The 60948-nt window shown below is 42.8% G+C and overlaps 4 protein-coding genes across 8 annotated transcripts in view; 2 read left to right on the forward strand and 2 right to left on the reverse strand.

The window, feature by feature from the left end:
• The window catches only part of LOC308355677 (specifically androgen-regulated gene protein), a 12263-nt gene extending 12259 nt beyond the window's left edge, over positions 1 to 4 (reverse strand). Inside the window, exon 1 of the mRNA XM_080824084.1 lies at positions 1 to 4. This exon is cut by the window's left edge and continues 146 nt beyond it. The gene's annotated coding sequence lies outside the window, so the exon portion shown is untranslated.
• A 17102-nt stretch (positions 5 to 17106) lies between these two features.
• Positions 17107 to 19215, reverse strand: YOD1 (YOD1 deubiquitinase; the record flags this gene model as incomplete). The annotated part of the gene is made up of 2 exons (XM_080824085.1): positions 17107 to 17810; positions 18873 to 19215. 2 exons carry the CDS (start codon positions 19213 to 19215, stop codon positions 17107 to 17109), a joined length of 1047 nt encoding a protein of 348 aa, XP_080680211.1.
• A 1916-nt stretch (positions 19216 to 21131) lies between these two features.
• On the forward strand, positions 21132 to 46088 carry PFKFB2 (6-phosphofructo-2-kinase/fructose-2,6-biphosphatase 2). Of its 4 annotated transcripts, none has more exons than XM_080824980.1 (16): positions 21132 to 21188; positions 22212 to 22322; positions 27815 to 27940; positions 28441 to 28537; positions 28971 to 29037; positions 29167 to 29241; positions 29604 to 29660; positions 30564 to 30688; positions 32859 to 33066; positions 33513 to 33659; positions 34427 to 34531; positions 35295 to 35424; positions 36183 to 36245; positions 36699 to 36763; positions 37402 to 37593; positions 44037 to 46088. In XM_080824980.1, the coding sequence occupies exons 2-16, from the start codon at positions 22232 to 22234 to the stop codon at positions 44094 to 44096; spliced, it is 1608 nt and encodes a 535-aa protein (XP_080681106.1). In that variant the 5' UTR covers positions 21132 to 21188; positions 22212 to 22231; the 3' UTR covers positions 44097 to 46088. The 4 variants fall into 4 exon arrangements, with proteins under 4 accessions (XP_080681106.1, XP_080681108.1, XP_080681107.1 ...); XM_080824982.1 differs by lacking the exon at positions 37402 to 37593 and adding an exon at positions 43756 to 43824 and having other exon boundaries at positions 44037 to 46025; XM_080824981.1 differs by lacking the exon at positions 37402 to 37593 and having other exon boundaries at positions 44037 to 46027.
• A 4939-nt stretch (positions 46089 to 51027) lies between these two features.
• Positions 51028 to 60637, forward strand: C4BPB (complement component 4 binding protein beta). 2 transcript variants are annotated; one of them, XM_080824985.1, is made up of 6 exons: positions 51028 to 51321; positions 52477 to 52647; positions 54032 to 54208; positions 58485 to 58578; positions 59751 to 59877; positions 60419 to 60637. In XM_080824985.1, exons 1-6 carry the CDS (start codon positions 51264 to 51266, stop codon positions 60560 to 60562), a joined length of 771 nt encoding a protein of 256 aa, XP_080681111.1. In that variant the 5' UTR covers positions 51028 to 51263; the 3' UTR covers positions 60563 to 60637. The 2 variants fall into 2 exon arrangements, with proteins under 2 accessions (XP_080681111.1, XP_080681112.1); XM_080824986.1 differs by lacking the exon at positions 52477 to 52647.
• The last annotated feature ends 311 nt before the right edge of the window (positions 60638 to 60948 follow it).

The following is a 60948-nucleotide window of genomic DNA, read 5'->3' on the forward strand; positions in this document are numbered from 1 at the left end:
CTGTGCTGCCCCACCCCACCCCGCCACTGACTCACAGCCAATCCCAGCCTTCCCTCCCTACTTCTCATTCCAGCTGTTTCTGCGGGGAGGGCGGGGGAGGGGAATGGGCGGGGCGGGGCTGCTCTCACAGAGCCAATCATCTCTTGCCCTCCCCTTCCCCCTTCAGAGCCAATTAAAAAAAAAAAAAAGAAAGAAAAAGAAAAGAAAAAGGAAAGCTGGAAGGGGAAGAGACACTTTTGGGTTCAGACTGGAAGACGAGAGTTGGCAGGGAAGGAGTAGGCAAAAGATATTATTTTTTAAATTTTCATATAAAGAAACTCAGACAGGCAGTGTGCTTTTCTTTGTGTCTGTTTGAAACTTGATTCTCTACCTAGAGCGGCTCTCCTTTACTTGGAGGTTAAGTGGTCTCCCGAATTCTCCGAGTTAAAACCCGCTGTGGCCGGTTTAGCTTTTCTGGCTGTTCAGAAGCACTTTCGCCGTCAAGCCTTTTCCTAGCACCTCCACTCAGGACTGCTCGAAAAGGTGTCTGAGCTCGCTGGGGCTGAGACACCCTTGCCCCACTGCTTGGCAATGACCTTCTTAACCTCATTTATTTCTGGGGGGCATGAAACCATTTTCTCCCCCAAGAGGCCCCTGTGCTGATGAGAAAGTGACTGGACAGCCTCGGGGGAGGGAACATGGATGCTATCATTTTGGTCTCTGGTCTCTTTTAGCTGTTCCTAGAAGGTAGCAATGAATATGAAGACATAAAAACAAAATAAGCTTCCAACTGTGTAGCAACCTGTCTCTTTCCATAGGCAGACTCTTTGCATCTGTTGTTAAAACAACCAGAAGAGAATAGAGAGAATGGACGAGGTGGAAGAAATCACTGCTTTCCGAAAAAACCTCCCTCCAGATATGGAAGCCACTTTTACCACATAGGACTTTTGCCTGGAAGCTGGTTTTTCCTGGATAGAGGTTATCCTTGATACCAAAAGGGCAGGAAGAAAAGTAAAATCAAAGCAGATAATAATCACCAACATTTATTGAGCTCTTGCTATCTATGTACCAGGTATTATGCTGTGCTAAGCATTTTCATGCATCATTTCACTTAATCTTTATTTCAACTTCAAAAGGCATGCACTAATAATATACAAATTTTATGGGAGGTGAAATAACTTGGACAAGATCACTAGCTGGGAGGCAACAGAGCAGGGATTTTGATGCAGGCAGCATGACGTCAAGCTTGCCATGCAACAGTATGATGCCGGTCTGCCTCTATTTTGGAGAAATTCCCAAGTAGGAAATGTGAAACCCACAGCTAATTTGCAGGCTTAATTCTAACAATGAGATTAATCTTTTCCCATCTCATTTCCGTCTTGTAGTGATTCATAACTTTATTAACAAGATGACACATGCCTTCCCCCTTTTCTCTTCCTGTGATCATGGTTGGGTAGGAAATAAGAAGTGCAATGATCCCGGGGCCAAGACAGAGAAGAAATGGGGCAGGACTAGTGAGGAGGAAGGAGGAAGTCTGGCATAACCAAGTACCTCTCAGCAGCCTATGGGTAACGAGCTGACTGAGCACTGAAGGGTGGTGACCTCTCTTTGTGGTGTGTCACTCAGACATGTATGATGTGATAGTGGTGACAAAACAGGAAAGGCACCTCCATCCACATCAGCAGGAGTTCAGTGCAACTGGAGTTACACCTGTGGATGGAATCACCGAAGTTGATCCAGCTTCGTAGATGTGCGATTTGAACACTTGCTAGAAAAATGAATTTGACTTAGGAGCATCAACCTCAAAGATGATAGCACTGTCTTATTTGTGAACGAACACAGCTTTTTCAGTTTGTAATAAAATTAGTATAATCAGGAAGGGTTCCTATCATTTCACAGGTAGAACTAAGGACATAGACAAAATGATTGTTCTGTTCCTCTCTTTCCTTTTAGACATACATCTCTTACTGAAAATTATGAAATATTTCCGATACCCTTGCATAACAAACACCACTGTACGAACACCCAGTTCAAGAAACAGAACATTGCAGTTGAAGTTACTTCCAAGCTTTGCACCCCCCCTTCCCTCCTACCTCCTCAAAACACACATATGCCCCTGCTGTAATGAACCACTATCCCGAATTTGATGTTCTTCCTTCTCCATATCTTTAAATGTTTTATCCTGGAATCTTTTTTGCTTTGCTTTTTTTTTTGTTTTTCCTTGGAAAAATACCAAGTCTCTAAAGGTTTCAAGAGAATTGGAAAGGAGACCTGGACTAAGGGAAAGAGAGGCCTTCCAAAATCAGAAACACTTAAAAGACTAAGGCTCCACAGTTGATGTACGTCACCATTTGAGGAGGAAAGTGTCATTGCTTTTTGTATTTGAATTCCTGTCTGATGACCTGACTGTGTGAAGACTAATTAGAATCCAGTTGGCCTGACTCATCTACGTCCTTCCTCCTTCTCCCTCCTGGATGCTGTTGTGGTATGGTCATCTCCTTGACCGCAAGAGGCCAGTGTATGGTTTCCTTCCTCCGTACAACCTCCTACAGAGGCATCTCATTTCCCCTATCCAAGGGCATTTCTCCTATACACACACACACACACACACACACACACTACTTCAAAACCAAAATGTACCACAATCCTTGGTTAGTCTTTCCCCTTTTGTCACTTATAAAATTGAGCTCTCTGCAAAATAACTGTAGACCTCCATTCTAACCATTCGTGATACCTGTTCATTTATATTATAGTCACATCGTGTCAGTGTCTCTTTTCCTTTTCCTCTCCAAAGGAAAAATGAAGGGACTTTGAACATGTGTTACCATCATCCTTAAGAAACAAAGGGTGCCCACCAAGTTCACGGTATTGAGCATGATTCTATATGCTGGGCCTGAGTGTTTTTCCAACATATCAGGGGAAGAGGAGATTTTATTCCTCAAGTAGCAGCAAGAGCTGGCTTTAAAGAGAAAACAGCTAGGGAAGGGTTCAGATGCGGGTGATTATAATTTGGCTATAAGCCATGAAATTGATAGGCCATATTAAGACATTGAATAGATCACCAAGTTCTCACCAAAGTGGTACTAATGTTAAGTCTAAAAGAATTAGAGGGGAAATAAAGAGTCTAATTAAGTGGGCTGGATGAAGAAATTCTGAAATTAATCATTAAGTAGTTCTTGGGAGTAGATTTTTTTCCTTTCTTTTTTGAGATCAGTGTCTCTTTGGCCCACCTACCATGGAAATTTGTAGGATTCAGCAGTCCTTTGCTTTCCAGTGCTAATGGAAGTTTGAGATCTGAGATCATCTGTTAGGATCAGACAGTTTTGCAAGTAATGCCAAATCTTAACATGTTCGAAACTGAGCTCATCTTGTCACCCCACCCTCACCCCAAACATGTCCTCTCTCCCCATGCCAGCTAATTACATCGCCGTATTCTCACCTAGACTCCGTGCTTCGTAGCAATCCTCCACTATCTCCTGTGAGATCATTCCAGCTCTTCCTCCTCTCTACTCTGCTTCAGGACTGCACTAGTTATTGGATCGTGGACCATTGAAGATGTAACGAGACTACAGGAATGTCTTGTTTCACATCTTCCATTTTATAGGTGGATTTATAGATTATCTGAGTTGTTAATCCTTTCAATACTTGGATGCATTTTCATAGCATTCAGGATTAAATTCAAAGTCCCCATGTGACATAGAAAGACTTCCATGAGCAGGTCCTACATGTTTCTCCTCTCACATAATCTTCCATATTTTTTATTACAGTCACATCTAATATTTCTGGAACTACCATGCTTTCATATTTCTGGGCCTTTGCACATGCTGTACCCTCTGCTTGTACGCATTCCTTTGATGCCCTCCTGGCTTAGTCTTATCCTTCTTTCAAGTTTCAATTCAAGTACCACCATCTTTTGGAATGGAATGTTAGGTGCTGCTTCACTGTAATCTCCTAACACAGCATATATATCTCTGAATTTAACCCACTAGGATATAACTGTCCTTTTTTTCTCCCTGTAAAATTTGAATTCATGAAGACCATCAGATATTTCTGGGTATAACTCCTCAATTGTATTATAGTAGTTATATATTAATGCCAAAACTAATGATGAACATTTTGGAAACTGAGGTGCTTTACTTAAGAAAATTGTCCTAAAAACTTCATTTTTGGAGATTGTGTTGGTAGACAAGTCATCTACAGCCACAATTTTGCTTATTATTTTTTCTGAATCTTGTCTTTTGACATACTATTACCCTGTGCCTTCCCATTCCCATCACATTTACAAACCTACTTTCCTTTGCACCTGTTTTCTTCTTCTCTTTTGGTACAACAGCAAAAAATGTTTTTCCAGTAAAACCCCGACATCCATGTGTGCTCTGGATCTCAACTCACAAACTCTATCCTTGCATTCTTCTCTCTTACATCATCTTTCTGACCTTTCTACTAAAGTAATGCCCATCAGGAGCTGCTCAGGTGGCTTAGTTGTTAAGTGTCTGCCTTGGGCTCAGGTCATGATCTCAGGGTTCCAGGATCATGGAGCCCCGTTCTGGCTCCCTGCTCAGTGGGGAGTCTGCTTTTCCCTCTCCCTCTGCTCCTTCCTGCTGCTTGTGCTCTTTCTCTCTGTATCAAATAAATAAAATCTTTTTAAAAAGAGTTAAAAAATAATAATGCCCATCAGCATTTGAATATACAACACGTAAGTGTAGTGTTTCTGAAGTCAAACTGTCTGGTTTGATTGTCTGTTTCTTCACATAAAAAAATGCTACTGACAGATGGGCTTTGAGATATACTATGTTTACTTTTCCTTTTCTAGTTATCTTTTTTGTCCTTCCATTCTTGTCCACTGTGTAGGTCTCCTCTCAATATGTTCAAATACAGTATACCATTAGTTTCATCATGAAGAAAGATTTTCCGGAGCATTCCGATTTACTTCCATCTGGATAGGTTTTTCTCTAGACCATTGCATGGCTGTCATTTTCATATCTGTTTTCGTCATCCTACTGGGAAAAATCCTTTTACCTCTTTCTTTTGTTGGACTAACTGGATCTCATATCTTCCTCTTTCCTGAGTTAACTCTCAGTTTTGTTAAAACATATTTTCCAGTAGTTTCCCAAGAAATTGTGTAAGATCATACATGTCTGAAATGTAGATATATATTTTTTTAAGATTTTATTTATTTATTTGACAGAGAGAGAGACAGCGAGAGATGGAACAGAAGCAGGGGGAATGGGAGAAGGAGAAGCAGTCTCCCCGCTGAGCAGGGACCTCCCCTCTCCATGCAAGACTATCCCAGGACCCTGGGATCATGACCTGAGCCAAAGGCAGACGCTTAATGACTGAGCCATCCAGGGGTCCCTGAAATATCGATATTCTAGCTACACATTTGATTGATAGCTTGTCGGGGTATAGAACTTTAAGTTAACATCTGCTAGCTTTCAGTACTGCTATTGCAAAGCCCAAAGCATCTATGATTCTAAGTTTAAGGCTTTCTGTTTTCAGTATCCTGAGTTTTCATAATGATGTGCTTTGGAGTGGAGTCTCTATTCTGGGTACTCAGTAAATCCAGTCTGGAAATTCATGACATTCAGTATTTTCTTGAATTATTTTTTTGATGAATTCCTACTATGCATTTCCTCTCTTTCTTTCTCTCTTTCTTGTTCTTTCTTTGGGAACGTCTATTATTTGGATGTTATTGGACAACGTCCTGGAACTCAAACTCTTTGTTTTGGTACTGAGAGATATCTCAAAATATCTACAATGTCTATTGTATTTTCAGTTTCCAAGAATTAGTTTTTTTCTCTGAATTTTTATTACATTTTCTCCAGTTTTACTGATGCAAAATCTTATTACTTTAAGAACCTATATGTAAATATAATGTTAGTGTTTTCCTGCCTCCACAATTTCTAATTTCTCTAAGTCACTTTTTCCTTCTCTTGTTTGTTTTGGCTTCTGTGTTTCTTAACCGACTGAGCCATCCCAGATTCTGTGTTTCTTATTAAAGAATATATTCCGATATCTGATAATTCTTGGCTATCCACTCCAATTTAAGAATTTGTCAACAAAAAGCTAAGTTTTGAGGCACAGCTGGGCCTGGTTGACTGTAGACTTTGCTAAAGAGTGATCTCATAGGACCATTTGGTTGGAAAATCTTTGATGCCCACAATGGCCTGTTTGGATTCCTCAGAGAGGAATTTTCCAAAATCCTTCCTGAAGGGCATCATTCTGGCAGCTGGGATTCTTGGATCCTGTCGGCAGAGGAAGGTTATTGGTCCCAGCATCTCGCGTATAAAAATGTCACTTCATCCCCTTAGCTTTAGCACAGAGACCCTGTTTACCCCAAGAGGGGATGTAGCAAGCAAGCTCTTAGCTGCTCTGAGAGGGAGAGAAGATCTGAGAGGTCTCACTGTTCCTTAACCAGACTCTTCAATCATCTTCCTGATTTTTTTCCCGCCTCTGTTTTCAGGGGTCTACTGATCCTTGAATTTTTGAGGGGGATCTTCATGGAAAAAGTAGGGTTGCTGGCTTAGGATCAGCTTTTCCAAATGTGCTAGGTCACCTAATACTCACCCAACTGCCAGCTAGCTTCCAAAATTTTGTTGCTATTTTTCATCCCACCATCTCTTTGTCCTTCAGTTTTATGCCTTTCAATAACTCTCATAGAGTTACTGTGAAGATAACATGAAGTAATACATGAAACATGCTTATAACATTTTAAGCACTCAACAAATACTGTTATAATTATTGCCATCCCATCACTTAAATAGGTTCCTGCAGCAGCCTCCTCCTAACTGGTGCTCCACTTCCATTCTTGCCCCCTTCAATCCATTCTCCTGAGGGAAGTTCAAAGAACACGGGAGTAACCTAAATCGGATGCTTTACTTAATGTGCTATCATGTCCTCCCAGTTATCTTAGGATAACTTGATTTTTCATTTTTATTTAATTTTTTATTTTTTAGAGAGAGAGAGAGAACGTGTGAGCCAGGGGGTGTGGAGGGACAGAGGGAGAGAATCTTAAGCTGACTACGTGTCCAGCATAGAACCCGACACAGGGCTCGATCTCACAACCCAGAAATCATGACCTTGGATAAGTATCCAATCCAAGTTGGATACTTAAACAACTGAGCCACCCAGGCACCCCAGGATAACTTTATTCTTCAGATATACATTGCTTTCATTCATTCATAGGCTCGTTCATCCAAATATGTAATGAATATTCCCTACATGTCCAGTAGTTTGTTAGGTGCTGAGAATACAGTGGTAATAAGGGAGAACTGGTCCCTGCCCTTGTGGACAGACTATTTGGGGACATACCAATGGCCAGACCAGCCTGGAAAATGTTTCATTGCCTCCTGCAGTGTAGCGTTTGCAAATGCTGTACCCCTTACTCTTCAAATGACTAACTCCTATTCATGCTTCAGGTTTCAACTTAATCACTTTCTCAAAAAGACTTTCCCAGATTCACCACCTTTTTTTTTTTTTAAGATTTTATTCATTTATTGACAGAGAGAGATCACAAGTAGGTGGAGAGGCAGGCAGAGAGAGAGATGAAGAAGCAGGCTCTCTGCCAAGCAAAGAGCCCAATATGGGACTCGATCCCAGGACCCTGAGATCATGACCTGAGCTGAAGGCAGAGGCTTAAACCACTGAGCCACCCAGGTGCCCCCCACATGATTCTCCTCCTAATTAGAATCTCCCCCCCCAACATTATTCTCCTCCTAACACCTGTATTTCTAATTCTTTATAGCATTGTTTGTGTTCCCCCAACCCAGGTATACCCAGCACCTAGGGCAGTTCCTGAAACTTAGCATTCAAAAATGCTTAGTGAATGAGTGACTATCCTTGGCAAATCCCAAGGTATTTGACAGCGTACAAGAAATAGCTCAATAAGGGCTTGTTAAATTAAACTGCTTAACAATATATCACAGATAAATTATGACTTTAGCTGCTGCTAGCCAAATCCAAGATGGTTTTCTCATTCTTCATTGTTATACATTAAGAGTAAGAAAAATAAGGCTGGATCATAAAAGATGGATCTAATGGGAAGTGTCACTTTGGCAGAAGGTCAATATAATTCAGAGTCTGCTCCAAGTTTCGCTGGTTTAAAACCTTGGTTTGATCAGTTTGCTACATACTAGTCAAGCTCCAAGAGAAGTAATTCAAGGCAATAAAATTCCCAAGAGAAAGACTTATCAATTCCAATGCGAAAGACTTAAGTTATAGTAGAAGGAAGTTTGGAATTGTAATAGGTGTAATGTCCCATGCACAATTAGGATGAGTAATTTTGTGAAATATCCTATATAAAGGACTCTAAAAAATTCTTACTCCAGATGAGATCAGGCACATGTATGGTATGGTTATAGGTATGGTTACAGGTATAGGAATGGCTAGAGACAACTATTCTTATTCCATAAGGGACACACTTTCTACTTAATTCAGTATAAATATCCAACAGAACTGAAATGAATTGTGCTAGAAATATTCACGGTTACTTGAAAAGGTGCTTCTTCCTTCTGGACTTTTAAAAATAAACATTGACAAATTCTTGCTACATTCCCCCCACCATTGATGATAGAAAAATTTTATTATTACGTCATTTGTTTCATACCTGATATTCTCAAAATTATTTCTTCTCCTCTTTCTCCTTTTTTAAAACATAGATTTTATAGCAGCTGTTTCTTGATTATCATGGGAAAGGTGTTGCTGAGGACTTCCATATCCTGTAACATCGGACAAGGTAATGCAAACAAACTTCCCTTGCTGAAGCAGTGTGGATCTAAAAATATAGTAAAGAATTTGAAGAATTGCCAGGCATGGAATAGGATGAGAATAGAAGACAGGTGTGGGGCCCCCAACATTTGGGACAACTTTTCCCCTGGAGATACTTCTCTCTTCCAGAATGGGTGGCCGAGATCCTGAGGGGTGCTTCTGACAGCTTCACAGAAGCAGGGAATCAGGAATGAGAGTCCGGGATCCACCAACGGATGGGACCTAGTGGACCACCCTTACTGTAGGTTGGGAATTCAAAGAGCTGCCCTGGAGGAGTGAGCATGAACACTTTTAACACAGGCTGCGTCAGACTTAAAGTTGTGCTGATGTCTATATACTCTGCTTTATGAGCCAATTAAGGGATTATCAGGAAAAATTCTGTCCATACTTTGTATTTAACTTCAGTGTTGACTTTGAACCGAGTAAGCTTCAAACTTCAAATTCATAGCTTTCAACCCACTGCAATTATTCAATTGCAGGGTTTTAGAACATGGCCGAGTCACCGTGACACCTGCTCTGATGTCTTAAGATTCACTAATGAAGCCCATCAATGGAATACAGAGAAATGCCATCAATAAGATCAGAAAACTCTTCTTGGTGTACAGAAGGAATTTTAGAGGACAGAAAGGCAGAGCAACAGTTAAGAAAGAGGCAGTCACAAAAGCAGAGAAAGGATTTGTTCACGGCTTGTTGCTCATGAATTCTTGACTTTTTTTTAAAACTCACACATAGGAAAATCATAACTTTAGTGAGCTTAGGGAAGTATGTTCCTGATTGGCACTTGATTCCATCAGATATAGTCAAAATTGTCTATAAACACAATAGAGACAAAGGCAATCCACGTTAGAACACATTTTTTTTAAATAGAAAAAGTATTTGGGATGCTTACCTTTCTATTCTTGAACCTCTCACTTTAGGCTTAGCGATAATCATAAGATAAGCATAGTATATAGACTTCTGCCACAATCATAAGATAAGCATAGTATAGACTTCTGCCACAATCATAAGATAAGCATAGTATAGACTTCTGCCACATCTAAGCCCTGCTCTGCAGCCTCTGCTGGGTTACTAAATCAGAGCCCAAGTCACTCCTTTTTAAACACTCATGGGAAAACAGAAAAAAAAAAAAAAAACAGAGGAAAACACAAAACAGAGGAAATTTGTTTTTCCCCTAGGGAAGAAGTTCCTTGTGTAAGTATCTATTTATTTCACAACTAGCCCTTGAAACAGAATTTTCAAGATGTCAGGGACCGAATGACCTCTAGCTCTGTTTCTCACAAGGCAGGAGGCTCTATCACAGCACTCGAGCTGCGGTGTTAAAGCATCCCCTTCTGTTTGTATTAGGTTTCCATGGTAAGCTTTATTTTCCAATATTCACCCCTAATTGGTCTGAGTTCTTTCTTCTAGAGCCTTAGAGCATAAATCTACTTCACTTTCACCCAATACTTCCCAGAATGTGAAGTTGTCCAATCAACCTGAGATCTTTCTCTTTTCCAGTTCCTTCAGCTATCACGAGTTGTCAAACTTTAATTTTTCATGATGTTTTACATGTGAAATCCTCCCCGTCCAAACCCCTAACGCAATGTGACTAAAGCAGTATACGTTAACACTACTGCTTCCCTTTCCTCTAGATCTCTTAACTATTAAAATGCAACTGTTTCTGCAGCCCAAGTCACGTCACCCTGTTGGGATAGACCTCAGGTTAAAATATCATTGCTATTTCTTCACCGCATCAACTACAGAGTGGTTTTACCTGTGCTAGACTCATATAATAGACTGTTTTAGAATTTCAGGGCAGGGTTTCACATTTATGATTATTCAATCCTGGGCTTTTTCAGCCTGTTGAGAGTTTTGAATTATCATTCATTGTACTATCAGTATCAGTCTCTTCTGGAGATATATATATATATATATACACACACACATACATACAGACACACTTTAAGATTTTATTTATTTACGAGAGAGAAAGAGAACACGCGCGCAGAAGCAGGGGGAGCGACAGGCAGAGGGAGAAGCAGGCTCCCTGTTGAGCAGAGAGCCCCATGTGGAACTCAATCCCAGGACCCTGAGATCATGACCTGAGCCAAAGGCAGATGCTTAACCGACTGAGTCACCCAGGCACTCCTCTTCTGGATTTACATTATCTGCAAATTTAATAACTGTCTTTAAGTAGTGGATGGAAAGGGATTGCGTGAGCCCAAGGACGTAGGACTGACCTAAGTCATCAAAGGTCTCTGGAAGTTGATATGGACTCATTTAATCAACTGTGGTTATAGTGGTGGTTCTCAAACTTTATCATGTATCAGAATCTGAACAGATTATTGGCCTCATTTCTGATTTCTGAGAATTGCTTTTCTAACAAGTTCCCAGGTAATACGATGAGCACACTTTAAGAAGCATTGCTTTATGGGTATAGTTACTTGTTTAACAAGCTGCCATCACACAGTCCCTGAGATTCCTTACAGACCTTTTTAATGAGGTTTGGTTGACTTAATCTTAGGTTGGATTTATGCTGACCACCCCTCACCCCCAAATGGATTTTGTCCTGGTGCACAAATGGATTAGATTACATCGTGGTTCCACTTCCAGATTTTTAAAGCTTCAGTGAGAAGGAAAGGGTAAGTAGTTCAAGTTAGAGTCTTAAACTCCATTAAGTCAATTACAGGAACTTCAGTGTTGTTTCCAGTAACTCCAGTGTTGTTTCAAGTAAGATTAGAGAAGTTTTCCCACAGAGATGTTGCAGTATCCAAAGAGATCTAAGTTCACATAGATCTTAGTCTATTATAAATGAAAGGCACCATTTGGCCTTCCCACAATTACTCAGCAAGACACTGACTTTACGTCTTTTGGGAGCTGAATGCATACCAGAAAATTTGGGGTCAAGGAAGGAAAATTTCAAATGTCCTCCCGTGTCAAAAAGAAGAAACATTTTAGTTTGTCCTGTCAAAGCCATTAAGATTCCACCTACAGAGTGAGATTTGGCAGATGTTGGTACCCTAGTCAAATCAGTGGCCCATTAGCTTTCAGTAATAAAAATGTAACTTGAGTGTGGCAGCCGTCCACTGGTCCTTTGTCCTCACCCCAAAATATGCTCAGACAACAATATTTTCACTTCATTTATTCCTTCAAAACAAGTCACTTCATACAGCATCAGGTATTTAAAATCATAGACCTCATAAATAAAATCAATTCATCTTAATGACAATGGCAAAATCACATGAGTTGTACAAAATGAAGTAAGACATCTCCCAGGTAGCAGCAGTGCATGAACTTTGAAAAAATGCTGGCAAATAGACAAAAGAACAATTTTTAAACAAGAAAACACTGTCTATCTTAATGAAGAAACATATGCCAAGAAACAGAACTTCTGTTTTGCCCTTACCTACTACTTTTTCAAGTCATGTGCTAAGCTCTGAATTTTGACAATCCGTGGTTTCCTTTTTGCTTCAGGACTCTCCACCTCCCTCTCCTCCCCTCCATCAATACAGGAAATAGAGGACTACTGTTATTCTCTATCCCTTTTGACAAACTTATACATATTTATTTTGCATTTTAAGATGAATTCAATACTTCTTTAAAGGGAAAACATTACTCTTTGCTAAGGAAATCATATTTCCTGTAAACAGCTGGAGTCATGAATGGCACCAAGATGAACTGGAAACCTGACAAGAATTAGGTGCCCTGGTCCTTTAAGTAACTTATGGGCTACAACTTACTACATATCCTATACCAGGTCTAAGAGCAGGCTCATGTAATCTTAGTAGAAATTCTATACCTTCCTTAGGTTAACTTGTTACCTACAACTTAACCATATCATATCTTCATATCATATAATATCCCTAAGCAACTAGATGCGGCTATTTTTGAAAGTATAAAAAGGTATCATAGCAAAATGCTTCTATTCATGGTTTATATATTAAGGACAAGCTTCTCAGTTATGGCCCTGCTACATTCTATGCCAAGAAATGGGTGAGAAGGGTTAGGAAGACACAATGCATTGCTTGAAAAGTTTTTCAAAGCGTGTTCATGACTAAGGAATGTATCCATTTGAGGACCTCTTCTGTTTAAGTGGTACTTCATCCCCCTTTCTCTTTAATCTAAAATAGCAATCGCCTTTAAATTCACATGGACCAAGACCTAAATCAGCACCCCACAACTCAGTATCAATATAACAATTTCTTCAAAGTCAAATATTCAAAGCATTGTAAACAAAATGCCAGCTAATTTTTGGAAAAGAAATAAAACCCTTTCCCACAATCAGGCAAGGTTTATAGTCTAAATTGAGTTAAATGTGCTGAAATATTGTAACTCTTAGTAAGAAAACATCTTTAATGAACTAGCTTATTCAAATCAAGTGTTTCACTTTAGACATAAAAATGACACTTTTAAGGCTAAAAAATCAGCTCCCTTAAAGTAAGTTTGCTTAGAAACAAATGAAGAGTTTTAAGAATCTAATCTTTTCCAAGTTGGTATAGTCATCTTTTTGCTACAAGGACAAATTTAAATACTGCACTGTTAAATGAGAAAGAATAATCACATTATACAAACAGGTAACTTTTTGAATGCTAGGGCACAGAGCATGCTCCTAAGTTACTGAAACCAAATTCCATGGTTATCAAAAACCAGAATGTTGTACCACTGGATACAATATACATTGATGGCAATTGTTGATTAAGAAGAGCTGATTGTTAGCAGCTCAAGAATTATATTTTAATGCCTTGAGCAAGATCCCTGGAGAGGGCGAACATGTAAACTTTTACTTCGTATTTTTTTAAAGTGCTGCAAATAATAACAAACGTGTGTCTCAACACATGATAGAACATAAATCTTAATATATGAAAGTTTAAGAAGGCCACCTGATCCATAAAGAAAACAATTACTCTAATTTTACTTACTCCTCATTCTAACTTTCTCAAAAAAGACACAGAAAACTATGTTTAGCTAGGGCAACTTGCAACATCCGTGTTTAATGCCTATACAGCATAGAAAGCATATGCTAGATAAGCAAGTTGGGTGTGGGCACTTAGGGGCATTTATAGAGAGATAACACATTAATGCATTCCCGATGATGACTCTGCTGGGCTTCAACTTCATGGATTAATCAACTGGCATGATTATATTAGTTTTTGACAACAGGGTCAAGCTGACCAGCAGCCAAACTTCCAAGGGTACCCCTTGACTACACTCATTTTTCAAGGAAATAATATTAATCATATTTCAAGGGAAATAATTAAGAAACCAACTAGGAATGATTAACAAAAGATGTACCACACTGATGTCCTTATATGGCTATCACATCACAAAATTCCCAGGGATAGTAATTTTAACCTCTGGAAACATTCTACCTAGAAGTGCATCTTTACCACCCTACACCAGATCTCTAAGTCCAAAGAAGAATAAGGGAAAAAAGAAAAGAGGAGTAGGGGACAGGAAAGCGCAATCCTCATTCATTCAGCCAGGAATGCAAACTATCCTCATTTGAATTAAAAAAATATTCTTGCGTGGCACTCAAAAATGGAATAAATAGAAGAAGAGTTTCATTCTGCTCAAGTGCAAATTTAAAGAAAAAGTTTCTTTTGATCCTGCTGCAAGTACTAAGTTCATAGGTTTTCAAAATTCTGAAGATTAGAATTTACACACATTAATAAACTAATTTCAAGACTATACTAAGTGCAGTAAAAAAAAAATCTTTAGATTCTGTGACGTTTACAAGCTTGAGTTTAGAAAGAGCACAAGTTTAGGTTTTGAATCCTCAATAACTAAATCAAATTGTCTGCAAATAATGCATCATCTTGGATTTTCCATGATCAGAACATTCAAGTCTAGTGCTGAATTTCAGCAACGGATTAATTTATAACTCATTATTGAGAGCCATTTGACTGAGTTATCGGTGTCCAGTTGGTGAATGGACAACCCAGGTAACAGGTAAAATAGGGTAAGATCCCTGGAATAAATACATGACACTTGCTATGGAAGTATAAGCTTAAATATGGAAACAAAAACACTTAAAATAAAGGGGCTTAATTTTATAAAATATCAGGTTCTATTTTTTTTAAGATTTTATTTATTTATTTGAGAGAGAGAAAGAATGAGAATGAGAGGGAGAGGTCAGAGGGAGCAGCAGACTCCCCGCCAAGCAGGAAGCCCGATGTGGGACTCGATCCTAGGACTCCAGGATCATGACCTGAGCTGAAGGCAGTCACCCAACCAACTGGGCACCCAGGTGCTCTCAGGTTCTATTTCTATTTGTTAAATTAATCCAATGTAGATAAAATATACTCAATTTTAAAGTGACAGAAATTTATGTTGGAAAACATATCAATACATGCTTGGTACATTATAAATTACTCAATAAATATTTGTTGCATGAATAAACTTTTCTAAAATTGCAGTAAGCAAATGTCAAGTTTGGCTCCTTAAGTACCTAAGACAGGAAGGCAAGCTTCATGAATAATGACATGTAAAGCTCAATTTGATGCATGTTACCCAGTGATATACTCTTAACTTCTAGTTTTAAAGGTAACTATTTTCTGGGGGAAATAAGAGATACAAAAATCTTTAGACCAAAATGACAGCCAGGTACAAAGAGATCTTCAAACATATTCATTTGTACATATTATGATTGCCAAACATTAAGTATCGCAAGCTTACAAGTGCTATTTTTTAAGGCTCAGTAAAAATAGAAAATTAAACCTTTAAGTTACACTGACTATAACTTATAATGCCTAAAGCAGCTATTCACAAAACAGGTACTCAAGAAATATCACCTAATGATTTCAAGCATACTTCATGAATCCTTCCTTAAAAGAATTTTCCACTAAATTGTTTACGGGCTCCTTAATTTTATACGACCACCTCCGCCAAGGGAAAGTGCTAAAAGTAAATCTCAATTTTAAAACATTTGCAAGAAGATATGCTCAAAGAGAAAGAAGTGCTTTAAAGTATACCATTGGTTTTGAAAGTGAGATACTTCATCAAAAAATGAGACCAAGATAACGCACAACAACAAGCCTCTTCACATTTTGTGAGATAATACATAACAAATTATAATTTAGCATCCCTGATCTTCGGAAGAATTAAGAAAAGAGGTAGAAAACTTTTATCTGGAAGATCTCATAGTGAAGCTAATTTTAGAGGGTGTGCCTTGCAGTTTAGCCCACCAAGCAAATGACTACATATCTAATATTAGGAAGAAGCAGAATTCCAAAAAAGCTGAATAAGGCAAGGATTTAAAAACTGTCGTATTTTGGGAGTGAAACAAATTCAATGTTATTATCCAAACTACTTTAAAACTCTTCAAAAGCCAAAGTAAAAGACTGTAGATAAGCAAAGTGCTAATTGTTAGAAACGTGAAATTATTCAAAAGAGCATTAGTGGCCAGATAAGGCTAGCATGGAAAAAAATACTGTTTAGTTGAGCAAAAGATCTCACAAAAACCAAATCAAAGCACAGCATTATCACTTTAGACGAAGGCTGTTTTTTAGGAGTTGGAGAGAAAAGCTGAGGGAAGTTAATCCCCCCAGACAAATCTTTATGGAAAAAAACAAAAATCAAGCACTCGATTTCAAGAAACTTGCATTAAAAAATAAATACCCTGCTTAATTTAAATGTTTTATCTAACAAGACAAACATCAATAAATGAGTTGCGTTAAAACATGAGGCCAACGGTCTTTTAAAGCTTTAGTAAGCTGCTCAGGCACCTTTTCCCTCATACATTCTACTTTTATACACTAGAAATCCTAAATTGGGCACTATCAGTTCCTTAGGTAACATTCTCAAGGAACACACTCATCCCTGTAAAAATTGCTTGTAATGTACTTATAACTGGCTAAGTACATACTTATAAAGTCTACCAAATTGTAATATAAAATTGGTTTTGACGATTCTGAGTATCTTCATTCGAGGAATCAATTCATAATTTAGAAACTATTAACTCAATCAGAGTTTTTAAAAGGACTCAATTACGGAGACATCATGGTTTATGTCCAGTGGCCTCTAGTGAGGCCTTCCGCGTTACTCAAAATATGAAGTCGTTTTCTTCTACAGGTTAATGCTGCTGGGTGCTAGTTTACAGTACTAAAATTCCGATCTTCAGGTTAGTGTCAGTAGGTAGCAAGGACCACCTATTCTGTGACCCCAGTAGAGAAAGGGCATGTATCACCACTGTAGACACACATCTGTAAACTTGCACACTAATTTTAATCTTAACAAGGAATTTCAGTGTCTTAGTGGTTTTAAGTTAAAAAGACGGTTCAAGCATTGTGTCCTTTGTTCTTTAGGGTTACGAATAGCTTATTGGAAAACCCAGAGCCTTCTGGATCTGTGAGGTAGTTGGCGGCAATCCTCATCATGCATAGATCACACTTCTCCGAAGTTGGTATGGCCTGTTTCCTTGGCATGGTCCCTTGCTTCTGCTTGTCCAGTTAATCCCTTCTGACATACCATGCATCTCAGGGTGAAGCGGTTTACATCAGTAAATTGTCTCTTTCTTCTAGCTTCATCTGCTAATTCCAGTGCTTGTACAAGAACAATATCATCATTAGAGGAGAAAATGGTCAGAGGCGGGGTGTCTGGGTCAGGGAAGTTACGCTGAAGTGGATCATAGTGGATGCCATCATATATAAGCAGGACCCTTTTGGTATATCCTGCATCTTCCCCAAAACGATCAATTCTTACTGTCTGTGTATCCACTACACATATTTCACACTGATAAAATTTAGACAAAATTGATATCTCAATAGCTCCTCCCCAAGTATCATCCCTTTTGATCCAGTCACAGTACTCTTGATTTGTTTTTCCCAGGATTGCCTCACTATAGAAGTCTGGATCACTTGCTACAATTTGTGCTATGAGGCGTCTCATCTCAGGGGCACAAGCTGGATTCAAGACTCCACCTTCTACAACATAGTATACACTGGTAAAGAGGCAAGAGTTGTCTGCTGGAACCACAGTTCTGTTAAGCACAGGCAACGTTTCCCTGACGTAACTAGGAGCACCATGTTTTGTAAATGCAGGTGACGTTTTAGGCCTGGTTTGGTCTTCTTCAACGATGAGCATGTCGCCTGTTAAAAATAAAACAAATCCAGAACTGCAGAGAAATTACTGATGAAACTGGCTGTTCACTAGCCAAGCCTTTCAGTAACAAACAGAAGGAGCTTAAGTATAAACTGGGTTACTAGGGAGAATACGAACAGGCAAACAGGCAACCAGTAACACTTCTTGTTCACTCCTTCTCCATAAAGATGAAAACAGAACAAAGAAGAAAAACATCTTAGGCTAATTCCAATTCAGTGAAGGAGCCCTGGTTATACACCTTTATGCTTACTTAAAAAGATACATTTCAAAAACAAAATTTCCTTAATGCTTCCTCTCTGCATTCTGAAAGCACAACCTTCCAAGAAGTGTTTACCCTAGACTAGACCACTAGGGGGTTCTCGTTCTGCTGAAACTTAACATAGCCACCCTGTTTAGGGTTTACAGGATCCCTGACACAACGGCTGAAAGCGTTTAATGATCAATATTGCTATTCAAGTTTTAATACTGGACAGAAATAACTTCTATTGTTTAGAATCTGAAAGGGCCTCCAGTGGGTGTGTAAAACCATACTCTAAAATGAGTATACCTGTATATCGAAGTACACGCGAAGGTGATTGCAAAAAACAACCGGGGAAGCAAAAAAAGAAAAGTGTCCTGAACACTTCAGACCTGCTATCTTCCAGGTTATGGGGGAAAGAGCCACCAGGACAGAGAAGATAGATCTCATTTTTCTTTTTCTTTTTTCTTTCTTTTTCTTTTTTTTCTTTTTTTTTTTTTTTTAACTTTTGTGGATGCAGAAGGAAAAACAAAATGAATGAGACGTTTTCAAGGTAGACTGAAGAAAGGGGGGCTTCGAGGCTTCGGGCTTCTCATATAGGTTGGGTCCTCGCTCTCTCTTCCAATCATATATAAAGTCGAGGACTTGCTAGCCACTTGCCCCGGCCTCCGTCAGAGTTCTCCGTTTTTTAACCTATCTTTACCCCTGTTCTCAAACCCCACAAATGACCCACAGACCAGTTCTCTGTTCTCCCCCACGCCCCTCTTCGTCCTCCCAGGGCTTTCCGTGGCTCCGGGCTGAATTCCCTTACCTGACTGGATGGGCAAATCCCCAAGAATGGTATCCTCGTTGCTGAGGTCCAGGCATTCGGGCGGGTATCCGACGAGGATTCGCTGACAGCCGGGGGCGATCCCGGTGATGGCGGCAATTTGGCTTTGGAGTTCCTGCACTCGGGTCCGGCTAGACAACCCCTGCAAAACATGGGTGCCATCCTTGGCCTTGCAGCGGAGCCGCCACATCGTGTCGGTCCAGCTGCCCACAGGCCCCACAACCGTGGGGCCAGCTTTGGTCCCGGCAGCAGGTCGGCCGACGCCGCCGGGGCAACCAGCCGCCGGATGGACTCCAAAATGGCCACCCTTTGCCGGGCCAAACATCGCGAGAAATCGCTGGTGACCACAGATCTCGCGATACTTTCCGGTAGCGTAAGCTTTAGGGCTTTAAGGAGCGCGAACTCTCTTAAAGTGACAACTAACTCACTGCGGCCAACCCTAGGGAGCCAAAGGATGAAGATTTATCCGTATTCCTAAAGTACCAGTGGCTTTGCTACCTGTAGAGTAAGTGCGGTGCCTTGTGCGTTGGCAGCATATATGCTCAAGGAAAGAGGGCGGAGGAAGGAGTCCTGAATCTGGTACATCGGAATGTAACCTTGAGTTAGATCGGAAATTATTAAATTGGGGTTTCCAAATTACACGGCAAAAATAGAGTCATCGTTCAGAACGCAAACGAATGCCAAGAATGGCCAGTGAGTCAAAAGACCTGCCAAAACAACCAGACACTCGTGACCAGGCTCATGGCTGCAGCAAACATTGACTCATTGAGGTTAAGGAAACCGGACTGGCCTTGCCACCTTGACGCCGTAATTTGAAAAGGCCCATTTGCCACCTCAGAAAGCGCAGTATGAGGTCAGCATTTGGGCCTAGGGCAATTGCTACATTTGGGTGGTAGCAGTATAAGGAGGAGGAGAGAAGAGGACTAACGTGTGTCATCAGGATTCCAGTTCAGGCCCTGGGTGTACAGATACGAAGACGACTCCATTCTTGACTTTAGTATTGCAAGTACTGTCATCGGGACAGAGGGTCGGGAGTAAAAGGTCCATAACCATTGAATTTCACAGCCACGTGATAATGCTAGACCATGTGACTTTTTCCAACCCTGTGTCCCTAGAACCAAGGACTGTGCCTCCCATATAAGTGCTCAATACAAACCTGCCGAATGGATAAAGGCAGTTGTACTGGGGCAGATAAGGCAACCATAACGCAACACACTGGGAGTTGTAAAAAGCTCCAGGAGATACTAATGGAGCTGTTCTGAAGGATGAATTTAATCCCCAGCTGAAGGAGGCATAAAGACATCTCTGAATTTCCCTTTTCCAAGAAATCCACATTTCTTGTTCTTTTTCCATCCTGGATCCGAAGAAGCACGCCTGCATGGAGTGGATTTATCAACAGAATCAAGCATCATCAGAAGGGCCTGGGGGCAACGTGAGAAGTTCGCTGGAAATACGCAGTCTCACCTCTACTATAACAGCCTATGTCTACCTCTAAGTTATATGGAAGCTTTGCCTCTTTTGTCCCCTTTTGTGATCCAATTTTTTGCTGAAGCTATGTTCCTTTTTTGGTTTTTCAAAACTACCGGAACAGATGGTATAGCATAGGAGGTAGGAGCGAGAATAACGGCGACGATTAGAAGACCACTGGAGTATGCGGATGGGTCCGGGATGAAAGAGTAGTTGATTTTCTTAGGCTACAGTGTCTGACCGATGGGTAGGATGCAAACAGCTAAGGTGTAATCAGCTCAAGTACGGTGGTAGCTCACTTTAGCAACGCACCACCTTCTAAAGTTCACGTTCCAATTTATGGATCTAACAAGGTCCTCTGAGATTCAGGGAGGAAAGCGTTAACCTCCACAACGTTTCCGTCACCAAAATGTCACATCCCCTCCGGACGTCTGTGTCGTCCACTCTCGCGAGAGTATGAAAAAAAAAGTCATGCATTTTATTAACCCCGCCCCCAGCCCGATGAGTTGCCTAGCAACGAGGCAACCAACCTCCACAGCGTGAGGAAACTTGGGAGCTTGCGATCTTCAGGCTTCGGTTTCTTCCACCTTCTCGAGCCAGCGTCAGCGATTCCGATTTGAGCCCCGCCCCAGGGAGCCTGCGGGCGCCGGATTGGCCGATGATTCTCTTCAGGTGAGGACCGACGCCAGGGTGGCGGAGCCTGACAGGGGCACGTGATTTGCCGGCTACTAGTGCGCCGGGCCCGGACCACAGTGTGTCAGCTCCTGTCCGCAGCCTAACGGGACGAGTGCCGGGGCCACTGTCGGGAGGGAGCTTAGGAGGGATCGTAGGGTGAGCGGTGGCTGTACGGCGCCTGGAAGGGCCGGGGCGAGCGGGAGGAGGGGGCCTGCGTACACCCGGATGAGGTGCGGGGTGGTGATGCTTTGCAGTTTTCGGGGAAGTGCCGGCATTGCTGGGAGTGCGGACGTTCAGGCACCGGGAGCGGCGTCTGGTGGTTGGGTTGGAGGATTTGTGTGGTCAGTGGAAGAACAGTGCAAGGTCCTTGAAGCAGCAGGACCTTCGGTCCTCACGAGCCCCTTGTCTGGGTGTGCGGCGTTGAGCACAAGGCTATCCCACCCCGGTTCGAGTCAGGACTTCTTACTCAGCAGGTGACCTTGGGGAAGTTATTTACCACCTCTTTGCGCCCCGGTGTTCCTACAGACTGTGAACCGAGGGATAGATGGGAAGAGGGTGCAGAGCAAGGGCTTGGAGAATGGGAACACTCGAGGAGAGATGGTGACATGCTAGGGTCGTCACGGGGTCCAGTTACAGTTTTTCCTTCAGGGAACATGTTTGGGATTTCCTCACTTCTCCCATATTTGCCAGGACTGAATTCCTGCCACTGGACTGCGGTGACTTTATGATAATGAACTCGATCTGTTTGCAACCCATCTCATCCCCCACTTCTGCCAATACTCTTCCCAGCTTTTTAAGCCAGAATCTGAGGTCAGGAAGGAACTTGGATAAGCCACCTGATTTGATCAAACTTAGCTTTTCAACCTGTAAATTGGGTGAAAGTAACAGTGGTAGCAGAAAATTAGTTATGGAAGGATTATTAGAAGGATTGAAGGAGCTAATTTATGTGAATGTAACTCCTAAGTCAGCATTAAAAAGGCAAGGTTCTACTGCAACTCAGTCTATAGATGAGGAAACAGGGCTTGGGAGGACTATCAAAGGGCATGTAGCTATTAACTCTGAGCGAAAGGGCTGGACTTGACTCTTGGCCCAGGATTCTTTCATTTCTACCACACCTGTCCTCTTCACTGAGTGTTTGGAGGGATGTCTCCTTCCTTACATTCCTTTTGTCCCTTTCAGACATCTACCGAGGAGCTGCCATGTCTGGGAATACTGCATCTTCATCAGAACAGAACAACAACAGCTATGAAACCAAGGCCTCCAATCTTCGAATGGCAGAGAAGAAATGTTGTGAGTCTGGGGAAAGAGGAGGGGCTGCTCCCTCCCAGGATTTTATCTTAGGAATATAGTTGTAATCCTAGACTTTGATGCTTGGTGGGAGTGAGAGAGAATTCTTCGACATGGGAATTAAAACCAAGTCTACAAGGGGAATTTCTTGTGCGAAACAAGTAGGCCCTGTGAAATGTCTGTCACTGGGGCAAGACTGCTGGTATATCCCCACGTTTTCTTACTGCTTTCTTTGACTGTCTCGTGGGGAGACCTGCACACTCGACTGATGTTGAAAGTTACCCACTCAGTGATTAAGGCAGAGTGGCAGGCGCAGGAATTACTTAGGGCTGATACTGTTAACAGTTTCCCTTTACCTGGGGGGCTACATTTTGTGAAGGTGCAGCTCACTGCAGAAATTGCAGGGAAGAGCCAGTAGGAGTTCATTTCAGCAGGCCTCTGTGGGAGTTAGGTCTGCCATCTGACCTCTCACTCTGCCTTGGGCCCCCTGCTTTCCCTCAGGGTTAGCCTTTGCATTTTGCAAGCTGTTTTTCCTGCAGGTACATTTCTCTAGGGACAGGTTTCACCAGAGCCTTTAGACAGAGATGGCAGGTGGGTTTGCAGAGAAATAAAGCATCATTTCTTCTTCCCTGGCACCTGCATTCCTAACCCTCATTGTAGCTTGTATGGGCAAAAAGTCCTGGGCAACTGACCCCTACAGTTCTGGGGGTACCTCAAGGAATGCTAACCCTTGCCCTTGCTTCCAGATGCACCTTTCCTTTGGAACCCTGTCAGTCAGTTCTCACTTCATTGGTCATGTATATAGCAGGTGGAAACAGCCAGCCAGCATGAGACCTGGAATCGTGTCATGTTCAAAGCTTTCCCCAGAGTCTCGACCTTGATGTTATGTCCTTGTCAGTCTCATGATTAACGATAATCTCTTTTCATCTAGCACTGATGAAGCTTGCTGGGTTTTGCGTGGCAACAGAGGCAGCTTTTTGGATGTGATACTGGGGTTGGCACACCTGTATGTTTAGGGTCTCCTTTCTCTGCCAGGGCAGGAAGCCAGGTACTGAGGAAAATTATCCTATGGGAGATAACTAGTATAGCACGATGTTTGAGTGCAGCCTTGGAGTCAGACTGCCCTGGTTTTACTCCTTCCTAGCTGTGTGCCTTGAATAAGATGCTTATCCTCTCTGTGCTTTAGTTTGCTTATTTATAAAATGGGGATATTAATATTATTAATATTATCTTCCCCCAGAGTAATGTGAGAATTAAATGTGTAAATGAGTAAATATAGGAAAGCACTTAGAAGAATGTTTATAGAGCTAAAGTATATTTCCCCCCCCCCCCCCGGTGACTTTTCATTGCATATAAATGGAATATATTGCATATAAATGGAATTATATTGTAAATGCTATACTGGGAGCTCACTATTTATAAGAGACCTAAGAAAAATTAGATTTTCAGTAAAGAATGTTTTCTCCTCTTGCTCGACAGTATCCTAACCCAGGTTTGGGAGCACTAAAGTGAGGTGCATTCATGTTATTGGGACACTTGATCCAAAAGAGTACAGAGAGCAGGTGGTGACACAGGCTGCACAGTGCCCAGCGTCAGCTGTATTCTCCAGAGAGACCTACTCCGTGTCATTCACACTCTTCTGCAGTTTTTCTGCCTTGAGGGCTCTTGCTAGTCAAGGAGGCAGTAATCCCAGGTCTCCTTTCTATCCTCTAGACTCTGCACTCTGATTTCTCCTCTCCAAGCTCCACTCTCTTCTCCCCTACTGGGAGCATGGGGTGGGGGGGTTGTCCTGACTCCACCATCATTCATTTATCTGCCCCTTTCTCTTCTCCCCTCGTGGGTTGGACTGGGAGACTGCTGTAGCCGAAGTCAAAGGAGAAATACAGTCGTGAAGATGCGTGTTAGTTTATTTCCTTCTCTCCGTTGCTGGCCCTTATGTTGGAGCAGGCTCCCCTGCCCACTTCCCGCTCATACCCAGTGGTTGCTTTATTAATAGCTCAGCCACTATCCCCTTGCTGCCAGTTACACCTGAGTTGCCTGGCTCCACTCTGGGATGTGCCCGAGCTGGAGGACTGGCGAAGGACTTCAGGGAGCCAGAACCTCCAAAGGAGCATTACTGGAACTTCAACTGCTCCAGGGACGGGGGTGATGGGTGGTTGCTGGCCTAGGTGCCTGTAAGGTGCTCAGATGACCGGTTTCTGGGCATCTTAAAAGCACCTCAGGAGTTAGGCAGGTGGGGACAGGGGTGAGTGTGTACATGCTTTTCTTTGTTTCTTTTATCCTTTGAGATTTTGAGCAGGTCTGAAACAGACAAGCTCTCATGTGCTTTTCCCAATTATAAAAGCAGTACATGTTCATGAAAAATTCAAACAAAACAGAGAGAAGTAACAAGTAGAAAAAAAAATCTCTCACAATTTCTCCTGTCCCTGTTAAGTTTATTCTTTGCAATATTTCCTGGTGTATTCTGTTAGTGAAAATAGGTTCACACTGTACATATTCTGTTCCGCTATTTTCCTCCTTTTTTTTTTTTTTAAACTCATTATATTGTGGAGGGCTTTTTTTTTGGGTGTGTCTATAAATCCACATTTAGCTCTTTCTGTGTAGTATTGCATTCTATGGATATTCCAGCCTCCCCCGATGGACATTTGCCCTGTTTTAGGTTTTCCACCTTCACAAGCAATGCTGCAGGAGCGTCCTTGCCTGTATATCTTAGTGTTTTTGCACTAGCAGCTTTTCCTACAGAAGGAATCAGAGGAGCTCTGTGTTGATCAACATTACAAATTTATTCTCCTAAAAAGTTCTGTATTGGTAGCTACTTTTAATATTTCAAAGTGCATGGATAGAAATTGGGCATTGTCAGCTATAGCTGCACTGGTTCACTAAAACATGAACTTTCTCAGTGTTTAGCCACAGAACTTGGATATTTCATGCCTATAGACAAATAGCAGGAGATAATTAGCAGCTTTATGACCACTGCATGTTTAAAAAGTATCGGGCCTATTTAGAACAAATTGTGGAAGAAGGCCTTGTTCATGAAAAGGCCGGGAACTACTACTACTAGTACTACCATGCTGGGAATCACTACTACTAGTACTACTACTAGACCACCTTTCAGGATTAGATTAGAAAACTTAGTCATACTTATCACAACACTCCCTTGGCCAGGTGCTGACAAGAGCTGGTGGCTGGGACTGATGGGGCAGTCATGAAACCGAGAGTCAGGTCAGAGCTCTGACCTTGACTTTGTACTGTGGAATCGTGGGCCAAGCTCTTCACTACCCTGGGTTTGGGTGTTTCTGTTTGTAGGAAGGAAGTTATCAAGCCCTCAATTCCTCTAAGTATGTTCCTGAGGGAGAATAAATTTAAGATTGAGAAAGTGAGTTAAATCTTATTTAAAGAAGGTAGGAGAGAATTTCAGGATTGAAACAGCTCTCCATTATATGCTGAGGGATATGTTACATTGTCTTTGAAATTAACCAGCTTGGACTATCTACTCTTCAAATTAAGGTGGTAGTGGTTTTGTTTTGTAACAGGCAGGACAGAAGGTTCCTAATTTTGTCAACCCTGTGGTTTGAGATAGGAAGTGTGTTTTAGTTTTGTACTCTGGAACATGAGAAGCCCAGAGATGAGAGGTGTGGTGCCTTGGGGTGTCCTTAGAGACCCCTGTTTTCTTTTGCTCTTAGCATTCTCTATCCAGTTGGGTAAACATGCAGCAGCTGGTCCCCTGTTTAGCTTCAGAGCAGCTTCCAAGCATCAGTTCTTTTTTAGCTTTAGGAAGGGTCAGGGGACCTTTGGGGGAAGCGCCTAATGGGCTGGAAGTTGTGGACAAAGCTGCCCCAGAAGTGCAGGTAATGAGGCAGATCATGGGGGATTAAGCAGAGCGTGGTTCCGAGCTGGAGAAAGTGAAGACTCGGGAGGATTTTACTACTGAAAGGCGAGCAGCCGTATCCAGGCAGACCTGTTGAGGGTCAGAGATCAGGGGTTCTTATCAGCTGAGGCTGCAGCCCTGCCCTTGTGTTCCCTATTTGGACACAGATGAAAATCACTTATCTTGCTCCTTGCCTGCTTTGGAAGAGTCCCTGCCCAGGCCCAGGAATTGTCCATGTGCTCAGCGGGTGAAGGACTAAAGGCCAAGTCCTCTGGCCCCAAGTCTGGGCATCCACTCCTCCCTCACCACTTGGGGCCACTCTTTGGTTTCTGGGTACTTCTTGCCCAACACCCCTAGGAAACTCTCTTCCTTCTGAGATCTGTCCTCTACTCAGGCCCTTCTGCTCACTTCTCCAGTGAGATCTGTTGAAAAGGGACTTTACTATGCAACTACCTCAGTTTTACTGAATTGTTTCTTAGCCTTACGGGGCCACCTTGTCCCAGAGCCGAGAAGCAGTGGCACCCAGCAGGGCCCCTTCGGGAAAACAGTGTGGGGAAGTGGAAAGCAAAGGTGGCTCTTTCCGTTTCTCATCCCCGGGCAGGCCCTCCTCTCACAGGAGCTTGCAGAGCCTGGGTCCTCCTACCCAACGTCGGTTGGGTCCAGTCCCCAGGGAAGTAGCTGGCAGCAGTGGAGACCCCGTCCCACCGCTCCTCTGTGGCAGAATGGGCCGGGAGGAGCCCGCCCCTGTAAGCAAGCTGCGGAGGGAGCATAGGCTCTGGCTTCTAGTGCCAGCTCTGCTGTGACTCGTCCTGTGTCCTTAGGCAAGTCACCTGACCTTTGACTATCCAGTTTTCCCCATCTGTCCACTGAGCCCTATCTCCATTCATGAGCATTCCTGAAATAAGTTTCGTAAGGAAGGACGGGCCAGTGACTGTTCCTGCTTCTGAATGTGTTGCTTTCAGACGGCTGTTGAGGCCGGCTGGCCAGGATGCTTTGCGGGCTAGCTTTACCGTGAAGCTTCCTGAGGGGCCTTGTCAGAACTTGTGTCAAGTAAATAGGCTTTGCCACAGTCTGAATCTCACTGTGGTTTAGAAATTCGGACTTAAGCTTGTGTCCTGAGCACAAAAGCCAAAACAGCTGGAGACCAGGCTCTTTTTATACTGGGCAAGCTAGCTCTTGCCCATGGCTCTGAAGGGATAGATGGGATCCTCGGGATAGAATCTCTGTTGGACCTTTTGTAGCTGGCTCATCACTGGAGAAGCTCCAGGCCTAAGGCGTGCCTCCACAGCTATAAGTTCTTGTGTTATTAGACATTCTTATGTTAAGGAAGGTGCTGTGGTTCTTATCTTTCTAATCCTTTCCACTTTTTCCTCCACACACCTCTGTGGAAACTTTGCAAGTGTGGGGAAGTAGTGTCTTGGCTTGGGTACTTCTTGGAAATTTACATGACCTTTTAGTTCTCTTTTAGGAGATTGGACTGATAGCTCCTCTATATGCCATCCCAGTCTTTCCCTGGCTTTGCTGAGGTGTAGAAAGATTAAATGAGGTTATTAAATGATGTTACTAGCCCAGTGCACGAACCTTCCACAGCTTCTAGCCATTCAGTTCTGTTCTCTTTCCCCTCTAGCGTGGGCGTCTTACATGACCAACTCCCCAACTCTCATTGTTATGATCGGCTTGCCAGCCCGAGGCAAAACCTATGTATCCAAGAAACTCACACGGTACCTCAACTGGATTGGGGTGCCCACCAAAGGTAGGTGCAGGTTATTTATTCCTTGGGAAGGGAAATGATTAGTTCTTGGGCCTCCCAGGCCTCCGGAAGAACTCTTCTCCTTGGCATCACGATTACGGTGTGCTCCTGGCAGAAATAGTGGTAGATTCCTGATTTGCTGGATTTATTCCCCGTTTACGACTTGTTTCCTCTTGGCCTGGGTAGACTGGCCTAGATTTAACAGCGTGCCTTTGATGGTATAGGGCTTTACCTCCATAGAGATCATCTTGTCTAATCCTAGCAGTACTCCTGTGAAGTAGCCAAAGTGGCTGAGGAAATTGAAACTCAGACAGTTTAAGACTTGTTCAAGGACTAATATGTCTGAACTTGAGTCTAACTTGACTCTTAATCTGGTATCATTCCCAACATACCATGGTGCTTTTTTTTCATTTCCTTGGCCACCCTGCCATTAGACCAAGAAGTCTCCTTTGGTGGGGCCTTTGTATTGTTTCACTACTGAAGGCTGTTGGTGTCATCTGCAGTGTTTAATCTTGGGGTATATCGGCGTGAAGCAGTCAAGTCCTATAAGTCCTACGACTTCTTCCGGCACGACAATGAGGAGGCCATGAAGATCCGCAAGTGAGTCTTCTTAGGCCTGACCTCCCAGCCTGCTCTTTCTCTGCCATCACAAGACTAGATGTGGCAGGGCTTGGTTTTCCTTTCAGTAAATATCCTCTGGAGATTTTAACGAAGATTATTTGGTGGACAGGTCATGTTGGGCTTGGGTAGGTAGAAGAACAGGCTCAGGGAGAAGCATGTATGTTTAGGGTAAACCTATAGAGAGATACTTCATATGCGTGGGGAAGGGGAAAGATATAGGACAGTCTAAAAACTGTCTAAACAGTCTAAAAACTGGAAGTTGGAAAGTCTAGTTAGGGGGAAATTTTGATCACTGGGAAAACTTCAGCGGGCAGGGATGTGACTCCTCCAGCAACCCAGCTGTTCATGTCTCTGGCTGTGCCTGCACTTGGTCTGGCACCATTCTCGCTGGTGTCCTCTGTTCTCGTGGCAGACAGTGTGCTCTGGTGGCGCTAGAAGACGTGAAGGCATATCTCACTGAGGAGAGCGGGCAGATCGCGGTGAGCCTTTCCTGCCTCTTCCCCATCCTGATCTCCGCCCAGGAGACTGCACAGCCTTCCATCGGGTGTGCCTTGGTGGGATTCCAGTTCTCTCGGCCCCCTCATCTGCTTCGCGGCCTCTCTCCCCAGGTGTTCGATGCCACCAATACCACTAGGGAGAGAAGGGACATGATTTTGAGCTTTGCCAAGGAGAACTCCTTCAAGGTAGGCTTTGACTCCCCGCTGGAGGAAAGGGATGAGTGGAGGTGGGGAGTCAGGAGGGACGTGAGGGTCTGTTTGACTCTAGTGAGTGAGGACAGGCTTGGCTGTCCTTTCCTCTCGTGGGGAATACCCCTAGTCCTTGAGTGTTTTCTTTCAGGTCCTTTCTCAGCCCCTTAGCCTGTATGTCCAAGGCCCTGGGGATGTGGTAAGAGCTATTTTTCAATGAAGAGGCCTTGAAGGCCACTTTCATGAAAGAAAATCCTGGGGAATGTGGTGGCCATGGTGGGGCAGGTGTGAGCACAGGCTGTTAATGAGCAGCCTGGGCACTTTGGACTCATTTGTCACTGCCTTCTCTCCCTGGCTAGGTGTTTTTTGTGGAATCTGTCTGCGATGATCCTGATGTCATTGCTGCCAACATCCTGGTGGGTGACACGCCTGCATACCATCACCTCCCTGTCCTTTCTGCCTTGTATTGTGTGTGGGTGGGTGGGTGAGTGGGGAGAGTCAGCTGGGCAATGAAAGAAAGAAATGGACACATTCAACAGTGCAGCGTGATCTTTTTGATCTGCCAGAGCACCATTTCATACTTCTACAGTCTTCCCTTGGCAGAAGAAACTGAAGTTCTGAGGAATAAAGTTAGAATGAGCTGTTGAATGGAACCCAAGACTTAGACCGTGGCTTTGGCCCTGTGTTCTGGGTACCAGCTGGATACTAAGACCTAAGGCTGTCCTCAGAGTAGATCAGCCTCTTCACTCTCTGTCAGGACCACTACGTAGGAAGGTCATCCGTCCCACTACCTTTACACTCAGGTCAGTGCTCTGTGCACTGAGTACCTTGTGCCTTGTATGGTCATGGTATAAACCAATGCCCATTTGATGGGTTGTACTGTGCTGTGTAGACATGGTGTCATAGTAGTGCTCTCCTAGCAATGTGGGACTCTGAAGCATCTAAGAAGGGGCATCTGGTCCAAGTCAGGCATGCATCAGATCAAGCACCCTATTCTGAGTGGTCGTACGGAGAAATTGAAGCCCATTCTGTGTTCCCAGCAGGGCACATAAAGGGATTGGGGCCTAGGAGTAGTTTGAGCTATGTGAGTGCCTCAGTCCTTCAGCCAAGGGCAGGCACATGACTGCCCAGTTGTCTTTCCTTTCTTGGTTGCCAGGGTCACAGGACAGGGAGGGGGCACTCAGTGAACGGGGATTGCCAACAGCTCCAGTGAAAGGGCCCTTCTATGCACTTCCTTCTCTTTATTTAGCATTGGCTGTTTGCAGGAGGGCTGTTAAGGGCACACCTCTGACCAGGCCCTACTCTCCCTATGATTCTAGGAGGTAAAGGTGTCGAGCCCTGACTACCCTGAAAGGAACAGGGAGAATGTGATGGAGGACTTCCTAAAGAGAATTGAGTGCTACAAAGTCACCTATCAACCCCTTGACCCAGACAACTATGACAAGTAAGGTTTAAGGCCATGGTTTGAAGGGCCTGAGGCAGGGGTCTTATTGGAGAAGAGGGCCTTTCTCCCTCTGACCTCAAACTTTCCTCCGACCACCGGACCTGTCATGTTTGCGTCATGCCAGAGAAATGAGTGGATTTGTAGCAGCCATGTAGGCTGCATCTTACACTTGAACAGTGAAGTGTTTTTAGCATCAGTTCTTCCTTTCTGTTCTCTACAACGAGATTTCTCAGTCTCCACATGGCTGACATGCTGTGCTGGCTAATTCTTTATCACGGCCGTTGGGGGCTGCCTGTGCACCGTACGATTTGAGCAGCACTCCTGGCCTCCACCCACCAGATACAATAATACTCCCAACCTGCGATGAGCCAGAATGTTTTCAGACATTGCCAGGTGTCCCCAGGGAGCAAAATCAAATAGTTCTAATCTAGGATGTTGTAGGATATCCCTCAGAGATGTGTCTTCGGCTTTTGATCAGTTTTTAAAGTTTATTGTGTGTGTGTGTGTATATATATATATATATATTCTGTAACACATCTATTAGTATATAAGTATATTTATATTAAAATGAAAAGAGTAACATAATATAGAAATATGTTTACATAAACCATAAGTTACATGTATAGATACATGTACGTTATATGTATATACGATGTATGTATGAGGTTGTATATATATGATACTTATAATACAAATAGATAAAGTAAAGTAAAAATGTGTAACAAACATGAAAATATATATGAAATATGTATATGTATGTACATATACGTGTATGTGCATATGTATACATATATATATAAAGCATGTAAAGTCCTTAAGAACATGCCTGGCTCATCAGAAATGTCTGATTGGTGCTAGCCATTATTACTGGGGTAGTGTCTCTTGGCAGTGTGGTATGCAGTATGGGTTAACTTGATGTGCCTGAGGTATAAGAGCCATAGTAAAATGTCAAGTCCATGTTGAAGAAAGGTGTGTACACACAGAAACCTGGAGAATGTGGCTACACAGTTAACAGCTGTGTTTGAGTGAGATACAGCCCCGCAGCCAAAGAGATGGCAAGATAAGTGTGCATAGCTCACTGTTCCATTGTTAGAGGTCTGCTTCATGTTTGAGTCTTTTTTTTTTTTTTTAATTTTATTTACTTATTTGTCAGAGAGAGAGAGAGAGAGCGAGCACAGGCAGACAGAATAGCAGGCAGAGGCGGAGGGAGAAGCAGGCTCCCTGCTGAGCAAGGAGCCCGATGTGGAACTCGATCCCAGGATGCTGGGATCATGACCTGACCTGAGCCAAAGGCAGCTGCTTAACCAACTGAGCCACCCAGGTGTCCCATGTTTGAGTCTTTCAATTCCTTCAAGTAGATTGCCCATAATGTTAGTGTTTGGAGGTGTTCCTTGATATAGAGATTGAAAACCACTGTTCTAGAAATGGTGTAATTGTATATTCTTCTACATAGAAGTCCTATATAGAAAAACATTCTAGAATAATGTGTGTGTGTGTGTGTGTGTGTGTGTGTGTGTGGGTGGGTGTTTATAGATAGTATTTCTGATGGTAGGGTTTGGGTGATTTTTATTTGCATCATTCTACCTTTATTTGAAAATTTTTTGGAATAAGCATTCATCATTTTTTAAAAAATTAAATTCAATTAGTATTGATCATTTTTACAATGAGAAAAATTGACGAGGCAACCACTGCAGACGTACCCCTGAGAGAGGCATGATTAGGCAGATGCAGGGGACCTGTAGAGATCTCTAAGGTTCTGCTGCCTGCTGCCCTCCCCACCGGCAGTGCCATTCCCCGGCCAGCTCTTGACCGCCCCGGATAGGGGTTGTGCTTCTCACCAGACTCCAGGGTTAGCAAAATTGTCAGGTCACCTCGTCAAACCCTTGACGGAAAGCCTCGATCCTTCATATCCTACTTCTCTACACTACTCGGCACAGTATGGGCACTGAAGAAATGGTAGGCTGGCTGAAGTTTGGGACATCTTACTTCATCTTGGGTCTGAGGTGTGATGTGTCTCTAACCAGTTGGTTCCTTAAATGTGGGTTGGCTCTGACAGGAGAGGAGGAAGAGCTACCTCAAGCCCACAAGTAATTATGGGAATCCTTCCCTTCCCGCTGTTATCCTCAGATTTTCATTCCCAGGGATTCTCTTTTCTCCTTCTCTGTCCCAGGGATCTCTCTTTCATCAAGGTGATAAATGTGGGCCAGCGATTTTTAGTCAACAGAGTCCAGGACTACATCCAGAGCAAGATAGTCTACTACCTCATGAATATCCATGTGCAGCCTCGCACCATTTACCTTTGCCGGCATGGAGAGAGCGAGTTCAACCTCTTGGGGAAGATTGGGGGTGACTCTGGCCTCTCAGTGCGGGGAAAACAGGTGAGGCGCTTGGCAGCAGGCTGGACTTCCCAGGCTTAGAGTTGGAGAAAGAGCATGGTAGAGGTCATCTCTCTTATCCCCTCACTTCTTCCTCAGTCCCGCTGGGGCTGAGGCTGTGGTTTCAGATAATCAAGCAAATGCTGAAGACCTCCTCTTGTCCACCAGTTCTGGCTGTGCTGTAATGTGGTAACTAGGAACCCCTCCTGCTGTTCACTCAACTGTCAGATGTTTATTGGGCACAACTTGTGTGCCGAGCACAGCACAGGATGCTCCAGGGGAAGTTCATTTCCTCTTGGGTTTATCAGAACTGTGTAGCACCTTCTGGATTTTGACGTGGTCCTACACGTTGTTCCTTATAGGCCAAGTTAACAATTGTGTGTGTGTGTCTATATGTGCACGTGTGCACGTGTTTCTCTCCTTTTAAAATTTTTAATCTCTGACCCCAGTTTGCCCAGGCTCTAAGGAAGTTTCTGGAGGAACAGGAGATAGCAGACCTCAAAGTGTGGACAAGCCAGCTAAAGAGGACTATCCAAACCGCTGAATCCCTGGGTGTGACCTATGAGCAGTGGAAGATTCTGAATGAGATCGATGCTGTGAGTAGGAGTTCTGGTGGCTACAAAGCCAGTAAGTCTTATTCAGACAGGAACTCTCAGAGATCACAATATGGGGAGTTTTATCTAGAAAACCAGAACTACCAGGTAGTAATTCTAGTGGGGGGGGGGTGGGAACAATTGCATCCTAGTCAGGGTTTCCTGCCTGTTTGAGCTCCTGTGCCAGGGACGGGCCCAGACCAATCTGGGACCTAGCGCCTCTGGCATCTGGGGACAGTGCGGCTCCATTTTGTTCCTTTGGATATTTTTCTCCCGGGTAAAAGAAACAGATAACAACTCACTTCTTTACTTTCTGCTTAGGTCATTTGTCAGCTCTTCTGGAAAATTCCTTTCCAAATTTTTTCTTGGCTTTCTCTGTCCTTGAGCACAAAAGCAGGCATTTTTTTTTTCTTTTCTTTCTCTGTACCTTTTTATGCCTTCTGCAAGAATTCTCTAGTCCCTTCAGTTTCTCCTTCTTCTCCGCTTCCTGTTCCCCTTATCCTGCTGACTTTTCTTGGACCTTTTAACTTCTCTGAAGTAGTTGGAGCAAGTGGCAGCGTAAGCTCGAGAACCCATGTCCCCTGTGCAGTGGCTCTCCCCCTGCCCGTCCCAGCCACCGGGGCCCGTCGGTGGCACTACAGGCCAGGACCTAGCACAATGCTGGGCACATAGTAAGAAGCCAGGATTCCTTAGTGTCGCCTCCGTTGTGTGTGTTGGGGTGGGGGCGTGTGTGTCGCCCTCCCTCCTGCAGCCGGTGTGGCTCCCTGCAGGGCGTGTGTGAGGAGATGACCTATGCGCAGATTGAGAAGCAGTACCCAGACGAGTTCGCGCTTCGAGATCAAGAGAAATACCTGTACCGGTACCCTGGTGGGGAGGTGAGATTTCCCCTCAGGTGGGGCGACTGCCCCAGCAGAGGCTGGGGGTTTAGCTTTAATTTGGGGAAAGGATTAAATGGGATGTGTTGGGTCTAGAAAGGGTAGTCAAACCATAGTGTAGTTTTGTCCTCCGACTTTGGGTCACAGTGTGTTTAATTCAGCTTAGACAGTTGAACATCTCATTAAGATCTCCGGGGAAAAGGGTGACAGGATGTCTTGTGTGTTGATTAATTGTAGAATGAGCATCTTCTTTTTTACTTCTTTTTTCGTTCCACACTCTCAGTCCCACCCTGACCCAAGCAGGTGTAGGCCCCTGAGTCAGTCTGTGGGGTGTGAATGATCTCCCTGTCATCTTGCGCATTTGAGGCTGTTCGCTGGCCTGAGGGCCTTTGTAGTCTAGAGCCATGGGAGGCCCAGGTAACTAAAACCAATGGCAGAGGTCCAGGAAACCCCTAGGAGCCTCTTGTTGCCTCATGTGCTGCCTGTTTGTCTGTGGGAAGGAAAAAAGACACAGGCTGAGTTCACATTTCCTCTTTTTGACCTGTAGCTTTCTCGATCTGAATGTTGCTCTTGAAAGGTCTGAGAATTCTCAAGAGATCGTGGGGCTGGGGGTAGTTAGCAGGCGACACAAAGTCGCTGACCCTCCAGGAGGAAAGCCAGCTGGGGAAGAAGGAGAAGTAGCCTCCTGACTCCGGAGCCAGCCACCGACTTGGCTGCCAGCCTGTGCCTGGCCCCCTACCAGTCGGCCTCACTTCCCCCACAGTCGTACCAGGACCTCGTGCAGCGGCTGGAGCCTGTCATCATGGAGCTGGAGCGTCAGGGCAACGTCCTCGTCATCTCCCACCAGGCTGTCATGCGCTGCCTGCTGGCCTACTTCTTGGATAAGGGTGCAGGTGACATTTGAGGGAAGGGCCAGGAGACACATTCATGGGGAGAGGGCTGGACTAGGGGTGGTGCAAGGATCCCGGGCAACAGAGCCTCCCCCTCTTCCACTCAGAGTCGGGTGCATTCTTCGGACAGCATTGTGGGGCTCCTAGCAGCCACTGGGCCAACTACTCGCTGAATTGACCCCTTTGGTACAAAAGCCCCCAGTGGAGAGTAGCCGCTGCTGGAGCTCCTTAATCCTGCTTGGCTAAAGGGCCAGTGTTCAGCCATCCCTCCTGGCAGGATCAGAAAAGTGGTTGAATGTTCGCGGCTTGTTATTTGACTCCAAGGAGGGTGGTGTCTTAGAAGAACCTTTATCCTTTGGATTCATCATAGGACAGTTTCTGGGTAAAGCCATAAGGAAGTTGCTGGCTTTTCGGACCCTTCCCTTCCCTTCCTGATCTAGCTGAGCTGCTGGGCAGCCTGCACGTGGGCCTTGGGTACACCCAGGTGGGCCACAATCTTCCCTTCCACCGGGTGCTGGCTACTCACTCCTGTTTTGCCTGCATGGAAGGATCTAAAATGGCTTGCTTTCCTTCCTTAGCCTCTTAGTAGCGTGGGCAGCTTCTTTGGTGGCCATCCTATTAATTGTCTGGGGTTTAGGGGAGGAACTGTACAATTCTAGGTCAGGGTGGAGAAAACTCATGAGCTCCTTAGATTCTCCCGCTAACTTGACCTTAGTCCATAGTACTAAGAGACATCTCTCACCTGGTCTTTCTCTTTTCAGATGAGCTACCATATTTGAGGTGTCCCCTTCATACCATCTTCAAACTTACTCCTGTGGCCTACGGTAACTATGATCTTAGCAGCTGGGCAGGAGGTGGGGGTTGAAGAAAGTCAGGCTATTTGATTTTTCTCTGAAGTTTGTCTGGAAGTTCAACTTTATCATCCCTGTATAGCAGGGAAATTCCATCAGTGCTTTCCGTTTTTAAAAGGATGTATGGGGGCACCTGGGTGGCTCAGTCAGTTAAGTGTCTGCTTCAGCTCAGGTCACGATCTCCGGGTCCTGGGATTGAGTCCCACATCAGGCTCCCTGTTCAATGGGGAGCCTGCTTCTCCCTCTGCCCCTCCCCTTGCTCGTGCTCTGCATCTCTCTCTAATAAATGAATAAAATCTTTTAAAAAAGGATATATGTATATATAGAAATATATACATTCTTTTATGGTATGTTTTCCATACTGAACTAAGGAATTTTCCTTGGAGCTTTTTTCCTGAAGGCTTTCTCTTTCCTCTGCTTCCTCAGGATGTAAAGTGGAAACCATTAAACTCAATGTGGAGGCTGTGAACACGCACCGCGACAAGCCAACCGTAAGTACTTTCCCCAGATGAACATGCAGGCTCCCTGCCACCTTGAGTCTTTGAACCTTTGACATCACAAGACTGGGGTTTTGTTTATGTACAAAAGGGGAACACATCCAGAACTCATGCCCTATGTAGTCTGCTTATTTCGAAAAGGAAGAGATGTTGGAATTACTGCTTTTTAAAATTAGTCCCTCTTTCGTGAGTCTTAACCTTGAAAGTTGGCTCCTGGAAATCAGTTAAATTTGGGAAGTGTTTGGCCGAAGTCAAATACAGATTCTCCCCCCCCGCCCCCCGGGAGTGCTCCCTTTAGAAAGTAGGACCCAGAAGAGCCTATAAGGTGGGGTCAAGAGGTATAGGGTTTATTTCTAGGTCTGTCCTGATGCCCTGTGTGATCTTAAGTAAGCCCCTTCCTTTTGTGGGTCCTCCTTCCTCCTTTGGAATATGATGCTCAAGGAGCTGCTCCTTCTACAACCCTTAGTTTCCTGGGACTAGGGCTAAGGCCATGGCCCATGTCTTAGAAGAGACTCTGTCTGCAGAGGAACAGGAGTGGAGGAAACTGTTGTGGTTACAAGCATTATTTAACCTTTTTGAGTGAGCTTTTGGCTTGGCTTTCATTTGTGTGGTGTCCCTCCATTTCCAATCAGAACAACTTCCCCAAGAACCAAACCCCTGTAAGGATGAGAAGGAACAGCTTTACGCCTCTGTCCAGTTCGAATACAATAAGGCGTCCAAGAAATTACAGTGTTGGGAGCCGGCCCCTCAAGCCCCTCAGCCCTCTCCGTGCCCTGGACACGCAAGAAGGGGCCGACCAGCCGAAGACCCAAGTCAGCATTCCGGTGGTGTAACCGTGTGTCCCCTCCAGGCTTGGCCTCCTGCCCTTGTCACTAAGCACCAAGGAGTCATTTAACTTTCAGCCCCCACCCCCAACACCCCACCATGGATCTTAACACAGAACGTGAGCTCATGTGTTTCCAGACCAATCTTAGCGGTTCTCCAGAGTGAAACATGTCCCCACCCAGGGGCGATTTGACCAGCGGGTGTTTTAGGACACGTCCTCAGTTGGGGTGGTCTGGAGGAGGAGGAAAAAGGATACACTCCCCTGGGTGCTTAGCATAGCTGGGTCTGAGGTTAAGCCTGCCGCATAGACTTGGTTCTTGTCCCTGGTGTCTAAACTCCTCACGTCCTTGTGTTGGTAAAGTGGGGGGCGGGGCGGAGGGGGAGACAGAAGCCCATTTTTCCTTCACTCTTGTCTCTTCGAGGTGTGCTTTACTTACAGTCCTTACTTGCCTGCTTTGTTCCCCCCTTGCTCACCTGCCCTTTGGATCGTCCAGTGTGATGCATGGCATTGTCATCGTGGTGTCTGTTGAGGAGGGAAGGGGTGGTTGGCAAGAGAGCAGTCTAGGCTCTGTTGGTGCTCTCTGCAGGGGGCCTCAATGGATCCAGACTGGGGGAGCTTTTTTTCTTTCCCCTCTCCTTTCCCCTCAAGCCAGGTCCTGAAAGGGTCAGCCCAGGCTGCAGACCATGCACAGATGCTCTGGGGCCTGCAAGTGGACATAGGGTGAGAGCTCGTGCCTCCTTTCATGAGAGCCAGTGCTAAGTCTGTGAGGCTCTGGGGGACTTGGGCCCAGTGATGTGCGAAATATCTCGGTTGGTATTATTCACTTCAGGAGCGAGACATGGGTCTTTCTGGCAGCTGTGGAATGAGGTTTAGGAGAATAGGATGTTCTCTAGCTCTTGCAGGGCTCTCGTAGGAAGGTCATACCTTTTGTCAGTGGCTCCCAGCTTTGCCAGCCACAGCACCTTTCCTGCCGAGGCCAGTGACCTCTGGAGCTGTTTAGAAGGACAGAGATTAAAGAGTCACCACTGACACTGGAATTGCTCAGGGCAGGTTGCAGAGAAGAGTTCACTAGAGCTTTTTATTTTCCTGTAATGTTCAACACTCTCCTCTCTACCTTAAAAAAATTTTGCATGAGCAAAGTTGTATGTGTGTGTGTGTGTGGTTTTTTTTTCCCCCTAAATGTGGAAAGACCTGGCCATGAATTTACTCTCTGTCACTGGTGTATTCTTTTATTTCATGTTGGTGTCCAGGAGTCTTTGGGACCCTGAGGGGTCTAGCTCTTAATTACCTGGAATTGCCTATTCACTTTTGTCATTTTATTTTCTCTGTAGGGTTAACCAGGAAACATTTAGAGCAGGGGATTCTTGGTGCCCCTTGGTGCCCCCCCCCCCGCCAGTTCTGTACATAAAACATGAATATATGTGCAGTTTCTGAGAGAGAAGTCAGTTTGCTCATGAGATTTTTAAAAGCGAGGGAATGAGTCGCTACCTTAAAGTTACCAATTGTCTTTCAGAGGAAACCAGTGAGAGCAAGTGACCTATTTGCTAAGGGTCTTTTTGTTTGGTAATAGAAGACCTTTTCTCATGGTTCTCATCCAGGAGCACTCATTAGAATCCTCTTTAGAATTTTTGAAGCACATACATGCTCCAGTCCACTCCAGGCTTAATATGAACTCAGAACCTCTGGGGTTGGGGTCTGGACATGTATGCATTGAAATAACTTCCCTGAAGATTCTGATTCATATTCAAGGTTAGCTGTGGGGAGAAATACTTGGACTGGTTCCTTGGACAGATCATCAACCCAAGAATTCTGAATTCCTTTTGGCTCTGAAAGGACGATTCTCTAGAGTTAGACGTCTGAGCAGATGACAGTATTACACCACATGACCCCCTTGAAGGCAGGCTGCTGTGTTTTAGAGGGTTACTCTGGGTTCTCGTTCCATCTTTAACTTTCTACACTGCAGGGTGATGTGGAACAAATCGCTGGGTGAGGAAGTGTCCTCGGGTAATAGCTGGGAGTGTAGCACTCTGGATAAAGGCACAGAGATAAAACCAGTAGGATATAAAGGTTATCATCACAGGCAGCTGACTTGTGACCTTGAGTCCTTCATTCTTTTTTTTTTTTTTTAAGATTTTTTATTTATTTATTTGACCCAGAGAGAATGAGATCACAAGTAGGCAGAGCTGCAGGCAGAGGGAGGGAGGGAGGGAGGGAAGCAGGCTCCTGACTGAGCAGAGAGCCCAATGCGGGGCTCGATCCCAGGACCCTGAGATCATGACCTGAGCCAAAGGCAGAGGCTTAACCCACTGAGCCACCCAGGTGCCCCCCTTCATTCTTAAGTCCCAAGTAGAGTAGGACATTACAGTGTTTCCAGTGGCTGCTTGCCAGCTTCTGGTCCTCAGTGCATCTAACCTGCTGTTCCTGTTTGTCCACGATATTCTGGGTACATGGTGTCTTTGCGGGGCTTCAGGCTGAGTGGGGGCGCTGATGGTGATCGGGTACATAGAAGTAGAAGAAAAGGTCGTTGCCCTGAAGAAGGTTATTTTTAGAGACAGGGTATATAATTTATAATAAATGAATTTTTGTGAATGAGCAACACATTGAGTCTGTAACTGTGGGCATTGAAGTGGAGTTCAGATTCCTTCAGACTGAAGAGGGGTGGCAGGTGAGAATCCTCCCCCTCCTGGTGAGAATGAGATGTGGTCTAGGTGGCATGTGGGGTGCTTTTACAAGATGGCTTCATCTAACCTTCCTTGGCTGGCAGCACTCTTAGCCCAAATGATTATTCATTCAGTTTTTTCCCCACCGTGTGCCGTAAGAATCATTCAGAGCTAAGGAATGACAAGCAGGAGCATTTTGATCCAAAGACTTTGGATTTGGGCTGTGCATATTCTTAGTGAGAGGAGGATTTTCTAACTCGTGAGCATTGTGTTATCCTGTTGTAAACCGCGGCCGGAGCCACAGGTCACCGGGATGTTCATGTGGCCCTCAGCCTGCTCCTCATTTTCTCACCCTCCTCCCTGTACTAGTTTGCTTATCCCAAAAGAGGAGCCTGAGGTAGTCTTTTTAGTCTCAGGGGCACACCAGAAAATAAACTTCACTGTAGCATTCTCCAGTTCTAGAGCAAGAGCCCTCCAGAGATGTTTCTGCAGGAAGAAGCCAGGAGGATACAGAATGGCATAGAGCTCTTCCTCCAAATTTTAGAGAAGTTCTACTTTCTATCTTTTCTATGCTCCTCTTCCTTGCTTACTGGAATGTGTATCGGTAGCATCTGCACCCTGCTGTAGTTATGTCTACGTCGCAGATTCTACAAAGAAAGGATGGATTCCGGGGCACCTTTTGCTAAGGCTTTTGGTTTCATTGTGGGAGAAATAGGTGAAGGCTTTAGCATTTCATTTATTACATTATTTAATTCAGTAAACGGGGAAAGGAAAATCCCTGTATATTTTATTTTGTTGCTTGGAAACTGAGTGATGAATTTTGTGACACACTTGAAAGAGGAATCTGAAGCAGATTTAGAGAACTAGCTTCGCTTGTCTCTTAATCCTCAAATTAGAATTTCGTTATTAATCTGTATTGTCTTTGGTTTTGTTTTGATAACGGGATTGTTTTACATTCAGCTGCAAAGTAGAACTAGAAAATCTTTAAAACATGCATTGTGTAGGGGTCTGCCCTATCTTACTGTCTCGGGGTTTCTTTGTTTGTTTGTTTGTTTCTCCCCCAAGGAGTTAGAATTAGGAATACGTGTCTGTGTTCCCAGGCTGAACGGACAAGTGTTTCCTTTGAGGTTCTGGTGTTCCTCTTTGCAACCCACAAATGGATCTGCAGAGGCACCTGTATTCTCAAGAAACGTGACATAACTTTGAAAATAAATTCATCTTACAGTTTTTCTCTGAGTAGGAGGTCTAGGTTCTGGAGAAATTCATTGGTGCTTGGGGTAGCGAAAGGAGAGAGGGAAGAATGTCTAATGATGCGGAGAACTATACTATATCTGCGTTACACAGCCTTACAGACATTCATTGTTTCTCCTGAGTTCAGAAGCCATGTTGTTTTTGTTTTCAAGAAATTTGCTCAATTTACCCAGTTTTCCTAGCATGTATTTTGATATGGTCATGTTTTAAAGTATTTTAGATTGAAAAATATCTAACACTTGAGCCAGGTTGTGACATTGGCAGGATGGATCTCTGACTTCCCAGAGAGGTGATTCGGTCATCCGAAGTATGTCCAGGAATTTAATATGGATGCATAATGTCCAGAAGACTGTATCTAGTAGCATCCACATGCTTACCGACTGGCAGGCCCTGGGCGAGTCTGTACACTGACTGACTGACTGATGGACTCCAGTAGGGTCTTGCAATCTGACCATCTCTTTTCTAATTCTACCAGTTAGTAATATAGGCATATTATTGTAATTTTCTGTCTGTTGCATGTGTCCTACAAAGAAAGGAAGTAAACACTTTACCTTTTTTTCGGGGGGAAATTCTGTACTTACTGATTTTTAGTAGACATTTCTTTTAAGAGTAGCAGCCAAATTCTCATCATTTTGTAGAAAACGAAGGTTGAATTTCATTTCTGTGTGATATTTTGTAAACTTGGTGAAGGAAATACCTCCTCAAAGCCAGAAATTATTACCTCTACCTGCGTTCATTCCTCCCACTTCTAAGCAGGATTTTTCCCTTTCACTGTCTGCTGATGAAACTTTTGTGTCCTCAGCTTCCCTGTCACAGGATAGAGCAGTGGCTAATGCTGCTGTTTTCAGTCTGCCATGGGTTTGGCTTTTATTCATAAAATCTAATAAATAAAAATACAAAGGAAATTTTGCATTTAAAAATTGATCTTAAGAGTTGGCAAAGGTATTCTTTCCCGTCAGCCTTTCACTGGGGATCTAGGACCAATATTTATCAACTCAGTGTTTTTGTACTTGATATTGCTTGCATACATTTTTTTTTATTGTGTTGAAATAACAAAATCCACTCGTTCTGATATGGTAATGGTTTTACTGTGGCAAGAGCGAAAGACTGATCACCAGCTGTGCCCCTTGGAGGGGGTTGGAAATGGTTGAAGGGAATGGACTGAGTTGGGAAGTCACGTACTAGAGTTATCCTGCAAATCGATTTCCTAGGCACAGCTCTGGTGAAAAAGGAATGTGAGTCCTTACCAGCATTCTGATTTAATCTGGTCACATTGATATCAAAATATGCCACTCAGAGCCACATAAGGTGTGTATAACTGTATTTGAAATGTGCTTTTCTGTGTGTGTGTGTGTGTATGTGTGTGTGTGTGTGTGTAGAATGGGTAAATAAAAATGTTGAGTAACTTGAACCTATCAGAAGCCTTCTGGGTTTTTTGTTTTGTATTTTGGGTTGTGTTCTCCACCCACTCCCCTACCTCTGAAACTGTCTCCTGCTGCTCCATGATTGGGCCTCAGAGGAGCCAAAGCCAGTTGGCCGCGCGACCGGAGTCCTTGGTACGGGCATGGCTCTCTTCCACCACCTTCTGGGAAAGATGGGAAGGACGTTATGGAAGGCACGTGAACTTCAGTAGAAGTTGTGTGTACTTTTTGATGCCTCTACAAGAATTAAGAAAAAATTACCTTTGCCCGAACCATACTATGAATCCCGTTAACCACATGTAACTCATTATCATAAAGGAAAAAGTATGGAGATCTCTTAGAATTTAGTGGGCTGTTCCTTCTAAAACATGACCCGCCTGTTTCTAAAGAGCTTACAGTCAACAGAATGAAATGACATTTAACTTCTGGGACAGGAAATATGGGTGGAACTGTGTCACTGCCTCACGCCTCATTCGTGTCAGCCTGGCAAAGAGCAGGAGCTCCTTAGACATGCAGCCTCTGGGGCCTCATCACGGGGTCCCTGAATCAGAATCGCCACCTTAAATAGGATGACCAAGTGATTCCATGCACATTTAATTGACGCTTGAGAAGCACTCCTCTAGGGGGAGGAATTCCTCACAAAACACTCGGTCTCAGTTTATGGGAAATCAGTTTATGATTTGTGTGCTCTGACGAATTTCAGAAGGTCTGGGATAGCTACAACCGTAGAGACCCTCCTCAGAAGCCAAGTAGCCCCCGACTGCAAAGCCATTTGCTCAGCATGGTCTTTCGGCTGATAGTAGCCTACGTGCTCTCCTTTTACCACAGGATTTCCTGCAGCTTCTACCTCCTATCTTGGGTGTATAGCTTAGTGCCCGGTCCAACATGGTTACAAAGGTTGGTTTCTCAGGGAAAGGAGCCTGTGACTGTACTGTTGGAGTTTGTTAAAGGGTAAAGGGGTGTGTGCCCGCACAACTGAGGGTCCGTGCATGTGTGCGGAGGTGGGGCTGTGGGCAGTGGGGGAGCAGCGCGAGGGTGGGGGAGGGGTTCTGCTTCACTTTGATTTTATTTTGGCAGTGGCATAATTGCTTTCTCTCTCTGGCTCGTAGGCAGAGACGGGGTTGGCTGTGCACAGGCACTCTTCGGCGTCCCTCACACCGCTTTGCTGATGATGTAAAGGTTGAAGCCAGACCCCTCCAGGATCTACTACAAGGCTGTTGATGGCAGCCCCACGGGGGCTCTATCAGGAAGTTAAGCTGGGATTGGACATTTGAGGCCACCAAAATGAGGCCTAGAAAAAACATTACTTTTCTTCCCCTCATGCCTAATGGGAATATGTGTTACACGGGAAAACTTAAGTGCCCTGTGCCTCAAAACATCTAACAGCCTGACCCGATCAGTTTGTATGATCTCTTTGCTGGGTGTGACCCCAGTTGGCCAGTCTTGTTCCTTTTCAGCCTTTAACTTCCTACCTGCGATTGTATCCCTGGCTGCCTGTTCTTTTCTGGAACGCAAATGGCACCTCTTCAGACTTGTTTCCAAGTGAGAGGGCTGCACCACCACGAGCCTGTTCTGTGCTGTAAGAGCTGGTCTCTGCGTCCGTTCCAGCGAGCAGGCTAGAGGACCTTATATATATGTTAGCCATCCCTTTTTTGTCACGTTGGAAATGAGACAAATTCACCAGGTGAGTGGAGGGTATCTGAGAAATCCAGTCCCTGAAATGTCTCTTCTGCGGTGGTGGAAGGGCAGTGTCAGCTGCCTTTTCACAGAGAGAAGTTTTTCCTTGTTCCAGGCCCTGTAAGGCAGGATCTGACTGCAAGACTCCCCAGAATGGGGACCCGTCTTCAAAGTACCCTTTTCCAAAGTAGCTACTGTATTTCCTACCTGATGCTGCGTCCCCTCACAGCGGCAGAGGGAGGCGTCATTCTCCAATGGTTGGGAATGAGGGTTGGAGAGAAAAGTAGGGTGCTGTTGACAGGACCTGAAGAAGTGAAGAGGGTTCCTTGGGAATCAACTGTACCAGGGAGCTCTTGCTTCAAACCAGGTTCAGGGGGGCATGGCTTTCTGTGGGGTCTCTCACTATGATGCAGTCTCTATGAAAGCTGCGGATGTGGCTTCGAGAGCAGCTGGTCTTCTGATGCCTGCCTCTTAGCTAATTGTCTCTAGTGGGGTCTCCTGGTCATTTATGTAGAACAGTGGGGCGGGGGGTGGGCAGGGGAGACCCGAGTCCTTGAGGCATGTCATTTGGCTTCCTGTAAAGATAAGCCAGGTAATTCTCTAGATCAGTGTGATTCTCTGTCAATGTGATTTTAATGTCAATACTCCAACTGAGGGTATAGAAGCTCCAAAAGATAAATATCTTACAAGCAAAATTCTTTTTTTTTTTTTTAAAGAATAGTACGTTTTTTAGCTTTTTAAATAATTTTTCCTTTTCATGCGGATACCCTCTTGCTGGGCAAGAGGGTAAGTAATAAGAAAAGTAATGAAATTCATTTTTTTCTCAAATGGTTCTTTTATACTGTGGATGATATGGGGCTCCCTTACCTAAGATGTGATGAGCTGGGCTGCAGGCAGTTCAGCATCCCGGAACCAGGAGCTTATTTTATACGCACAAAGCTGCCTTCAGAAAGGCTCCTGACTCTGTTCTGTAGCAGGGGATTTTCATCTGGCCTCTCTGAGCATGCGGAACTGTCACTATTTTGTTCTTGTGCTGCGGGTTTCTTTCTGCATCTAAACGCAGTGTCTGTTGATGATCAGATAATGTTTTTACTTAGTTATTTATTCATACATGTGTGATATTTTTAAGTCCCATGTGAGTGTTTGCATGTGATTGATCAGAATGTAAGATAATTGGTGTTGTCTGTTTTTTGGTAGAAATGGAGGTAGTTTGAGATTTTAAGTGTGATGTCCATAGTATTACCTTAAATTAAATTTCCAAGGTCTAGGTGTCTGTCTTCTGTAAAAGGATGGCAACTATGTTAAGGCACGGCAGATTTCTTTTGAGTACTTTTTTTCTTGTTGATTTATATTATAAGTATCAACCAAGAGATGCATTTCTCTGGAGAGAAGTTTATCTCCTGGATAAATAAAATCATGCTAAAATATGTCAGTAATCTGTATTTCTTTGTAATAAGAAATATAATAAAAGTTATTTTTAATTTAAAGATGTAATTAATTTTTGAAATCACCACAAAATGGGATAACATTTGGTACATTATACATATGCAAAATGTTAATAACATCATACAAAATGTCTTTGAAACTAACTTCTTGACAATGATTCTCAAAATCTTAGATCATATGTATATTTCCAGCTAGTGTTTGAATTGGTGACTCCTGCCTTTATCAAGTTATACTGGCATTTCCAAATGATATCAGTGGGATCATTATTGCCATATACTATTAATTAAATGAATTAACAATGAATTTTTTAATTCATTTAACAAATCTTTAATGATCATCAGTTGGTTGTTATGCGGTGAGTAAAACGCAGTCCCTGTTCCCCGTCCTTAGAAAAGATCTCCAAGCGCTTTTGCAGGTGTTAGTCTTACCCAGCCATCAAGCCATCATTTGTAGAAGGATAAGCACATCTGGGCTCATTCTTACTTCACAAATAGGTGAATGAACACTCTTATTAAGTGACTTGACACTGATGGAGTTCTTGTCAAAGCCCATACCTCAGAACAAGGTAAATGGTAAGAAGTGTAACAGTGAGGGCCCAACAAACATAACATGCTATTTTTAAATCTAGCTAGAAACTTCATAAAGATAGCAGAATTAGAATGACTCTTTAGAGGGTGCTCCATTGTTGGGTGATGGTCACTATTTGGCTTATTTCTGCAGCCTTAATTATTCCCTCATGCCTTCAGCCTCTCCAGGATCTTTCCTGGGGACTCTCTGTGAGGAGGCCGGCCTTGCTAGCTTGCCCTGGTCGGTGACAAGCCCACTGGCACTTCCCGTGGCAGGCCAGCAATGGCCCATCATCATGCTTTATGGTCTTGAAGTATTCCCACCATCCAACCTACATTCATTGTCTTGAACTCATCTGAGAATTTAACAAAAGCTGAGGCCCCTTTCCCTGACAAAAGGTAGATATGCATTACTTTGGCATACATCCCGACCTCAGGGTAGCAAAGCAGGAGTTAGATGATAATGTACACACATATCCCATCTCTCTTTCTTTTCTTTGACATTAAAAAAAAAAAATCCATCCATTTGATACGAACTTCTTTAGGCAGAGGGGAAGAATTTGTGGGATTCTGAAATGCTTACTTTTTAAAACCAGACATTGTAGAATATTTAGGAATTTGAATGGATTGTAACAAGGATAGCTTCACTAACCTCTGGGGCAGCAGGGGCAGGGGTGTAGGGGGTGATAATTTCTTTTTCTTAATCTCAAGGCACCTCAAGGCACCTGGTGCATCTTTTGTGCTCATTAAGCCAGTGTCACACCATTCCCGTCATCACAGGCAGAACACCTCACTTCCGAGCTCCCTTCTGAATTCCCAAGGGCACCTAGGTACCTTCTTGGTGGTATGCTGTACCTTCCCTGCGAAGACTTGGTCAGATTCCAGAGACCAGCTTCTCCTCACGATTAAAGGAAATAATATCACAAGCACAGGACGCCCTGAGAAGTGGTGTTCCAGAGCTAATAGGGCCTTGCCTCAAAACGAGTAGTACCTTCACTGAGCATCCAGGCTACTTTCAGAGAACAGCTTTTTTAGTCATTTGGATTTTCTTCCTTAGTGACCCTCTTACCTTATTTTACATTCAATTTTCACACCAGAGTGTCTCCTCTTTTGTCCTTTGCCTTTTCAGATTTTGATGGAAAGGGAAATCGTATCTGGGCACAATTTAATAAAGTCTATTAACCATTCTTTTCCAAATTTAAATTCCTGGGTCATTTTACTCAAACCCTGGTAGAGCCTTCTTTTTTTTTTTTTTTTTTTTTTTTTTGCATTGATCAGTGTCTCAGATTAGAGGGTGAAGGTGCCAGCTATCCCAGAACAGCAGCACCTTTTATGTGACGGGAGGTTACTCTCCCCTGCAAGGTGGATGGAGATCAGCAGCCTAGGGCAGGAATGATGCTTCCTCCGTCATCCCAGACCTTCTGCCCTGCAGTCCTTCTGTGCTTCTATCATGTTAACTCATCATCCTCAGAATGTGTTGGAGTCTATCCGCTAGTACCATGTGACTATTCGAGCTCCAGGAATCCTGCCTCCATTTCAGTTAGCAGGAAAGAGCACAAAGGCCACACTAACTTCTTGCCGTCGTGCCTGTCCGTCTTGACTCACCACCAAAGCTCGTACTACGGTGTTTCATGAACAATTAGGGCTTTAAAAAATTTCTATGAGTTTTAGTCTCATGTAATCTGCATAAAGACTAGTTTTCTGGCCCAAGTTTTTCTTGGTGAAGCATTCAGGAAACATCAACTAATACATAAAAAAAACATTGGAAAAATATTTTAAATTTTTTCTGAATTGTCTTGACGAAGACCAAAGGGAATCTAATCATAACCTACTAGAGAATTTAAAGTCATCTTTTTCTAATTCTCTTAAAACCTTACACACACACACACACACACACGCACACACACACACAAAGTTTAACTCCCTATACCTCCTTCCAGCCTAAGCCCAGTGGCCTTCCCGGCTCACTTCCTGATCTCTTCACGAGTTGCTGTCTGCTCATTCTTTTGCTGAGCAAGCAAACCAGTCAGTACAACTTCAGCACTTTCCCTGTTACCTCAGTTCTCCAGAAAATCTGGATTGGATCAAATTGCCCTTCACGTCCAAAGATCTAGAAGGGTTTGTGAATTCTCATTTATTAATTTTGCTAAGCCTGGACACTTGTAATAAAATGTGTAATCCTAAAATCCCTTATGTGTAATCCCCCAATCCAAAAACTTTGAAAACGAAGTTTTTTTCCAATTTATTTGACAGGAAAATATGACCTAAACTTTGTGAGGATATTTATAGTCTCTATATATCTCACTTAGTGTAAATATTTTTACATTTCATAGAGAAATAAGACAATATTATACATTATATGGTATCTTTCTAAAGCCCTAATCTGAATCTAAAATAAACCATTGAGAGGAAGGATTATTTGCAATTATTTCCTGTAGTAATGCTCTATTTTATTAGGAATTTAGGAGTTCCTCATTTAGGAATAAACAAATTCCTAATTTTAAGAGTAAGCAAAATTTTCTTTCACTATTTTAAAAAATATTTATTGTACAAACATATACATTAGCTGTTGGAGAACTTACATGCTTCAAGAAATAGACTATGTGGTATGTTAAATAAAATTACTCCAAACCTAACATGAGAGACAAAAAAGAAATCGCTGAAGAAATTTTTCCATGGGTAACTGAGTATTGTAGACCCTCTCTGGGTAATTGGTGTGTAATTGACTTTCTATTAATTAGGTTTTTTTTACAACTCTATAAGACTAGAGGTTCATTTGTAGAAAATGGATAGGAATGCAGATGATTCTTTTCTGAAAACAATGCAAATATTCCTGATAAGGCAAATGCATTTTGTCCAGTACAGATGCAATAAATTTCTCTCAGTTGGAAGAGCTCATTCCAAATATTGTAGTTTGTTGCTACGTGTGATATTAAACAGTTTTACATCAGAGAAGTCACTTCAGAAGGTCTTTGACTTGAATATTTAAATCTCTGTTCCTCACATTCTTCTTTGAATTAGTTGTAGCATCTAAATGTTTCTCTGATTAATGAGCTGAATAAAATCTTTGATACATATTCATCGTATATTTATATGAGTGTCATGTTATTTACCCTTTCGAGAAGCACACTTTAAAAGGTGCTTGCAGAGGCACCTGGGTGGCTCAGTTGGTTAAGCGTCTGCCTTTGGCTCAGGTTATGATCCCAGAGTCCTGGGATCAAGTCCCGCATCGAGCTCCTTGTTCCACGGAGAGTCTGTTTCTCCCTCTGCCTGCTGCTCCTCCTGCTTGTGCTCTCTCTCTGACAAATAAATAAATAAAAATCTTTAAAAAATGAAAGGCGCTTGCACTACAGGAACTCACATATTTGTTGAGTGAGGATAAGCTATGGAAAAACCATAAAGGCAGTATATATAGTAAATGATAAATTATTGGTATGGATTTGAGGAGCTCTACTAGAGCTTCTGTATGATCATGTTCTCTTTTATTTGTTCCGCATTGCTCTTACTTACCTAGCAGACAATTCTGCTTTGCATTATGGAGTGCCTGCGAAGGAAATACACATGGGACAGGACCCTCGTGCTCGAGTTGTTAACAGTCTTGTGTGGGAAGAAGACATGAACAAATCATCATAAAGTAATGATAATGGATGGAGAAGAGAAAAACGGTTAAGACCTTACTGGGTCCTTATGCTTTATGTGTATTATGATGCTTTACATTATTTTATTAAAACCTAAAATTTTGGAGGAACTTTACCCCCAATTTTATCACTGGAGCAGGGACAACCAGCTAATTGCTATAATAGTCAGAAAGAAGAAGGTGTTTTAATTCCTGAGACTAAAGCTTTTCCCTCAACTCCCTCTTAGTTCATTTGGTTGACTCTGGACTCAGGCTAAACCCTGGCCCCCAAAGACCCGCAGAATGGGAACCTGAGCACAGGCCTGGCAGATATGGACATGGTGTTGTTATAGGACTTTGGAGTTTTTTCTCAGGTTTGGACATAATCAGGATCAGCTCCTTGCTGGGAAGCTGTAGATCTGGGAGGTCAGAGATAAGGTGAGGTTAGTTCACTTCCTTGAGCTTTCCAGTTTTCAGAGTTTGGTGCTGCCAGGACACCTGGTATGTGACAAATGAAGGGGAGATGGCCCTCAGAGCTGGGTTTCAGTTGGGAAAGCACTACAGATCAGTCCACCCGCCCCCGCATGCAAAGCTGGAGGGCGTTGCAGAAGCTGGACTGTAAACACTAGCAAATATTGACAGAACTGAGGGTCATGGCTAAACCCTCTGGTCCAAGTCTGTGATAGCAGGATAAGCGTGCAGTTCACAGGAACTGGTCAACTAGATTTGCATAACGGAACCCTGGCAATTTCTAAAACCGAGTTTTAAAACTGGCAGCTTGTCAGCCTCTCCCCCGCTTCATGTTTTTGCAGAATCCCTCCCAGCTCTAATTTCCTCATAGCTGTTCGGATTTCCTGCTGTAGCATTTTTTTTTTTTTTTAATTCTTCCAAGGGAGAGAAATCAGGACAACCTCTTCTCTAGGAGGGAGGTGGTTGGTATCCTAAGCTGTGTGAGAAGATCTGCTTTGATCCAAACCAGGTGTTGTCTGGTTTGTGTTCATTCCAGCCTGGGCCAAGCAACTGATCACAAGATGTTTTTTTGGTTTGTGTGCTATCTTGTGGTTGTGTGGCTGATTTCTGCCTCAGATGGTGCGTATGCTTAAGACTGGTTTATAAGGCACTTGATATCAGGTCTAAGGTTTTAATGAAAGTTTAATCAATGAAATGCATTTCCTTTATTGGAAAATCTCAAATTGCTTGGCCTAATGCAATGTACTCAGAGGGGCTTAGTAAAATATTTTTTTTTAACAAAATTTATTTATTTGACAAGGAGTAGGAGAGAGAGCAGGGGGGCATAGCAGAGGGAGAGGGAAAAGCAGGCTCCCCACTGAGCAGGGAGCCCGATGCAGGGCTCGATCCCAGGACCCCGGGATCATGACCTGAGCTGAACGCAGGGGCTTAATCGGCTGAGCTACCCAGGTGCCTCAATGGCTTAGTAAATATTTAATGATGATTCTGCTTTATGACATGGGTGGTTAACAGTTAACTTTCCTTTTCTGTTCTGGGAGCAAAAAGTACCAGTTTCAAAATATTTAGAGGTCTTATACACTCCAGGAATATTCTTTGGAAAGGAGACTGTTTCTTTAGAGGTAGATAACTTATGGTTGAAATTTTTTTTTAATTTAAAAGATTTTATTTATTTATGGCTGAGGGTTTTTTTTAATTTAAAGATTTTATTTATTAATTTGAGAGAGAGTGAAAGCAAGAGAGATCACAGAGGGAGAGGGGGAAATAGACTCACCACTGAGAGGAGAATCTGATGTGGGGATCCATCCCAGGATCCTGGGATTATGACCTGAGGCGAAGGCAGTCGCTTAACTAACTGAGCCACCCAGGCGCCTCACTTATGGCTGAATTTGAGTGAATCCAGTTACCCTTTTTTGAAAACAAAACTTTGGGAATCGGGGCGCCTGGGTAGCTCAGGGGTTTAAGCCTCTGCCTTCAGCTCGGGTCATGATCTCAGGGTCCTGGGATCGAGCCCCGCATCGGGCTCTCTGCTCAGCAGGAGCCTGCTTCCCCTTCTCTCTGTCTGCCTAGCTCTGATTTCTCTCTGTCAAATAAATAAAATCTTTAAAAAAAATTAAAAAAAAACAAAACTTTGGGAATTATTAGGAGGGGAGGGAAGTGGATGGACATAGACATGGAAGAGTATCCATAATCCAGCAAAAAGACACTTGGATGGTGGTCTAACAAGGCTTCCTCATGGCACATGACATGTCAGGTGAATCTTTTTCCTTCCAACAGAGAGCTGTCCAGAACTTCCCTCAGTGGAAAATGGCATAATTGTTATAAAGGAGGTAGAAGGACAAATTCTGGGGACTTGCCTTTGTATCAAGGGCTACCACCTGGTAGGAGAGAAAACCTTATTTTGCAATGCCTCTGTGGAGTGGAATGCTCCCGTTCCCACATGTCGCCGTAAGTTTGATTTTCCTGTTTCTTTGTATATCTTGTCATCCTACTGGATCTTTTCATATCCTACTTCCAGTAGGCCATGTTCAAACTGTATAAGAAAAGAATTCTCGGGGCGCCTGGGTGGCTCAGTGGGTTAAAGCCTCTGCCTTCAGCTCAGGTCGTGATCCCAGGGTGCTGGTATCGAGCCCTGCATCAGCTCTTTGCTCAGTCCCTCTCCCTCTGCAACTCCCTCTGCAACTCCCCCTGCTTATGCTTGCTCTCTCTCTCTCTCTCTCTCACTGTGTCAAATAAGTAAATAAAATCCTTAAAAAGGAGAGAAAGAGAAAATTCTCAATTTCTATGAATTCATTTTTAAAGCGCTCGGGTGGAACTTCTCTTAGAAGCTACAGGATCAGCTCTTGCTCAGTACTGATTCCATTAATTGATTAATTGAGTGAATTAATAGACACAATCAACCCAGCAGGAAGAAAAGAATTTCTTCCATATATTAAAACTACCTTTTTTGGGCTACAATTTGTTTAATACTATACTCTTTTAAAATTTTTATGTTATTAAAAAATCTAAACATATACAAAAGACAGAAGATTAAAATCAACTCATACGTACTCACCACTTATCTTCCACAATTACCCACATATAACTAATCTTCTGTCTTCTACAGTTCTGCTTTGCATTATTATTATTTTGAAGTAAATATGTCATGTTGTATTTTATCCATTATATAACCTTTGAACTGGGAAAAATTTATGTTCTCAACTTACAAATGTGGTAACTGAGATCCAAGTGACTTGCTCAAGTTCACAACACTCATTTGTGGTGTCTGTAGAGACAGAGAATCACTAGTCAATATCCTTGTAATTACTACTATTTTTAGGACTAGCTCGGTTTGTTCTCCAGACCAATATGTTTGTCCTTTATTTATATGACCAAAGTCATCTCTCTCTGCATTTTCTCCTGGGTTTTTTGTTTGTTTGTTTTGGTTTTGTTTTTGTTTTTTTAACCTGAGAAAAGCAAAATGAAACAAAGTAAAACATGATGAGTGATGTGTACCTCTGGCTGGATGGAAGGAAGGGAACCCTTGCCTCAAACATAGAGTGAAGAGTTTTCAGCAGGGCTTGACAGGAGGATAAACACACTATTGATCATTTCCAGTTCTATGCTTAATTACTTCTCGTAAGTTCAAGTGCCAACTGTCACCCTTGTGCATGACCAAGACCTTTCCTGCCACTCTCAGGCCAACCTGCTCTTTTCACATCCAGCGTCGGTAGGGTTTGGTACTACTTGTGCAGTTTGCAGTCCCTATTAAAAAGCTCTGCTTTAGTTCTGATTTCTCAGCAAAGCCTAGAAGCAGGTGTCCTTTCAGATCACTTCCTGTTTTCTTCTTCAGTGGGCCACTGTCCTGACCCTGTGCTGGTGAATGGCGAACCCAGTTCCCTGGGTCCTGTCAACGTGAGTGACAAAATCACTTTTAAGTGCAATGAGGACTACATCCTTAAGGGCAGCAATTGGAGTCAGTGCCTGGACGACCACACCTGGATGCCTCCCTTGCCCGTCTGCAAAAGCAGTAAGTAGGAGAGAAATAAGTGTAAATCCAAAGACACCGAGCAGAGAACCTCATTTTCTGTGCCTGGGAAGCTTTGGGAGCTAGGAAGCAGCCAAGAAACAAGTGGGGCTCACAGAGCCAAGCCTCACCTTGAATGATGTGTTGCAGTGAAACAAACAACATCCAAACAATAAACCCTTCTCCCCCCACCCCCCACCCCCCACCCCCGCCTTTAAATTAGGATTCCTGTCCTAATAAGTCCAACATGGGATAGTTTGGAGCATCTGACATGTTAAAAAAAAATTTCATGATAATGACTTAAAGTTCTTATTTGAAGAATACACAAAAACAGGGGGCAAGGACAGTAACTTATCCACTGCCAAATTACACAAAATAAGAGTTGAAAGAAAGTACCTTCTTCTAACACAGTAATTCACGACTCTCAGAGGGACTTAGTTGGATGTGTTTGTTGTTTGTTTCATGACTTTTACGTTTATGCAGACATTTTAAATAAACAAAAGCATACACACATATCGACACACATATATATGTACAAAAAAATGGGAATTTATGTATTTTTTAACTGCTTGTTTTTGGTGTAACATTACACATGGAAATCTAGTTCAGATCAGTATATGTGGCTCTATCTCCTGCTTTTAAATAATAATGTGGATGTGCCATAATTTATTCCACATCTCTGTGTTGATGAACATTTATTCTATTTCTGTATTTTTGCTATTATAATGCTGCAGTGAATGTTATATATATGTATACACATACATATATTTTTATGCCTATGCTATTATTTCTTTAGTCTGGATTCCTAGAATGACTGGTGGGTCACAGGATATATTTATTTTTCAAATATACTTAGAAGATCCAAGAAATTCAACTAAAAATGTTATTCTTGGACACTAAGTAATATTGAAAAATCAATAGTATTACTTTCTAATAATTATGAGATGAATACTGAAATGTAAAATAATTTCACTCATGAGGCCTATATGAAAATTTACTGAAGGATATAAAATAATACTTAAATAAAAGAAAAGATATGCCATAACCCTGGATGGATGGACTGGAATTACAATGTAACTCAGCAGAATTTTAAATTTAAAAATATAAAACAAAAAATCAGGTTTATTTGGAAATGCACATATCTAACATTACAGATTAATTTAGTGAAAGACTTAATTTTTTAGAGCACTTCTAGTTTTATAATAAAAGTGAAGGAGAGACACAGAGATTTCCCATATACTCCCCACTCCCACACATGCACATTATCAACACCATTCGCCAGAGTAGTACCTTTTTTTTTTTTCCCCAAGGATGAACTAATATTGACATATCATGATCACCCCAAATCCATAGTTACCTAAGTATTCACTCTTGGTGTTGTACATTCAGAGGGTTTGGACATATGCCTAATGACATACAGCTACCATTATAATATCATACAGAGTATTTTTGCTGCCCTAAAAATCCTCTGTGCTCTGTTTATTCATCTCTCTACCTTCCCTACCTCTCAACCACTGACCTTTTTAATTATAATAATGTTCAATTAGCCAGTATTTGGTATATCATTGGTTTTTGACATAGTGTTCAACGGTTCATCAGTTGTGTATGAAACGCAGTTCTCATCACCCCATGTACCCTCCTTAATATCCGTCACCCGGTTAGTTCCAAAGTTTGTTCCAAGGTTTGGCAATTACGGATAAAGCTGCTATATATATCAGGTGCTGGTTTTTGTGGGGACATGTTTTCAACACTTTTGGATAAATCCCAAAGAGTGCAGTTGTTGGATCTTAAGATATTTAGCTTTGTGAGAAACCATCATTCTGCCTTCCAGAGTGGTTATATCATCGTGCTTTTCCACCAGCAATGCAGGAGAGGTCTTGTTGCTCCACATCCTTGTCAGCATTTGGTGTCATCAGTGTTCCAGATTTCAGCCGTTCTCATAGTTGTGTAGTGGTATCTCATTGTTTTAATTTACATTTCTTGATGATGTACGCTCATTTTCCATCTGTATATATCGTCTTTGGTGAGGTGTCTGTTAAGGTCTTTGGCCCGTTTTTTAATCAGGTGGTTTTCTTCTTGTTGAGTTTTAAGAGTTCTTTGTATACTTTGGATAACAGTCCTTTATAAGATTTGTCTTCTGAAAATATTTTCTCCCAGCCTATGGCTGGTCATCTCATTCTCTTTATATGTCCTTCATAGCACAGAAGTTTTAAATTTTAATGAATTCCAGTTGATTAACTGTTTCATGGATGGTGACTTTACAGCTGTATCTAAAGAGTTGTCCCTCCCTATACCCAAGGTTGTCTAGGTTTTCTCCTACATTATCTTCTAGGTGTTTCATAGTTTTGTATTTTACATTCAAGTATTTTACTCCATTTTGAGTTAATTTTTGTGAAGGATATAGTAGATAGGCAGTTTAAAAACATGAACTATAGTTAGCCTCTTTTAGGGAGTTTGTGGTTACTTAAAACATGCATATATAGGACACACAGTTAAATTACAAGCACATACCATCAACATTAGCTTGAACAAGTTTAAAGTATTTCCACCAGCCTTTTCTGTTTTACTCTTTAAATTCAATAGTTCTTATCCTTGCTCGGAAATGCAGAATCTCTGTCTTTTTGCGTCAGTTCATTGCCCAATTTTAGGGGATGCTCCTGAGGTCCCTGATTAAAGCAGATTTTTTTCTGTTTAGATGCAAGATCTATATCATCTCCTTCAGTTCAAAACTGTATGCTTAAAAGTCACCAGAAAAGCTATATAAACTGGAGATCCTTAATCAATTCATTAAAATTCTTTTTCCTTTCCTCTATACAGCTTTTGAACTCAGTTTTTGATCTTTTTGTTTAATTCAATTAATTAACATATAATGTATTGTTTCAGGGGTACAGGTCTGTGATTCATCAGTTTTATATAATACCCAGTGCTCATTACAACACATGCCCTCCCCAATGTCCATCACCCATTTACCCCATTTACCCCATCCCCCCAACCCTCTCCCTTCCAGGAACCCTCAATTTGTTTCCTATGACTAAGAGTCTCTTATGGTTTGTGTCCCTCTCGGGTTTTTTCTTGTTCTATTTTTTCTCTCTTCCCCTATGATCCTATTTTGTTTCTTAAATTCTACATATCAGTGAGATCATATGAAAATTGTCTTTCTCTGATTGACTTATTTCACTTAGCGTAATGCCCTCTAGTTCTATCCCTGTAGTTGCAAATGGCAAGATTTCATTTTCTCAGATGGCTGTGTAATATTCCATTGTATATATATATGTATACCACATCTTCATTATCCATTCATCTGTCAATGGACATCTAGGCTCCTTAGAAGTTATTAAGTTATTAAGAAAACACCTGTGTTGTAGAAAAATACAAAGAAAACATTTAATTACCTACAAACCTACTACTCAGAAATAACAGAATACTTTGATATGTAATCTTCAGGCTTTTTTCTGTTCATATATGATTGTGCATGAGTGTGTTTTACAAAAATAGTATTATATGCTACTATTATAATTACATTTCCATTAGTATGTATTATTATAATGCGTAGTATTATATACTATGTACTATACTAATACATGTTCTTTTATGCTTGCTGGTTTTGCTCAACTATTTGTTTTGAAGGTGTTTATGTTTCCATAAGTATTCACCTACATAATCATTCTTAACTTACCCTTTACTCCTGATCCCTGTGTTTAGACTCATAATGTCAGAGCTCAAAGGGACTTTGGAGATAATGTTATTTAAACTGCTCATCTTATAGCTTAGAAGAAAGCCAAGAAGGACGAGATAATGGTTAGTGGAAGAGCCAGGACTGAAATTCACAACATCTACCACTTTGTCCAGCTCTCTTTATAGACTCCTCTTGTTTGCTCCCGACTGCATTCTCCCTGTTTCTGAAGCTCTCATATTGCACAATTCTGTCCCACGAGAATGTCAGTGTCCTTTTGAACTCAGACCATTTATCTCCTGTCTCAGGGAGTTACTTCTCCTACGTCTACCTCTGGTTTAATTTTTTGATTCTTGTCCCCTGACAGTCTTCTGCAACGTAAACTTCCTTTCCTCAAGCTCATGTCAATCAGAAAACTCTCTCAAACTGTTAATGACTCAGCGGATAAGCAGGGGGAGGGGGGTCTTTCCCATGGATAAATACGATCTGACCAGAAGGAAATAAACGGAGAAAGTGTCCCCAGATCCCACATGGATGGTTATACTTAGGGGGTGCTGTTAATTGAGTTCAACTCATGACTGTCACTCTTGTACTCCTGTTTCTCAGGAGACTGTGGCCCTCCTAGGAGTCCAGCTCATGGCTATTTTGAAGGAAGAGATTTCAACTCAGGATCTACCATTACTTATCACTGTGAAGACAAGTAAGTGTATGCCGCAGCTGTTCAAATGCAAGAACTTGCACATTGACCCATAACGTTGTTTTGGGGAATGACCCAGTCCATCTCACCTAATGCCCCCGTGTCCTACTGCCTCAGCAATCTGAGCTCATTCTGATTTTCCGAGCTGCTTTTTAGCTCACTACCAGCTCTCCCCAAGCTCCAGAAGATAGACTGGTCCCCTTATTTATCCTAGAGAAGATATCTAAAATGTATGGTTTTCTAAAGAATCTTGGAATAAAAGCTCAAAGAAATATAGACCATATGGAACTGCAGAAAGAGAATGATTTATTATTCCAGCCTGCCCCCCGACAGATTTGTGTATATACATATTTGAGTATATATATTCCTTTAAAAAAAAAATGAAAGTAAAAGAAGGAGAATGACTTAATACATCCTAACTGAAGTCTAACCTTAATTTAGACTACCTAATCACCCACCTCACAGGTCTACCCTTTCCCTGGCTTCATTCAGTCTTCCTACCTCAGAGTCATGTCTCCACATTAGCATTTCAGTCTCGTTATATACTTCTAGTGGACTTTGCAGTCAACTCTCGTGTTTTTCTGATTAAAAGCTGTAGCTCCTTTGTAAGATTTATTTGAGGGTTATCTCTATCTTTCCACTCCTTTTTAGAGGGTGGATGGCAGATGCTTTTTTAAATTATTGAATGATGACGTGCTTCCTCCCTCTCCCTCCCCACCCAACAACTGTGTAAACACACATATTCAGAATTTTTCACTTCTCCATGTTTTATGGATTGCATTGTCACTTGGGTCCTCTCTACCCCCAAGGAGAATGGTTTTAGTTGGTTACTGTTTGGTAATACTGAAATCACTTAGCATGCATTAAGGCTCAAGGAAGTGGATTCTATCACAGTAGGAAATACTGAAATACAACGATACAGAACCAGAGTTGGTTGCCCAGTTTAGAAAGTGTTGTTGCCATACTTTTTTTTTTTTTTTTTTTGACAGACAGAGATCACAAGTAGGCAGAGAGACAGGCAGAGAGAGGGGGGAAGCAGGCTCCCTGCCGAGCAGAGAGCCTGATGTAGTAATCGATCCCAGGACCCTGGAATCATGACCTGAGCCGAAGGCAGAGAACTTAACCCACTGAGCCACCCAGGCACTCCTGTTGTTGCCATTCTCACTTCTGTTCAGGTACCACTTAGTGGGCACGCGGGACCAACAGTGCGTTGATGGGGAGTGGAGCGGTGCACTTCCCATCTGTGAATTAATCCAGGAAACTCCCAAGCCAATTCCACAGACTGCGTTTGAGAAGGCACTTGTAAGTAGTAGGCTGTCGCCTGCCTTGTTCACAGTAGTATCTCCAGGGCCTGGCATCACTCCTGGTGCATGCTCAGTCAATATCGGAAGGGTTGTTACAAGGGGGCTCATAAACTGTTAACTCACATTTTTACATATATGAGTTCTCATTCACCACCATCATCACCAACACCGCATGAGGGCTTGTTGGTAGAAGTTACGGGCTCGCAGACTTTATAGAGCAAGCTGTCTAAGCTTGTGTCTTAGACTTACACATATTGCTGTGAAAAGTCTCTGAAATTCTTCTAGATTCCAAAAACCACCGATCAGGTCATTTTCATTGAGATCCCTCTTTTTGTTTATATTTATTGCTGAGATAATAATAAGTATATAATAGCCAGAAGATTTAAAGGATTTATCATGTTGAAGACCCAGATTTGTATTTAAGCTGGCCAGGTTCTCAGCCCCCAGTCAGGGACCTAAGCACTACTCATTAGCTTCAGACTATACAGCTGGATCTCAGTTCTTAAGTTATAACTTAATTTTTTTTTTCTTTTCTTCAGTTTGCCTTTCAGGAGAATAAAGAACTTTGCAAAGCCATAGAGAACTTTGTGCAAAGACTGAAGGAAAATGACTTAACAATGGAGGAACTGAAATACTCTCTGGAAAAAAAGAAAGCTGAGTTAGAGGCAAAAATGTTGTCCTGACGTTGTAACTGAGCAGACTGGGTAATCTGGGTAATAGAAATGCACCTAGGAGTAAATTTTCTCTTGGTTCTAAAACTAGCGTTGGACTTTTCTCTCATTAGACTGAAACTCAACTTCATAGAAATCAGCTATAGTTGCATAAACCACCGTGTGTGTGTGTGTGTGTGTGTGTGTGTGTGTGTGTGTGTGTGTGTTTCTCAGAATGTGGCAACACCAAGTGTGGCCTTAGTCTGTTTAAGACCAGAATTAGCACATCAATGGGGAGTGGAGGGTCTAATTTCCTGTCTGTAAGGAGAATGGGAAGCTCAGATCTCAACTAAGGGTATGCCCCATATTTTAATGAGAAATGAATGGTGAGGCAAAACATAACCTCAAATTAACCAAGA

The sequence above is a fragment of the Martes martes genome, assembly GCF_963455335.1.
Source record: "Martes martes genome assembly, chromosome: 15".
NCBI classification, from domain to species: Eukaryota; Metazoa; Chordata; class Mammalia; order Carnivora; family Mustelidae; genus Martes; species Martes martes.

Excerpts from the sequence above, each read along its gene's own strand:
- C4BPB (XM_080824985.1), top strand. The coding sequence starts at position 51,264 with ATGTTTTTTTGGTTTGTGTGCTATCTTGTGGTTGTGTGGCTGATTTCT. Across the intron at positions 51,322-52,476 it reads GCTGATTTCTGCCTCAGATG|AGAGCTGTCCAGAACTTCCC; the intron begins GTGCGTATGCTT and ends TCCTTCCAACAG. Across the intron at positions 54,209-58,484 it reads CTTGCCCGTCTGCAAAAGCA|GAGACTGTGGCCCTCCTAGG; the intron begins GTAAGTAGGAGA and ends CCTGTTTCTCAG.
- PFKFB2 (XM_080824980.1), top strand. The coding sequence starts at position 22,232 with ATGTCTGGGAATACTGCATCTTCATCAGAACAGAACAACAACAGCTAT. Across the intron at positions 30,689-32,858 it reads GACCCAGACAACTATGACAA|GGATCTCTCTTTCATCAAGG; the intron begins GTAAGGTTTAAG and ends TCTCTGTCCCAG. Across the intron at positions 34,532-35,294 it reads ACCGGTACCCTGGTGGGGAG|TCGTACCAGGACCTCGTGCA; the intron begins GTGAGATTTCCC and ends CTTCCCCCACAG.